The following is a 60,948-nucleotide window of genomic DNA, read 5'->3' as shown; positions in this document are numbered from 1 at the left end:
GTACGATAAGAAATTGCCAACAATGAGCAACAATTGCAAACAATGAGCTAATTGCTGACACAATATTATCGCATTATCCCGCCACCAATTACGTGACTTTCGAACCACAGCATTTTTGTTATCAGCAAGTTGTCGAGTGGTATTTTCTTCTTGTTTTGCATTGTGCTGAAAAGGCCAACATAGAATGCTCAGAGAGATAATCACCACCTCCTTCGTTAAACAAACTCCATCTCTATATACGGTATAGCTCTTCTCCCTCGGTGGATTCTCGCACCCCCTAGCAACAGCTACTCGCACCCCCAATCGGGAAGCCCTGCTCTACAAGTATGCGAAACTGCCAGGAAAAACTTATTAAGGCTTTGTCAGTCCGAGGATAAAAATTCAAAACCAACCCATGGAACCAAAAACATATTCATTTCTCCGATAAAGCAAACTTAAAGATTTTGAAAACCGATCATGCGTTTAAACACAAATATTTATCTTTTAAAGGTTAACTTGTGTAAACTGTGTTGAGACCTCAAATCCCTTGGAAGCTGTAATAATCACGCAATCACGGGTGCAATGGCTGTACAACTGGCTGCATTTGCTTGCTGCGTACTGCAGTTAAGTGTCACACTAGATTTGCAAACTGATGTAATTAAATAAAATAAACAAAAACGTAGAAAAACTGTTCACAACTTTTTTCAATGCAATTGAGAAAAGTACCTGGAAGCTTTTGTTATAAAAGAAATAGTCTACACAGCAGGAGCAGATTACCAGTCATAGTGACCTTCATTGCATTGGATTGATAAGCGTTGTAGGCTACGTTGTAAGCACTTTCAGCCTGCTGGATTCATACGCCGTCAATATTAATATTGTACGCATAAGCCGATGTAGACCAGGCAGTGCAGGTAGCGTTGAAATATAATCTAAAGCAGAGCTACGGTCTATATGCAGCAAATAAGGCATATCAAAAAGCACCGGATGCCAACCTATCTGCTGAGAATAAGTTAAACAAAAAGCAATGCCGGCGCTCGTCTTATACTTGTTGTAAACGTAGGTCATTAAAACAGCTCTAAATCTTCTGAAATGTTGTGTGCTCAGGCAGCTCAGTACTCACTCCAATGCATATCATCTCTTGTGGAAGAAAGTACGGTAGTGACGAAAAGAAAGAAAATAACGCGATACTTGAATTGTCTTTTATTATGTAGGTTAGGTTTTAGAATGGCGATTTCGTCAAATATTTTTGTTGTATTTGCTGTGCTGATTCTTGCCATATTGTTTGGAATCTTCACATTGAACAAAGAATCTTCTCAAATCAATAGTCAAAGAAAAAATCCAAAATTACTTCTCGTTTCTTTTGACGGCACAAGGTATAAGAAAGCAATTATTTTTGCTTACACAGATAAACAAGTAAAGTCAGAAGTTTATCAAATTTAGAAACTTTGCTAAACAAACATTTTGTTTCTTTTGTGAGCGACGTGCACAGTGGCGGACCCAAAGGGTGGTGAAAGTGGTGAACACAGAAACGTAATTTTATTCACAATGTGTTTGCAAGTTCGGACAATGTACTGTAGGCATACACAGCATCGTATTTTGTTCAAATCGCCCTCCTCTACCCTCCTAAGGATCCGTCCCTGGACGTGCAAGTGTGTGGTGACGTTTTATACAAAATGACGGATTTGTTGTCTTATAATTTCAAAAAAATACTAAGTCAATCAATCTGTGATTTCTTACGTTTGTATTCGTTGCATGTTATTATTATTGTTACATAGTTTTGTTACTTTGGTGTAACTTGTGCAACCACCGTAGGCTATTTCACTCCACAACTTATTAAGGCGTATTCTCGATGTCACTTTCTAATACTTTTCACTGTCATTTCACGTGGTATGCCTGATTCTACGGTCGTCGGACCACTCGGCGACCGGCGTGCGACAACTCAGCAATTATATTTCAGCTACTACGAAGTCAGCAAATGAGATTTGTGTGCTCACGTCGGACTTGCTTGGCCATTGCTTGTCAAACTTATTTTGCTGACTTTTTACATTACAAGTTTCGGCTTGCTCAGTTTCATCATTTACCAACTTCAACCACTTGCTCAAATGTTGCTAGCTCATTTGTCGCTTGCTCAGTTCACTACTGCTGACTTGTAGGAAACTCTGATTCTGCACGATATCGCTTTTCAACGATGAATTACTGTCGATGACTTGCTTTGAAAATTTTTCCTTGCAGATACAACTATCCCGAGTGGGGTAAAGACTTTCCAGCTTTTGTGTATTTAAAAGAAAACGGTGTTAAAGCAAAATATCTCAGAGGAGCTTATCCTACCTTGACTCTGCCTTCGCATTGTACAATTGCAACAGGTAAGATACAAAAGTGAATTGATTTTTTTATTTAATAGGCTACATTTAACAAAGATTATAATAGTTTGGAAGTGGTTCTGAGAAGTAAAACTGCTGTAAATGGTTAGGAATTTTATTTCGGTTATGTCAAACTAAAACACAAAAAATATGCTGGCTGTTAGCCAGCCAACAGTATAAAGATGATATTAGAATATTAAAATACAGGCCGATATATTTTTTCAACAGCTTACTTTGTAGTCATACCGGTAAATTAATTATATATTGGATTTGTGAACTAAAATATCTCATACCGGCTTCATCTGTTTGAACTTTAAAGTTAAACAAGATACAATATATGACACTAAAAATTATAATACATTTGCTGGTGTTGTCAACCAAAAAATAGCGTAATTAACTAATTATTATTATTTAAAAAATTATCAGACAACATACACTTACTCTGGCTCACGTGCCTACGTCATTAAATCTAGACCTATGTGCGTCCACCTTTAGACCAGTTCAAAAATCAAAAATTTTCAAACTTTTTGGCTTCTCGCATTGTTTCTCATGATTTTGACCATTAGAAATCCGAAAATGAGAACTATTTTGCTCTCAGAAGATGGGATACCCTGCCTCAAGAGGCCTACAAATTTCCACTTTTGCTGAAAGTCCGATAGCTCAGTTGTTTAGTCTGCCCCGTCTCAGTCCGCCCAATTCAGTTGCTCATTCCGCCCCAATAGCTCAGTTGGTTAGTGCGTGACTTCTGGAACGAAGAAACTTTAAGATCAAGCGCCGCTGGTTCGATTCTCGGGGTGTGCGCTTGAGCAACGCACGTTAAGGACTGCTTTGCATTCAGCGGCATCTATTGGATGGAATAATTTTCCAGCAATAAGACTTCAACAATCGGAAACTTCACTCTGTCAATCTCGGTGACCGGCCTGCGTCAGTGTTTCAAAGCCTTTGCAAGTATGCGAAACTGCCAGCATTAAGCTATGCAAGAAGCTTTCCAGATCCGAGGATAAAGATTCAATCAATCAATCAAAATCACCATTGTTTGACTTAATTGTTAAACTATGATTCGGAGTGTAGAAGTATTTATTTCATCTGAAAACACTTTCATCCAATGCCTTACTGATAGCTCATACCTGAAAATAAACTTTTGAATACTTGACATCATTTTGAGAAGTGTATGGAAAATAAAATGATGAAGAAGCAGCACTTAGCGCCACTAGTGGTGGAAATACGTTTTGCTTATTTCAGGCAAGGTAAATGCACATCTTTTGAAATTTCTCAATGGGTCTAGTCTGACAGAAAGAAACTTCACATTTATTTTTGACGATGACGTCAAGGAAACGTCATAAAAGTCATGATTTTTGTAGGCCTCTTGAGACAGAATATCCCATCATCTGAGAGCAGAATAGTTTTCATTTTCGGATTTCTCATGGTCTAAATCAGGGGTGGGGAACCTTTTTAGTATTGCGGGCCACATAAAATGAGAAATAACACAAGCGGGCCACTAAAAATTTCGAAATTTTATTTACAGATAAAAAATGCAGCGAAGTAGATAATGATTTATTTCACTTTCACAGCTAGTGGGATGGCTGAAAGTATTTATTTTTGGTGAGTCGTGTGATGTCTGCTGACACGGAAGATGTTGCAACTCTTAACTGCATCTTCACGCTTTAATCAGTCAGTCTGGAGGGAAGCCGACTTTTTGTTAGATTCAATTTGAAAAAAAGCTGTTCGCAACGGTAGGTGCTTCCAAACAGAGACACATATTTCAAAGCATGTTTCCGCATGACTGGAAAATCATCAGCATTTATGTAGCGTTGATAAAAGTTGAGCAGTGGGATGTTTTGGTACATCGCTTTCAACGTACCGTCATTCTGGAGATCTACTATTTCATCTTGGAAGTTATTAGGAACATCATTATTAGGAACATCTTATTGTTTTCAAGTTGTACTTTCCACAGATGTAGTTTAGCTTCAAATGATTTCACTTTTGCAAACAAGGAGTTCAAAAGCTGATTCGGTCGCTGCAACTTGACGTTGAGCTCGGAGAGGTGCTTGCTAATGTCAACCATAAACGCTAGGTCACACAACCATTGGCTATCAGTGAGTTCAACGACATGGTTTCCCTGATTATTCATAAACTGATCGACTTCGTTTCGTTTCATTTTTCATCGACGGCCATTCGCAATATACCGAGAATGCAGAGCCTACTCTTTTTTGAGCTGTTGTTTCAATATATTTTCGGTAAAGAAATTTTGACGCGGGCCACATGGAACAGTCACGCGGGCCACATTCGGCCCGCGGGCCGCAGGTTCCCCACCCCTGGTCTAAATAATAAGAAACAATGCGAGAAGCCAAAAAAATTGAAACGTTTTAATTTTTGAACAGGTCTAGTCTACCTTGTCCTGCAGCCTAGAGTAAGTTCCGAACGTGCGTTCGGAAAATCTATATCCTTTCCGAAATCTTTCCGAACAGAAGTAACGTTTAGAAATGTAACGCATTTTTACGTTTAGTTGACTTGGCTTTCAGGTTTATATCCCGAATCTCATGGCGTAGTTCACAATGCATATTATAATATCACTAAGGGAGAAGTGCTCTCATTGAATTATCAAGACACTCTGAAGGCTAACGATTGGTGGGACAATGGAGCAGAACCTATTTGGATTACGGCAACGAAGCAGGTTCGACTTGCAGATGAAGCATTAATTTTGTTTTTGCTGATTTTGTTTCTAGTGATGTGATCTTAAATTTTCCTTAAGAGGTTTTATGCGCCATGAAATATGTAGGCTACTCTGCAACAACAACCAGTTCTTGTCGCTTTAATAACTTTGAGACCTGATTTTTCCAAACCGGTGAGAACCAGCTAAATCTCGCCACTGCTTTGTTACTTCTCCTCTTGAATCGTTTTTTCTTAATTTCATGCTTGTGAAATTTCATGCTAGGTTCGACCTATAAATGAAGCATAAATTATTATCTGTTTTTGCTGATTTTTTTAGTGATATAATCTTAGTGAGAAACAGGTGATCTCAAACCAGTGGAAACTAGCTAAATCTCACGACTGCTTTTTTATTTCTCCATTTTCACCATTTATCTTAATTTCATGCTGTGCTAAGGGCAAGAGAAGCGGAGGATTTATGTTTCCAGGCAGTGATATGAAAACAAACGGCAACACTGCTACCGTGTGGAAAAGTTTCGAAAACGAAGAAACCAACGAAACAATCGTTCGGCAAGATGTAGATGAAATGCTGAGTTGGTTTACTCAAAAAGATCTTGACTTCATTGCTTTTTACATCATTCGGGTAAATTAGTTGTTGACATAAAAAACTATGCTCCTATTTTTTCTTTGATTGTGAGAATATTGACTTTTTCTTAAAAAAAATTCTTCTAACATTTAATCCAGGTAATATATTAGGCCTAGGTTACTGGTAGACGGTAATTTAACGGATCTGTGCTCATACAGATAAAAAGTTTAAATGATGGTTCCTTTAATAGAAGAATCGTTTTCTTATTTCATCTATTGTGTTGTTACCTGAATAGTAGTGACGTAACTAAAAGTAGGTAGCAAGGCAATTGTTCAACAATCACTGACATGGCTCTAATTGATCACATTGTTTGATGGAAATCCTATTTTTGCCATCAAGATGGCAACATGGAGGCAATCTTTATAGTGTAGTCAGCAAGATGAAGGACTCCCTTTTTACTAGTTATTTAAACAAATTCGAGTTTGTAACCTCTTTTGCATCATCTTAAAATAGTTCTTTTGACAGCTCCGCATCGATTGACTAAAAGAGATTGGTTGCTCAGGCATGCCCAAAGTGCGGCCCGCGGAGATAATATCTGCAGACCCCGTCTGAGCTCCACAATATACAATCCTAAAACTTTGGCCGAATTTCAAAGACAAAAATGTATGAAGCATTTAATTCGGCTCGCCAAGGCTCGCAAAAGGCGAAGTGCGGCTCGTGGCTGCAAAACTTTGGACACCCCTGATGGTACCATAATCTTCCTGACAAAATTTCAATTTTATTTTAGCCAGATGTTGCCAGCCATGCTAATGGGTCCGATGAATCCACTGTTTTTGAACACACTCTACCCTTTCTTAATCGAACTATTCTGTACTTGATTGAGAAAGTCAAGGAAATGGGTTTAACAGACGATTTAAATATAATACTAACAAGGTAAACCAAAATTAGAAACCAGTAACCAGTGTCATCTTTTCAATTATAATTTTTTATAGATATGTTCAGACTATATGGTCCAATTTATAAGTACCCCACGAAACTGTCATTTATAAATAAATATTTAATCACTCAAAATAAGTAGTGAAAAAATATATAAATATTTTAAGGAATTAAGTTGTTTAAAAACCGAACTGTTAAACAATTTGAAAAAACATTTCCACCGACAGGTGATATTTTTCATTGTGTTGTTGGCGTCTATTAAGATAATTAGCCTAGCATTATTTGTTAATTATTATTTTATTTATATATGAATATTACGCGTAGAAGGTTGCACAGAGCTCAAAGCAGCAGGCTTTCGTCTGACTTTCTTCAGGAGCTAACGTCAGAATAAAATACACCTAAATGTGGTGAAGTATTTATTTTAGAAGAAAAACAAAATGTAAATTTGGCTAATCAGAAGAATTTAAATTATTAATATTATTATGCTAGCTACATTCCACTGCAGGGGCTCTATCCACTTTTAGAATTCGGGGGGGTGATTTTTGGACAGTGGGCTAAAATCGTCATAGTCATTTCAACTTCTGGGGGGCTGCGCCCCCCAGACCCCCCATTGCAGCATTACCTTCTTTTTGATTGAACCACAGACGTTCCAAGTCGTTTCACAAAGTATGTTTCGGAAAGGGCATTTTTGGGTAAGCAAAATGGTTTGGCGACCCTGAACTAGGAGCCAGGCGTTTACCAAGCAAACTAAGTTAAAGGCCTACTAAATAAAATTTTCAAACAGGAATTAAGCATTAAAACGCGTAAACTGAACACTCAAGAATACATTTCATAAAAAATTACTGAAAAAAAAATTGTTTTCAATGTTGCTGGCAAGGCGCAAAGTCCAGTGTTTCATTTATTTTTTATTTTTTTGCAAAATGACCAAGAAGTGGAAAAACTGCTCGAGAATTACGTCACCAGCGACTCCAGCAGCATTAGCAAAAGTGTTTTCCCGCGTTGGGTTGGAAAGTTCAGACGTGTTGCACAGGGATATCTAGAAGAGGGAATATGAAGGCTCGCAGCGATTGCCTTATTCTCGTGACACTACCAGGGCGGTAGTTTGTAGTGCTTTAAACATGTGGTTGTTTTTAAAATCGTATAAAGTTTTGTAGTGCAGCTGGCACAATGAGCTACAGTAAACAGTTAGCAAATGTTACATAGAGCATATTTAAAGAATACTTGTTTACAAAGACAGTTGAAAAGTTACCAGTAAGCTGTTTTTTTAACAAAGCCTTTGCAGTAGGCTAGATGTAAAGCAAGTATATGGGTAGTTGAATTAACAAGCAACCATGAACATGCTGTGAATATCCAGGCCTGATGGTAATAGCGCAATGCAAGTTATCATAACAAGATTTATTAAACTACTATCGGTGCCAATTGTCATTTTACGATAAACACAGATTATTTACGATAAACAAAAGCCCTTCTATTGTCAGACGTAATAAAAGCCTTCGTATCCCCTTCTTTAGATATCCCTGGTGTTGCGTTCCAAGAATTTTCACATTGATTCAAGGCCTGGACACGTTGAATCCATGTAAAAAATGCTGATTACTCCACGCCTTCTGAATTGCCTAGCTGAAATCGATTCACATGCCTTTGTGAAGTTTGCCTTGAAAAACTTGTTTTTTTACATTTTCATTTTACATTGATTGAAGGCCTGAATACGTTGAATCTATGTAAAAGAGGCTGATTTACTGTTTGAAGAACAAGATCTGCCATTTGAAACTCACGCAGTAAAAACTCTTGCCCGATCATCGCTCAAGAGCATGCGGCTGTGTCTCTGGCAAGACACTTAAAGGCATGCCTGAAGGTGGACACGAAGATTGGCTTCCTTGCCTTCCCGTCCACTTAATCTAAATCTTCAACCACCGGGTGTAAGCCTGGATACGAAAAAAAAGCTGATTGCTAGTCGCTGGTGACGTAGACTGTATAATCGCACGCTTCGCTGCTCAAGCCCATTCTGGTTTTGAACCCTCTGACAAAAGCATGCACGCAATGGTGGTCAGACCGCAATGGGGCCAAATTTTTTTCAAAGTCGTTTTATGGTACCATGTTAAACACAAAGAACGTGGAAAATCGCCAAGTCAGGTTTTTCCTTTAGTATGACTTTAAAACACAGTGTACCGGTAGTCACTTAACAAGAAATAATTCTGCCACAGCAAATGAAAACTCGAACCAATCATAAACTACGTTTTCCTTGACGTGAAAAAGGGCGAAAAGAACATGATACAAAGCAAATCAAGTGCTGGTTTTTCTATCAGATGGTTGGCTTAGGGGGTAGGGCTAGAAAGTAGTCATTTTATTGACGTGGGTTCGATTCTCAAAACTGCTATTGCTCTTTTTTCTTCTGTAATTACCAAATAAAGTTCAAAACAAGGATTAACTCTCTGGCTGAGTGCGAGAAAGGTCACAATTGGACGGTAGCCTCTTATAACATGTTCTGATTGGTTGGCGGTGTCATTTGCAGCGGCAGAATATTTTCTTCTTAAAGTGGCTACCAAGCAAACTAAGTTAAAACACAGTGTAAACGCCTGGCTCGTAGTTCAGGGTCGCCAAACCAAAAAATCATATTAAAATGAAATATATATTCATAAAATGTGCAAACAGCAAAAATATTTTTTTCAAAACTTGATCAATAAAATATCACAAAACCTTTTCAAAGCCAAATGAGTGGGGGGGTGATTTTGCATTGATCACCCCCCCACTCCAATTAGTGGGGGGGTGATCACCCCCCTCACCCCCCCTTGGATAGAGCCCATGCATTCCAGAGTGCTGGCTAAGGCGTCTATCCAACCGTCTGAAGGTTTTTAGTTTAATGCCAATCAAGCCTTGGTCGTACTGTATCAATGGCAAGCCAAAATGGACAAACTGACTCGATGATTTTGCAACCTTTTGCTGCTACCTTCTATCTGTTGTGTTGCTAATGTGCGTTTCTTTCGCATCCAGGCGTATAACTTACGCTAAATGTTTGCAGGCTGAAGGTTTCAATTGAGTTGACAGAAAGGCAAGGAAACCAATCCTTGTATCCACCCTCAAACATGTCGTTTGGTGTCTTCCAAAAGCGTCAATATACGTAGTGGACAGACGACTTTCGAAGGGTCGTATCGCTGTGTATGTGGTTGTAGATATATGGTCATGATGGATATAAATTAAAATTATCTTAATTACATTTTACAGTGACCATGGTCATCAAAACATTGACCTGTCAGTAGGCAAAGAAGAAGCTATTTCCTTGAACAAATATGTGAACAAAAGTTACATTAGATTTGCTTTCAACTACGGACCAATAGGATTTGTGGAACCTAAACCGGACTATGTGAATTACGTTTACAACCAATTGAAAGGTAGCCTACGTATATGCTTGTTTAAGATATAGCTTTGGAAGGTTGATTTGACGTGGTAGTACCGGTATCAGAAATTAACTTCCGGCTCATGTAGCAAGATAAAAAAAATTTATCGACAACGGATTTAGACTATAATAGTTTGCAGTCAATGGAAGTAAGATATTGGTTAATGTGGAAGAAAAAATTAATTATTATTATTATGAGTAGGCCTATCGTTATTTTATCAAACTTAATCTTGGCTGTTTCTTATTCATGGATTAACCTAGGCCTACTTGTAGAAGCTTTAATCCTCTGATGTAGGCCTTTTAATTGCTATTTTGATACGTAGCCTATTGTTTTCGCTGTCGTGGTCAAAAATATGAACAACTGCATTGAAACAAGTTTCTACCATGCTGTCTTGAGAAAACGAACAGTTGAGCAACTGATAAAAACACACAATTTTGTTTACGTTTTGTAAAACATTAGGCTACCTCTCTATATTAAATACTGTGTTTTGCAGGTGCACATCCAAAGATGACCGTTTACTTGAAAGAAGAACTACCTGAAAGATGGCATTTAAAACATAATTCTCGTATCGCATCCATTGTAATCGTAGCAGATCCAGGATACCAAGTATATGACGTAAGATGATTTATTTTTTTACATGTAGGCTACGTCCATAGCGATCTATATCGCCATGGTAAAGGTATTGGTTTTATTTGTAAGTTTACTCTCCGAAATAGCCTAAGTATGACGTTAGTTTTCTTTGTAGGCTAAAATTTGCAACTAATGCCCTTTCGGTTAAAATCTTTGCTCCTTTTCATCAATTATCGTTCAATGAACTGTTGTTCCGTAAACTCACGTGGTCTCGTTACACCATGCAGTAGATAGAGCCAGCAACGCTTTTCTGCAAAAGAGCAGATATAATGTACAGTATGATCGGATGATCGTGTGTCTGCGAGCCTATTCAGACTTCTGCAAAACTTCATTAATACGCTATCTGCAGACTTACTTTTATATCTTATGTGCTGATTAAGCAAACAGTATTCCTTCGGGCTTCTAAGCAAGACATTTCTTAAAAAAACGCACTATATCCAAAAATATGCTGTTGTGTTTTAAGTTTTTCGACCCCTTGGAAAGGTTACAACCTAAAATCTTTCCGGGCCCAAGTCTAAAAGTAGCCGACCCTCTGTAAATGCTTCTCGATATAGCCTAATCTTGGTGACAAGCCTTGGATCAATTGGTTAGCTTCCAACTATGCGAAATTTTTAGGACTGCATTTCTAAAGAGACATTTTCAATCTGAAAACAAAACTTCCCTCAATCAATACAACAGACATGATATGTTTGCTTTTATTATTCAGGAATTTCCTGGCTTTCACTTCATGAAGAGCGATCACGGCTATGACAATAATGTCCAGAACATGTGGGCGTTTTATTACAGTATTGGGCCCTCATTTAAGGCAAGTTGAAAATAGTTTTTGATGTGCGTTTAACTGACAGCATAAGAAGTCTTTGTTGATAGTTCACAGTTATTTTACCAAGTCTAATATGTATGGAAAAACTATAGAAGGCGGGAGAAAATGCACATTTGATTTTTTGAAAAAAAAAAGAAACAAAACAACACCTTGTGTTCTCTATCTTCTAAAACTACTTTAATGAATATTTCACACAAAAAAAATAAAACTTTCGTGCGACACTCGCTGGCAAAGACGTCGAAACAGATTTCTCAGTAGGCCTACGGTACTTTGTTATAAAAACCTGTCTACTAAAATATGATGATATTTATAAGTGCTTTTTATTTAGTCGAGTACAAGAACAAGCTTTGCACTGCCTACGTTACTTTGAAGTTGGCGAGGTTAAATTGACTGTGATTTGTTTGATTTTTTGGCTTAGATGACATGTAGACTAAGTTATTTTTATTTATTTTTTTATGTATTATTGACATAACAAATTAAATAACAGACAAAAATAAAGCTGGATATTTTTTATTGATAATTAAGCAGTGAGCCCACAGATGTCAAGAGTTTATAGAAAGGGGCCACAATAAGCCATCGAAGGTTGAGAACCGCTGTGTTGGTGTAACAATAAAGTTTGATAAGCTGATGAAACTGTAAGCCATATCTCATTATTTTTGTATTTTTGCAGAAAAACTATGTCAAAGAAGAGTTTGACTCTATTCACATTTATCCGTTGATGTGCTCTTTGCTGGGTTTAAAACCGGCACCTAATAATGGATCTTTGGATGTGCTTCTGGATACATTAGTATAGTTTATAAACAAATCAACACATCGATACATCTGCGACAATTTTCTTAGAAGTTTTCTGAATCGTGACGTTTTGTATAGCCTATGCACTTTTGAGAGTTGAGAAACAGACATGCAAGGCTGCAAATAGGCTGTAGACTAGGTAAGAATGCGACTGACTGGAGATTATGTTTGTTTGTATTGCCCAACCAGCTAGCCTAATCCCTAAGCTAGCATGTCTAGACTACGACAGGACGTATTTTGTGCATCTTCTTCGTCGTGTGAGCTTCTGGGGCTGAGGGTCTATGCTTTTACCCCCCCTGATTTACGATGTGCATAGCTACATCCAATAAACTTTACAACCACATAATGTTAAAGATAATAGAACTAAGAACCTAGGCTATGCTTAATTTGCATTAACGGATTGACTACATTCGTACTATTTGATATTTGTATGTTTCCAAATTGACAAAGTGCAGTTGCGCAAATGAACAAAATTAAGCAATAGGCTACATTGATTTTAGCACGACTGCATCATGTTACTTTGTACAGTTTCTACACTACAAAAAGGCTAGTTTAGGCTACATATTTTGTGTAACTTGTATTTTATTTGTTTGGCAAGATTTTGAGTTTTTTTGCCAAAAATGTAGGCTAAGCTTTGTGTAGAAGCGATCAACCCTGCTTCAGTGCAGTGTTGAGTAGCCTAGCGCCCTAGCCTACTCAGTCCACCTGTTAGCTCAGTGGTTTAGCGTCAGACTAAGATCAAGCGACACTCAGGATGTGCGCTTTGATAACGTATTTTAGGATTGCTCTCCATTCAACGGCACCGAATAGATGGAATAATTCCCTAGCTACAATTAACTCTTCAACAATCGGAAACTTCACTCTGCCAATCTCGGTAACTGGCCCGGCGTCAAAAGACTTTACAAGTACCGTATGCGAAACTGCCAGGAATAACCTATCAGAAGCTGTGTCAGTCCGCGAGGATAAAGATTCAAAACCAACCAACCACTATAGAACAGCGAGCGAGTCGCGATTCTCATACAACGTTGTGTTTTTTATTAGCCTGCAATGCTGACAATGTTTTGATTAATGATAGTGGGCTGCATTCAAGAGGGGGGTGATCATCCCCCCACTTATTGAAGTGGTTTGGAATGACTAAGACGATTTTAGCCCACTGTCTAATAATTACCCCCCCCCCCCCCAATTCTAAAAGTGGATAAAGCCTCTGAATGATACGATCACCGAATAACTAGTTACGCCTGATGTAGTATTGAGTGTTTAAAGTGCAAAGTCTACAGTCTAACCGCCTATTGTTTTCAACAACAGAAAAGCTTTATATGCAAAACAAGACAAAAACAATGATGCTATTCATCGTCATTACATGTAGGCTAATTAAACGCGAAAATATTCACAAAAAATTAGCATGCATGCATCATAAGTAGGCCCTAGGTGATTTCGAAAGAAAGTTACACTCGAATAAAATTAACAATTGAAAATCCAGCAATTGCGTATTACTCGAGTCCTCACGTAGATTGCTATTTTGCACCCAACATCTCAGAACTAGGCAACGTTAATCTCCACATATTCTTTTTATTATTTCAATTATCTCTTAATAAAAGATTTCATAGGTGCATTGCGTAGGAGCTAGGGATGCAGGGGGTACAACTGCACCCTTAACTATTCAATCAGTCGAAAATTTGGGCAAGAACTTACAGCATGTTCCAAAAATTTTATAAGATTGAATTTATTTTTGATTTTCTGTTCAAATAATCAAAATTATGCACGTAAAATTTAAAAAATCTGCTAAAATTAAGCATGATTTAAGTTGAGAGATTTAAGAAATAAATGTGTAATTTGTTGATAATGATAGTTCGAAAAATTTGAGCAGAAAGTATCCAGATGTTTACAAATTTTATGAAAAGTAGGCTATATGTTATCCCAATCCAATGTGCTCCAAAATTGAAACTAATGCTTCAAACGTAGGCCTATATCTTACAATATCACGATGCTCAGATGAAGTTGTAGGCGGCAAGTTTAGTTCAGAAGATTTGAAATAGCTTTTCAACATCTGAAAATAGTCAGATGCTTGCAAATTTTATGAAAAGTCTATCCTCATTGAAATGTGTCAATATTGACTTTGAAAGTGATGCTTTAAACACGAAACTTACAATATCAAAAGCCTACTCAGCTAAAAATGTAGTCTACATTAAGTTTGGTTTATAAAATTCTAAAAATAACTTTTAACTTGATAAGATTTTAGATCATTATGACAATTTGTATTGTGAAGTAGGCCGTGTGGACCTAATAGCCTACTAATCTTATTGATGTGAAATACTTTTTTATGTATTGAGTTATTGGCATTGTTATGGTGCTTTCGCATTATTTGGGCGATACTGGTAGTTGACAAATTTTACCAAACTATTGGGAGCAGTGTAGAATTTTTAATCGGGTGGCCTATGCTTTTTCGCAAACAATATTTAGGCAAGAATTTTTTCGCACACTCAAAAACTAACTTTCCCTTACACCAGGGGTTCTTAACCTTTTTAGTCTCGTTTACCCCTTGCCGAAGGAAAAAAGTAAAATTTATCCCCACCGTTTTGGTGACCCCTTGTGATGTCATCGTGTCCAGTCAACCATGCTTCACACAGATAAGTAGTTGGAAAAGGTATAATAACTTCAAATGCATGCTTAGTCAAATAGTCAGCGTAGGAAACTCTTCGACTAATCCACACCAAAACTTGGAAAAGTCACCATTGCACGATAAGAATTTGAAACAAAGCGTTGTTGAACATTGAAGATCAATCAAGTCATTTTTGCAAAGATCATCGTCAGCAATACTTTCTAACTTGGCTTCGAAGGGATGAGTTATCCAAAGAGCAGTAGGCTACTGGCCTACTGTTAAAACTTTCACCTTCGAAGTAACCGTCAAAATTCTTTTTTAAGACGGCAAGGTGCTGGCATATTTCGACTTCGAAGTCAGAAATCTCGTTGTGACTTCTACTGACTTTCCAATTATCAAATGTCGGAAAATTTGCGTAAATTCCTTTTTGAACTTTTCTATTCCACAAATCTAATTTTGTCTGAAAGCCCTGAATTTTATCATGTACACTAGGATGTCCCACTTTTAGGCGACTTTTTAGGAAAATTAGGTTCGGGTCAAATTCTGACTGGATTTTCGTCACTGATTTCAAAAATGACGTTATTTTTTCATTATGACGTCATCCTGATGCGCCAGCTAGCGGATTTTTGCTATTTTGGCCTCATCACGAATATGGTAAGAGCTAGAGAGTTGGAACTTGCGCCAAAATGACCGAAAGGGACGATTTCCTATTTGTTGTCAATACAATATGAAACGTCAACTGCAACAGAAAAGGAGTTATTTTGAAAAAACATGTTTTTGGTCATTTTTGAACAAAAAAATGGGAAAAACGGCAATTTTGCTTGGGTTTTGCTACAGTGATGCTTTTATTTCGATTGTTAAGCTGCGCCACCTTGTTTCACAATTAAGTACAGTGGTAGTAGCTTAACAATAGAATATAGTGACGCTTTTCTTTCGATTGTTATGTCATAAACAGTACATCCTAAAATAAAAATGATGCAATGTTGCATCATTTTTGTTTGGGATATTTTGCAAACAAGATTCATAAATTTTGTCTGGCAGATGGTGGTTTGATGAACAGAATTAAGAAAATACCAAAACCTAAGCCCCAACATCTGAAAATCCGACAAGATTGTAAAGTTTCCATCACAGATATAGCCGCAAATCATTTAAAAGCCAAGATCTTATGATTTTCTGAGCACAAAAAAGAAGCTAATGATTCATCTTTTTGGAGCGACCATATGTGTCTTCATGCTCTGGCAGCTCATTTATTGATAGATGTTCCAGGAAATTTGAATCCCCCTTTTTATCGTCAAGAAGGCGTGTCCTATGTGCGTTGGATAACAACAGCGAGTGGTTACTTAAGAATGCTGATTTTTGGATATTGTGTTGAGCCTCAGGATATCCCTAAACTTCTAAGTATGGTTTCTTTCATTGTTTGTGTTTACTTGCCAGCATCTTTGGTCATCCATATTAAACCTTCCGCTGCTGAAGGTCCCTCAATTGTATTGTTTACAAAAGATTTATTGCAGATAAATATGTTGATGAAACAGTATTCAACGCTGTTCTGACACATCGTTAAGCATGCATCTCCATGGTTGAGCCCTAAAAACGTTGCTTTAAGCTCTCCACGCTGAAGCTCCGCCTTTTGCTACTTGTCGTGTAATTTGCGTTGTATGCTACAGTAGAAACTCCTGCCGCGTTCCACGCATAATGCCTTTGGCCAACGCAACTGTTCAGTTGGCGCTCCCACTCTGTTTACTTGCTTGTTATGTTGAAGTGCGGTTCAGGTTGATAATCTTATGGTCTGAAGTACTAAGCTTAATTCATTTGTTTATATTTATTTAGATGTTCTATTTAGTTTGTTAAAGCTAATATAAGCTTGCGTAATAAAGTATGTATTAGTTCACGATAATTTAACAAACTAATTGAAGATGGATAGCAAGTTTATAAAGCCCAGTTTGTTCAGCGCTGATCCCAACTCTAGTCAAGCTAGTAAAGAGTGGAAACATTGGCATCGAACATTCGCGAATTTTCTTGCAGCATTTCCAGCTGAACCAGAGATCAGTGATGACGATAAACTGCGATGTTTGATCGCCCACGTTGATAAGGATGTTTACGATTACATCAGTGAATGTAATACTTATGAGCTTGCAATATACTTTAGAAAGATTATACGTGAAACCAAATAATCTCATATTTGCCAGACATTTTCTAATGACGTGCAAACAACAGGCAGAACAGTCATTAGATGATTATGTATTAAACTTGAAGCGGCTATCTCGAGATTGCAATTATAAAGCCGTAACCGCGGAAGTTTGCCGCAATGAAGCGATTCGTGACGCTTTTATATCAGGGATATTGTCTGCATCAATACGTCAAAGACTCTTGGAAAATATTAGAGAAGAAACCTTAACTCTCGATGCCATTTTTAATCAAGCTCGCTCATTAGATATTGCTCAGAAAAATTCTGATGTCTTTCTAGTTTCAAATCAACAGCAAACCTACTGCCAAGAAAACACATCTACATTTGCCAACACGATACAGTGTTCTCAGAGAGAATCGGCTGAACAAGAGATTTCCTTGCGTGAAAGACTTCCGTTAAATGAAAGTTGTGCTGCAGCTGATTTGAAGAAAAAATGCTCCCACTGTGGCTGTCCTGACAATCATGGAAGAGAAAGATGCCCTGCGAAGAACAGTAAGTGCTATAAATGTGGTTATCTTGGTCATTATGCAAGAGAGTGTCGTTCTCGTAGAAAACGAATTTCACAAAATCCGTCTAGTGCTTCTTTATTCTCCTTACATTCTGCTCCAAATAAAGTTAACTACACTGTGTGTATTAACGGTGTTACTGCAAGAGCACTTGTGGACACGGGTTCTACCCTAAGTCATGTGAGCAAACATTTTGCTTTAAAGAATGCAATTCCTATCGAACCGGAGTTTAATGAAATTGGTTTGGCCGTGAATAAAAAAACTTCACAAAGCGATGGATTTTCTACTGTTAAAGTTTACTTTCAAAGACGTGAATACGATAAAGTGAAACTTATCGTGCTTGATAATTTGTTAACGGACGTTATTCTGGGGCAGGACTTCTTGGCTCAGCATAAGCACGTAAAAATTAACTTTGGAGGTAGCGAAGCTCCTTTGTATCTGGGGGCACTAAAATGCGTGAAAACGGATATTTGTCCAAGATTGTTTCAACATTTATTGCCCAACTGTAAGCCTATTGTGACTAAGTCCAGAAAGCAGTCTGCTGCTAACGAAAGGTTTATAACTGAAATTATACAAAAAGATCTTCAGCAAGGTGTAATTGAGCCAAGCACTGCACCATGGCGAGCTCAAGTCCTTGTGGTATCTGGAGAAAATCACAGGAAAAGAATGTGCATTGATTACAGTCAAACTATCAATAAGTTTACGTTGTTAGACGGATATCCATTGCCTAACATGCAAAATTTGGTCAACAAGATTGCTCACTATTCTTTTTTTAGCACATTGGATCTGAAAAGGGCATACCATCAAGTTGAAATTCCTGTGGAAGATCGGCCTTATACAGCTTTTGAAGCCAATGGTAGATTGTATCAAAGCAAAAGACTATCGTTTGGATTAACAAATGCTGTACCTTGGTTTCAAAGAATTGTTGACAATATCATCGAGAGCAATGATTGTAAAGGCACATTTGCTTATTTGGACAATATTACCGTGTGCGGTAAGACAAAGGAAGAACATGATGAAAACCTTCAGCATTTCTTAACAGTTGCAAACAAGTGCAATCTCACTTTCAATAATGACAAGTGCACCTACTCCACAGACAAGATCAACTTAATGGGGTATGAAATAAGTAATGGCAGTTTAAGCCCTGATCGCGAAAGAGTGAAGTCGTTATTAGAAATGCCGGTTCCAACCTCAGCCAAAGAGCTACGACGAATTATTGGTCTTATGGCATATTATGCTCGATGGATACCGCAATATTCGGACAAAATAAAACCGCTTGTTGATAGTAATAGGTTTCCCCTGAGTGATCAAGCTATCTCGTGTTTTAACGAACTTCGGCAAGTCTTGGCAGAAGCCACTTTGAAGGTAATAGATGAAAACTTGCCCTTTTCAGTCGAAACTGATGCCTCGGATATTGCGTTGTCCGCAATATTACATCAGGCGAGAAGGCCTGTGGCGTTTTTTTCTCGGACCCTGAATTCGAACGAAAAGCGATATTCCAGTATCGAAAAAGAAGCTACTGCCATAATAGAAGCGGTTCGAAAGTGGTCACATTTCCTTTTAGGCAGACATTTTACTTTGATAACTGATCAAAATTCAGTTGCTTTTATGTTCGACCACAGAAGAAGAGGAAAAGTAAAAAACGACAAGATAATGCGTTGGCGAGTCGAATTGGCTCAGTATTCGTATGATATCGTGTATCGCGAAGGCAAACTTAACGTGGCATCTGATGCTTTATCTCGTGCGTATTGTGCCAGTACAACTGGGAACACACTGAAAGAAATTCATGAAAATTTGTGTCATCCGGGAGTTGTGAGAATGCAACATTTTGGAAGAACAATGAATTTGCCATACTCGATAGATGATGTGAAAAGATTGGTCACAAATTGCAAAGTTTGTTGTGAAGTGAAGCCAAGGTTTTACAAACCTCCAAAAGCTACATTGATTAAAGCAACGCAACCATTTGAACGATTGAGTATTGACTTTAAAGGACCATTGCCGTCAAATACTAAAAATCATTTCTTTTTAACTGTTGTTGATGAATTGTCGCGTTTCCCCTTTGTTTTTCCTTGTAGTAACACTACTTCTCATACCGTAATTATTTGTTTGAAATCTTTGTTCAACATGTTTGGTATGCCAGCCGTAGTGCATAGTGATAATGCAAAATGCTTTATATCCAAAGATATAAAACAGTTCTTAAGTGAGAGAGGCATATCCACAACACATTCGTCAGTGTATAATCCGCGTGGCAATTCACAGTGTCAACGTTATAATGGTGTTGTTTGGAATGCAATTAAGTTAGCTCTTCGTACTAAAAATTTAGAAATTTCACAATGGGAATTAGTTGTTCCTGAAGTATTGCATTCACTTCGATCGTTATTGTGCACATCTACAAATGAAACGCCTCACGAAAGACTTTTTAATTTTCCACGACGCTCAACTTTTGGGTTATGTGTACCTTCGTGGTTGACTGAAGAAGACAAGATACTGGTAAAACGTTTTGTACGTAACAAGTACGATCCACTAGTGGACGAGGTTCAACTTGTGAATGCATATCCAAACTATGCTGTGGTAAAGTTCCCAAATGGAAGGGAAGCAACTGTATCTGCCAGAGACTTGGCAGCGCCAGGACGAGACTTTGCCGACCCCGTCAACCCTGCTGAAGTGGAGAAATCGAATGAAGTGAACTCCAGAATTAGAAATGTTTCTGATGACATCGAACGTGAAATTACCTGTGAGAGGAGCTCTGCAGACGATGGTGCGGTTATTAACACGCAACCTATTGAACCTAATGTTGAATTGCAAACACAGAAAAACTGGCGTTCTGTTCGTATAAAAAACCCGCCAAAAAGGCTGAACTACAATTGAGCGTTTGTGTATTTATTGTACTGTAATTTTTATGAAGGGGTGAATGTCGTGTAATTTGCGTTGTATGCTACATTGCTACAGTAGAAACTCCTGCCGCGTTCCACGCATAATGCCTTTGGCCAACGCAACTGTTCAGTTGGCGCTCCCACTCTGTTTACTTGCTTGTTATGTTGAGGTGCGGTTCAGGTTGATAATCTTATTGTCTGAAGTACTAAGCTTAATTCATTTGTTTATATTTATTTAGATGTTCCATTTAGTTTGTTAAAGCTAATATAAGCTTGCGTAATAAAGTATGTATTAGTTCACGACACTACTGATGCGATAAGACAGAAAAATTTTCCAAGAACGTTGATATCGAGCAGACGCTTTTGAAATGTGGCAACTTACGTGATTTTTTCTCCGAAGAAAGTAAGATGGCTCCATGCATTGCATGTTTTTCATTTCCATCAGTGTTTTGGCGTATGATCGACAACAACAACAAAGCACTTCATTGGAAGACTGAAAGGCGGTGTGAACGGCTTGATTCGAGATGACCAAGATGATTTGGCCAAAACAGACTTGCGCATTTGTGCTGCTTTGCACAGTATGGTGTGATAAATAATCCCATTGAACTGTGTTGTGTTGTTGAATGGTGGTTTTGTTTGATAGATCTTTGAACTAAATGATCAAGGGTTTAACGTTTGCTAGTAGGCTATTAGTAATTGCAACATGCATGCAAAAATCAATGCTGAGGTAATTAATTGTAAATACAATATGCTACTACCAAGTACCACTGTACTTAATTGTTAAACAATGTGGCGTAGCACAGCAATTAATCGAAATAAAAGCGTCACTGTAGCAAAATTGCCATGTTTCTCATTTTTTTGTCCAAAAATGACCAAAAACATGTTTTTTCAAAATAATTCCTTTTCTGTTGCAGTTAGCGTTTCATATTGTATTGACAACAAATAAGAAATTGTCCCTTCCGGTCATTCTGGCGCAAGTTTCAACTCTCTAGCTCTTACCATATTCGTGATAAGGCCAAAATAGCAAAAATCCGCTAGCTGGCGCATCAGGATGACGTCATAATGAAAAAATAACGTCATTTTTGAAATCAGTGACGAAAATCCAGTCAGAATTTGACCCGAACCTAATTTTCCTGAAAAGTCGCCTAAAAGTGGGACACCCTAATGTACACCTATAATGGTAACCCTTTTTCCTTGCGTTTGCATATTGAGCTGGTTCAAACTTGAAAAAATGTCTGTCAAGTGAGCCAATGCACCAATAAATTTGTTGTCGCCAAAGTGCTTAGCCTAGCCTACTCAACGGGGATTTGCGTTCTTGAAGAAAAATCTCGATTTCACCATGTCGTTCGAAAACTCGAGACAAAACAAGATCCGTAGAGAGCAACCGAACTTCGGTGTGATAAAGGAGAACAGAGTGTTCTTGTCCGATCTGAGCACAAACCACTTTGAAAAGACGATGATTAAGAGCACGTGCCCTGATAAAATTCACACATTCAACCACATGCTTTCAAATATTCTGGAAGGGTTTTACTTGTCAGTGCATGTCGATGAAGGGCACAGTGAGTAAAAATGATGTTAGGTGCGCGTTTTTTCACCAGAGTTGCAAAGCCAAACTTAGCACCGAGCATAGAAGGGGCACCGTCTGTGCAAAATGAATCCAAATGATTCCAGGATATATTATTTTGTTGAAAAAAATTATTCATCTTTTCCAGAGCATTAACCGCTTTGGTAGTCGTCTCTAAACTTTCGAGTGCAACACTACCAGTTTTTTAATATCTGAAAAAATCAAGTTTTCTTAAATTTATGATTTATTAAATTTACCCCCTCGGTAGATGAAATTTACCCCCAGGGGTAAATTTACCCCCGGTTAAGAACCCCTGCCCTACACCTACATCAGACATAGGCTACGTATCGAAAGGACAGTTAATATCAGGTAATTTAACAATCAAAGTTGGTCACGTCTATAGCTTTAAAGCAAACTACTCTTATGCCTCCTGTTGTGTGCGACGCGAACACAACAGGTGCGGTAGTTAATTGCGCCGGTGACGTCACGATTTTCCTAATCCACCCGGCAGGACTGAGCAACTGTTAAAGCACGCCAACTTGAAGAAATCACTCGGTTTCCAATGACTGCTTCGCAGCAATGAAGTCTATACGGTTTTTCTGTCAAGAAATAACACAACATAAGACACTAGTCACAATTCAGCAAGCACAACAGTCGAACTGATAAACGTACCAAATTTGTTGACAAACAGTTCTCAATCCACTGTACGGTACACAAGTTCCACAGGTTGGCCAATGACGCACTGAATAAATAAATTCGCGATGTTACCTTACACAATTATTACGTAGGCTACCGTACCGTACAACCATAACGCTAGGTCAATAATCATTAAAAAACAAAGAAACGTGGCAATTCACTTGGCCTAGTTAAGATCGGTTTACGAGAATTAATTTCCATTAGGCTGACAAATTATTAAGTCAATAATTCAGTAGTAAACATAAATCCACAATTCACGACACAAATCAATCAATCATACAATTCAGAATAATGAACGTACCGGTAGTATAACCGGGATCAGTAAACCAAATGATGCACTTGCACGCGAAGGATTCTATAGTGATTGACTCTGCAATATTTAAGTTTGAAGTATTAGCCTAACAACAATTTACGCACATCAGAGATACGTTACGTTTGTTTACGGTAGAGAGTCAACATTCAGCTACAAAAAACATTATTACATCACAAGTACGCTCACCAGTAAGTTGAACTTTGAGATAGCAAGCTGCAAATATGGAATTCAGCCTACACGCAAATAAGTATTACCATAGCAGTTGTCAAACTTAAGTCCTGTAGAAGTACATAACAGAGAAGCAGCTAACAAAGCATAAACATCAATCAATCAACTTTCAGTCACAAACTACAGTAACTAACAAGTTCGGCTAGCTGGCAAACTAGCAGCAAAAACGAAAACGTCTCGAAAGTTCCATAGACAATCTCGTGGTGAGTGTTGCCATTTGCAAAGAGCGATAACATAACAATGAAGGGGAAACGACGCTAGGTGGCGAATACACAAATTAACGGGAGTAATGCGGTAAAACGAAAGGCAGGCCTATCAAGGACCTGTTGAAAATCTAACACTCCCGGGCCAAAGAAGGGCCAAACTGGCTCGTTTTTTTCATGAATAAAAGTTTTTCAACAGTCTATTGTCATGTAACAGTTCAGTCTCTTCCTCATCGCTCTGATCTTCCAGCAAAATCTCAACGGTGTCTATTGGTGTCTCATCTTCATCTGGATCATCTTCTTCTCTTTGGACAATTACACAAAGTTTGGATATTGGTCTCTTCAGAGATCCGGTTGCAGTCTTCACTTCTACGGAACGAACAACGCCGTGACGATCAGGAAATGTTTCAATTACTCTGCCTAGTGGCCATCGTTGTCTGGGAGCAGAGTCATCAATCAAAAGGACGATATCTCCTCTTCGGATATTCTCCTTTCTGTGAAGCCACTTTGCTCTTGACATCACAGATCGTGGGTATTCCTTAACCCACTGCTTCCAAAAGGTGTCTGCCAGAAACTGCACATGGCGGTATCGACCACTTGGTCGGTAGCCATCTCTGTCGCAGCTTAACATTGGCGGTAAATTCGATGAAGAATTCAACTTCAACAAGTGGTTAGGTGTCAGAGGTAAGTCGCCATCAACTTCCAGCTTCACATCGGTGAGTGGTCTTGAATTGACGATGTCTTCCACTTCAAGAAGTAACGTGTGCAATGTGTCATCATCGAGTGGTTGTTTTGGTAAGATGTTCATAAGAATTTGACGTACTGTGCGAATCATTCTCTCCCAGGCTCCGCCCATATGGCTGGCTGTTGGGGGGTTGAATGACCATTCTATTCCTTGTTGTCGAAGGCTCTGGTGGATCTGGTTCTGATTCCACTCATCGAGGGCTTGCTTCAAGATTCTTTCACAACCCACAAAGTTGGTTCCATTGTCAGAGAAGATTTTCTTGATGGGGCCTCTGCGAGCTATGAAACGCCGTAGGGCATTTATGAATGCGCCAGTTGTCAGGTCTGGTGCCACTTCCAAGTGAATGGCTCTAGTTGTGAGACATGTGAAAAGGCAGCCGTATCTCTTAATGTCACTTCGTCTGTTTCGGACATTTAGCGGCCCAAAAAAGTCAACGCCAGTCTGTGAGAATGGTGGCTGTGACATTTGTAACCTTGCTTCTGGCAGTTCTGCCATGAGCTGTTGTCTAGGTTTTGCGGTCCTTCGTCGGCAAGGCAGGCATCTTGCAAGTACGTTTTTAACCGCAACTTTGGCATTAACTATCCAGTATTTTTGGTTAATATTGTTCAGTGTATGGCTTTCACCCATGTGCTTCGATTCGTTAGTATGACAATGTTCAATTATCAAGTCCGTCAAGTGGCGCTCTGGAGCTATGATAGCAGGATGTCGCGCTTCGAACGGTAAGTCGGCTCTTTCGATTCTTCCACCAACACGTAGAACATCTTTCATTAGGACAGGGCTGAGTTTTTCGAGTGGGATCCTCTTGGATTTGGGCATGTTTGGGTGTTCTCCTTTGGATAGAGATTTGATCCAAGCAGGAAAACTCTGACGCTGCTCGTATTTGATTAACTCAATTTCTGCCTCATCAAGTTCTGGCACACTGATTGGTTCTTTCAGTGTAATCTGGGTTTCGTTCTTCATGCGCATCAGTAAGTATGATTTGAATCTCAGGAACCAGGCTACTGATAGTTTCAGTCGGCGCAGAGATGAGAAGTAGGAGATTAGCCTGTTTGTTCCTTGGCTTTCAGTTGTAGAAATGGTAAAGGTTTCGATTTTCCTCTTTGGTTTGTAAGCAGCAAAGATATCTTCAGATTGTGGTTGCTGAGCGGTTTGATTGGGCCATTCTTCTGGGGGTTTCCTCAGAAAATCTGGGCCATTGAGCCACATCCCAGAATTCAACAAGGCTTTGGCCGTCATGCCCCTTGAAGCTTGGTCAGCAAGGTTCTGCTTCGTGTCACGGACAAAATTTGAAATGTCAGATTCAGCACCGAAATTGCCTACACCTGTCTCTTTTGGTCGAGTACCTCTAAGCAACCAGCCTAAGGGTGTCCTGACTGCATCAGGTCCTTGCTTCGGGATAGGTGCAAAGCGGCTTTCAATGCATCGGTGGGCGACAGCATGATCATTTCCGATCAACAGTGTAACTGTACCATGGCCCAATTGCTTCAAGTCAATGCCTTGGAGGTGCTTGTGCGTTTGCAGATACTCCGGAGAAGGCGCTGGAGTTGGCTTGGTAGGTATCTTGTCAACGACGATCACATCTGTCAGTTCTTGCACTTCGCCGCCAACTACTGGTAGAACTTTCAACGATACAGTTGAAGAATTAAAGGAATATGGTCCACTCGAAGACAGTGTTTGCACCTGGAAGTCACCAGATGGCTCAGGTTTCAGTTCAAGCATCTCTACAAGTTTTTGTTCACAAAAGGTGCGGTTTGAACCAGAATCTAGGAGAGCATAAGTATGTATTACCTTTCCTTCTCCTGTCACACGTACGGGAACGATGTCCAAGTAAGTTGCCGAGTTGCTGGTTCTGGAATGGAAGGTTTCTACAACTTCATTTGTGTTCCTTTCTAATGGTCTTCTTCCGGGATCATCTGGCTGGCTATCATTTCTTCTATTAGCAATGGGGTTGGGGTGTCGTCTCTGGATTTGTTCTCCAGTTGTGACCAAGTACCGATGTAACAGAGAATGATGTGATGAGCTTCCGCATTCAGTGCATTTACCTCGGCTTCTGCAGTCGGCACGTATGTGATCTGGTCCAAGACAGTTTAAGCACAATTTGTTCTTCCTTACAAATTGCTCCCGTTCAGTGACGGATTGGGCTTTGAACTCTTTGCAGTGTTGCAAATAATGTGTATTATCGCACAGGATACATTGTATGAGTCGCTTGTTGCCAATTCGGAGCTGTCCGGATCGTTCAGTAGGTTTTGTCACTACGTTAAACAGTGAAGCCTTTTGTTTCCCTTTGGTGTCAGGCTTGTTAAGTTTGTCGACATTTGATGAAAAGAGTTTCACGCCATAGATTGAATTGGCAATCCTAGATTCGTTCGTTATGAAGTCAGCAAAGTGTTGAAATCCAGCCACTTTTCCAGTGTCATCATTGATTTTCAGAGCTTCAATTACCCACTTTTCTTTCAAAGACACTGGCAGCTTATTCGCAAGGCAGGTGATAAACTGCACGGTATCCAAGTTCGAAGCTTCGGTGTTTGAGCTCAATGATGAACAACATCTTTTTAACAGGACGGACAACTTCTCCAATTGTTCGGGTTCGTGGTGAGAAATTCTGGTAACAGCTCTCAAGCGTTCCTCGCAAGCATGCGCAATAACGTGTGGTTGGCCATACCTCCGTTTTAATTCTTCCCACGCTTCATCATAGCAGTTGTGACCTTCGCTGCTATCGGCAAGGTGCCTTATTTGTTCACAGACTGCATCACAGCAGTGCTGCATGAGGTAAGACATCTTCCTGTCGGGTGTCAACCAATCAGAAATATGGGACTTAAAACGGTGCCAGAAAGCCCAGAAATCGAGCGGGTCACCAAAGAATTTCTTAACATCTGGTTTAGGTAGAAGTCGTTCTGAAAGATCAGGTTGTCGGCTAGTATAGTAACAAGGGTAATTTACCTTTTGGTCTGGCATTCTTGCAGACGTTGCAGTTGGTTCTTGTTTGTGCCGCTCATCACCGTGACGCAGAGGTTCCAGGTGTGTGTCTTTGTCAGTGAAGGTTTGCTGTGGCAATCGTACGGGTGTCATTGATCCAACATTGATAATCGAAGAAGAATCATCTTGCCAGAGTGCGGCTTCAGTTTCGGCAGCTTTAATTTGACGCAGGTCTTCAGCTTCGGCTCTCTCACGTTCAAAGCGAGCTTTATCCTGCTCCAACTGAGCGAACAAGCGAGCTTTATCCTGTTCCATACGAACTAGTTCTTCTTCCTCTCGTCGCCTGGCATCATTCTGCTCTTTTGTCAAACGAGCTAGTTCCAATTTGGCATGTGCTTCACGTTGACGCAAACTATACATTGTACTCGATGACCGAATGCTTCCGGATTTGGAGCGGTGAGAATGAGTACGCAAGGACGAGTGATGTGAGCGTAGTGGAGGAGTTTTAGTGTCTGTCCTCTCGCATTCCGAGAACCACTGTTTGACTCTATCAGCAAATTCTTCTTTACCTTGAATGTAATCCCGTTTGGTTGAAAGACCTCCTGGAATTTGTTCATTGTCAGGGACATCGACACAAAGCGACATTAAAGAAGCATAATTTTTATCAATTTCTAACAGGATAATCTGTACTTCTGTGAGGTTTTCACGTTTGCTCATCAGCTGTTCACCACGCTTGTAGCTGTCTCTCAAAGTATCAGCTGCTTGTAGAATAGCTTCGGCTTTGGAATCCATAACTGTGTATGCAAATCCGCTTCGTAACAGCATAAGCTAACTTCAGCAAATGAGAGATGTCACGTAACACTGATGGGAACTTGGTAAGTAAACGCAAATTTGATCGTCAGGTTGGTGAAGATCAGCAGTTTGGTTCAATTGACGAAATCAGCTTCAGTTCAAAGATGGTTAAGCTTTGATGTCAAATTTGAAAAACGATGTTGTGTGCGACGCGAACACAACAGGTGCGGTAGTTAATTGCGCCGGTGACGTCACGATTTTCCTAATCCACCCGGCAGGACTGAGCAACTGTTAAAGCACGCCAACTTGAAGAAATCACTCGGTTTCCAATGACTGCTTCGCAGCAATGAAGTCTATACGGTTTTTCTGTCAAGAAATAACACAACATAAGACACTAGTCACAATTCAGCAAGCACAACAGTCGAACTGATAAACGTACCAAATTTGTTGACAAACAGTTCTCAATCCACTGTACGGTACACAAGTTCCACAGGTTGGCCAATGACGCACTGAATAAATAAATTCGCGATGTTACCTTACACAATTATTACGTAGGCTACCGTACCGTACAACCATAACGCTAGGTCAATAATCATTAAAAAACAAAGAAACGTGGCAATTCACTTGGCCTAGTTAAGATCGGTTTACGAGAATTAATTTCCATTAGGCTGACAAATTATTAAGTCAATAATTCAGTAGTAAACATAAATCCACAATTCACGACACAAATCAATCAATCATACAATTCAGAATAATGAACGTACCGGTAGTATAACCGGGATCAGTAAACCAAATGATGCACTTGCACGCGAAGGATTCTATAGTGATTGACTCTGCAATATTTAAGTTTGAAGTATTAGCCTAACAACAATTTACGCACATCAGAGATACGTTACGTTTGTTTACGGTAGAGAGTCAACATTCAGCTACAAAAAACATTATTACATCACAAGTACGCTCACCAGTAAGTTGAACTTTGAGATAGCAAGCTGCAAATATGGAATTCAGCCTACACGCAAATAAGTATTACCATAGCAGTTGTCAAACTTAAGTCCTGTAGAAGTACATAACAGAGAAGCAGCTAACAAAGCATAAACATCAATCAATCAACTTTCAGTCACAAACTACAGTAACTAACAAGTTCGGCTAGCTGGCAAACTAGCAGCAAAAACGAAAACGTCTCGAAAGTTCCATAGACAATCTCGTGGTGAGTGTTGCCATTTGCAAAGAGCGATAACATAACAATGAAGGGGAAACGACGCTAGGTGGCGAATACACAAATTAACGGGAGTAATGCGGTAAAACGAAAGGCAGGCCTATCAAGGACCTGTTGAAAATCTAACACCTCCATTAGAGCATAGCCTCGGGGATAACAAAGTCAGTCCTTTTTACATTCACGTCTAGTTCAATATAAAAGGGAAGGATTTTGCTGCTGGACTGTCACAAAATATAAACTCCAACTGATATATTCCGGCTGTTGTTTCAAAGATAAGCACAAATAAGCTTCAGAATTTCATTGACAATGGATATGCATTTCTTATAGAGGTACTAAAGATTTACATATTTACTTCCTAAAATAGATGCACAATCAGGGTTGCCAGATTGATAAAACAAAAAAGGCCAAATGCATCCCCAAAAAAGGCCAAATTATAGAAAAAAAGGCCAAACCTGAGGTTTTATTCTCTTTGTTGAAATCAGTGGTGTTTTTGCACTTACTTTCAACAACAAATTATATAATATTTACCCAGTTTCTATTGTTTTACATGTTATCTGTTAAAGAAGAATCGCTTAGTAAAATTCCCGAAAAAATGCAATCCATAAAATACAAACAGATAGGTATGGAAACAATTACAATACAACTGAAATATGCATACAACATTAGGCTAAGCATCATCCTGTAGACTAAAAAGCCATTAACGTCCACCAGTGAGACCCTGGTGACTAGTGAGAAGGAGTTAATATTGGCATATCACTTAATGCAATATGAAATAGTATATATATATACAATATTTATACCCAATACAATTACTTGTAGGCTACATTAAACACTCAACAATGCAAAATCAGAGAAATCAATTGCATTTATGTCCAACATCCTTCCACAATGAACACTCCCAGGGGCGCCGGAACGATTTTTGACTGGGGGGGGCAAGATTACGAAAAAAGGGCACTTTTGTTTACTAAAAGGCCAATTTTTTTTTCAAGTTTCAAGATAAAATATAGCGATAATGATAATCCGGTATACAAAGAAGGGCACCATCCTATGTTATAATGATGTAACCTACTGTTAAGCCTTAAAGCAGCCGGTGGCCATGGTCGCTAAGTAGTGCTTGAATGACCGCCGGTGCTACCTCCTCCATCGGCCAAGTTTGGCCGCCGGTCTCTTCTAGCCAATTATTTAATTTCGCAATAGAATGATCGTGGATTAACTGTCGAAAATATGTAGTATCAAAGAGTGACGCAAAATTAGGTTAGCGCGTCATAATCGCCACTGTTGCATTGTGCGGGAATATTTGTTATTGATGGAATATATCCATCTGCGATCGCCAGCGCTGTAAGTCTTGTTTGTAACTCCCGACGTTTATTTTAACAAAGTCTTAATCCGAAGTGCTAATTTACATCGGCTGGCAATATTGTCGTTTTTATGTCGATTCGATGTTGTCGGACATTGAACCGTTGTTAAAAAGGAGAACTAAGCTATTTGACATCAATGGGGAAAACATTTTTTGATCATATTTTGCAAAAATTATATGCTTCTTTTAGTAATGTACATCATTGAAATAGCTAAAACCTCAATTGCTAAGGCAACAGGGATCAGATGTCAGTAGATGAAACAGAAAAAATATTTCGCACTTGCTAGTGCATCGTCAGTTCTGATAAAAGGCAGTTAAAGCTTACAAGTAATGTTTTAATCATTGAAATACTTATTTTATTACCTTGCCGTCATCGTCAACACATGTCGAACGTTGTTTTTCGTTGCTAAAAAGAATTCTAGGGGAGTGTCGAACTTCTATAAAATCAGCCACATTGCAGACCGTTTGAATAGTAGCCTACTGGATTACAATCCCGATAAAGCAGTATTGCGTGGTGCAACGATTCTCTTGTAGGACGTCGCCCAGGCCCAGACTTCAACAACGCTAAGTGATCATTTTAGCATTGTTGCAAGTTTAATTCTATTCACTTGTGCTATCGTTATTTTTATTTTGGCCTCCAAGCACGCAGATTTGGCCGCCGAGAAGGAGCTCCCGGTAGGCCACGATGGCTGCCGAAAAAAAAACGAGTTTTATGGCCTGTACTGTGTTGCAACATTTTGTGCTGTAAATATTATTTTGAGGCAAAAATGAAAGATTATAATTAGGCTAAAAGCGAATAGCAGAAATTGTTATATTGCAAAATGTGCAGTTGCTTACATGACTTTAAACGTCGGCTGCATAGCCGAGTGGTGAGAGCCCTGGAACGGCAATCGAAAGGGCGCCGGTTCAGCACCGCTCAAGAGCATGCGGCTGTGTCTTTGGCAGGACACTTAAAGGCATGCCTGAAGGTGGACACGAAGATTGGCTTCCTTGCCTTTCCGTCCACTTAATATAAATCTCAGGGAATCTTCAACCACCAGGTGTAAACCTGGATCGACAAACAAAAAATATATTTAAAAAAAAGACTTTAAAAGGGCACCATTGCCCCCCCTGCCCCTCCATCTGCAGAAAATTTGAGGGCAGGGAGGCATTCGCCCCCCCTGCCCCCCCCGCTTCCGGCGCCCCTGAACACTCCTTACTATTCTAGGAATGCTAGCGCCTCTGCCATTTCGTTACTGCTAGTTTTACCATAAACAATATCAGATGTGAAACGCCTTATCATTATGGCACTGGCATCAAAGTTTGTGCAACATTTTCCATTCAGCAGCATGTCCATTTGTATTCGCAAAATCGTTTCCAAAAGCTCAGTCTGCATTTTGTTTCGTGTTTTTTTTTCACTGCAGTAAGTAATGAAAAATCTTCTCTACTACTGCATTACTGACAGGGATGCAGAGACATGTTAAAGCATAGCTAGCAAGGTCTTTGAAATGAGCATGATGTAAAACGCTACACCAAAACTTTTCACTGTTGCTAGGGATAACCAAAAGAACTATGAAAACCAAAAGAAAAAAAGGCCAAACAAATGCCAATCGGGAAACTAAAAAAGGCCAAAAAAAGGCCAAGCGGCCAAACAAAAATTGTCCAGCCAAACACTTTTCAAAAAGGCCAAATTTCTGATATTTGGCCGTAAAAAGGCCAATCTGGCAACCCTGTGCACAATAGGCTACATCCAAAAGACAAAAAACAAACAAACGTTGATTTTTTTACACATTGTACAGGTAGAACAAAAAGTAAGCTTCATAGGGTCAACGCCACATTGTGGTGGTGCAACTATTTTGCAGCCAGATGGTTGTCCACTCGTTTCGTTGTCAAATTCTATTTGAATAAGTTTCAGGGAATGCTGGAGTAGCAGACATTGTATAGGTTCCTGTATTTTTACTGATAATATCATATTAAATAATTCAAAAAGAAGAAAATATAAAAATATTTGAACTGCAACATGACTACTGAGGACAAGGCAAAGATGGATGAGATACTGAAAGGAATGGCAGAGATTATGGAAAGTCAAAAAAGGTATGAGAAAAAGTATAATAATGTCCAAACCACTGCTGCACCCCCTGCTGCTGCTGTGTCTTCATCTTTTACAGATGGACTTCAGCAGGCCCAACGCTCGGAGTTGACGGAGCTAACTAAACAAGTTTATGCTCTGCAAGAACAAGTTTGGGAACTCCAGCACTCTGTATACAGGACAGAGCGCAAGCTGGATGACTTGGAGCAGTATGGGCGAAGCAATTGCCTCATACTTCATGGATGTACTGACAGCCCAAACAAGGGAAGTAATGTTGATTACTCTGAATATGTGGTAAACAAAATTAATCAAGTAGTTAAACCAACTAACTGCCTTACTTTGAGGGACATAGATGCATGCCACCCCCTGCCATCTAAAAAACTAAACAAACCAATAATTATTAAATTTGTTAGAAGGATGACAAGGGATGAAATTTTTTATTCAAAAAGCAAGTTAAAAACTGATGATGGTCCTAAACTATCGATTACAGAGTCCTTGACCAAACGACGTCTGTCATTACTTCGTCAAGCGAGAGATGCTTTTGGTTTCAAGGACGTCTGGACATCCAAAGGAATAGTGTGGTGCTTCTGGACTAACAAAAGGCAAGTGATAGATGATTTTTCAGATATTCCAAAAATTTTAAACCATAAGGCATAAAAATTTTAAACCTAACAGCTTAACTTATTTTGTTAGGCTGTAACATTATGCAGTTTTCATTTATCCTTTTAAAGCTAAACAAACCATATCACATGATATATTATTACCGACAACAAAAAAAACAAACTCAGGAACCTTTTTACTTTATCCATTCTCTTAAACCTTAGCTTAGCTTTTAACCAACCCTATTTCATACATACCTTTTTGTTTTTCAATTCTACGTTTATATAATACATGTTATTAAAACCAAAATGTAACTATTGCATGAAAACAATCAGAAAAAATCAAAAATTTATTAAATGTTTAACTTGTCCCATTGAAGTTCATGTTAAATGTTGTAAAAAAAAGTGCAAATTATCATGACACACAAAATTGGACATGTACCTTGTGCAGTGACTGGATTCCCCCTTTTGTCCATCTATCTAACACCGAATTAGCTACACTGGTTGGAAGCCACAGTGTATCAAATCTTACCTTCACGCCTGACTATCTGAATGATATGTTTGCTAGCACATCTTACACAAGCAACAATGACATAGATGACCTTTTTATGCCTAATATATCTGAAACATATGTAGACTCAACAACTGTCAATAAACTAAAAATGGACTGCTCACTGGGGCCAGTGTTCACTTCATTATGTATCAATGCTCGGTCTATTGTTAATGTAAAAAATTTCACCAAACTTGAGGCCCTGTTGATGTCTATAAATATCAGTCCTGATTTAATTTCTGTAGTTGAAACATGGGTTCAGCCTAATTCAAAAGGTCCTTACTTAAACCTACCGGGCTATACATTCATATCAAATGCTCGAATTAACAGTCGCGGTGGAGGAGTAGGAATATACTTAAAAAGTGATATTATGTATACCAAGCGTGATGACCTAACCATTATGAAAGAAAAAGTATTTGAGTCTATTTTTATTGATATTTTTGTTGGTGGTAAACAAGTGACCTGTGGTAGCATCTATCGAGCACCTGCATTGGATGCTAAGTCAAATTTGGAATTTCTTGATCTGCTTAGTGAGTGCATGAATAACATAGGTACATCAAAACAATGCTACATAATGGGAGATTTTAATTATAATTTATTGGATTATGAAAACATCAATGTAGGCAATTTTACAGACTTTGTAACATGTACCATGTTTTTAACTAACAAATTTATATTTTAACATTTAACCGAAAATTATCAGTATTGCAAAATGCATTTCAATGCTGCAAATTCAAAACCTAACGTTCTCATAGAACATAAGTCAAGCTTCCTGTTAACAAACGCCACTCACACAGAATCTAGCTCAACACATCTGTATTTCTAAAGCGACATAACTATGAAACCGATATAGCTTTTCCCTTGATTCTTACGATAGCTGTTATTGATGAAAAGGCAGCTACCGGTATATTATGAAGTAAGCGGAGAATTGAAAAATGCAAATACTCAGACTTGGCATTCGAAATTAGACTGGCAAAACGAACGGACTGAATTTTAGAACGAGAAGGTTAAATTCACGCCGGGAGAATGTCACTCATCCGACACCCGTCTCAATAAACTAGATTAGTTAGTCAATTTTCTCAACTCCCCGAATACTAAAACTTGTAATATTGATAAACAATAAAATGTATATATGATTCTATTTAATTCGTTTGCTTTGTAGGAAGTCATACCCCTAGACTAGACAGCCAGAAGCCTAAATTATCCTTTTTTAATTAGAGACTTAGAGTCTCTCAATATCCTTCTTAAATTATCCTTTTTATTTTTATTTTATTTAACAAATTACAAAAATTAGATAGCCAAACCCTAAGCTGGGGTCGTAAAATAGGTAAAACCCTACAACTTGATGTTCTCAAATTCTTTTTACCCACTAATTAATAAACCTACTAGAATAACTGACACCAGTGCAACAGTCTTAGATCAAATATGGTCCAATGTGCAAACAGGTAATGAAAGTCGGTGTGGAATTCTAATTAATGCCATCTCGGACCACTTTCCAGTTATGCATTGTACAAATATTGGAAAACCCTCAGTTACATGTCATCAATATACCAGATCATTTAATCTCTCAAACATACAAAATTTCTCAAATGCTCTGGAAAATATGGACATCACTTGTTGCTTAAATCAAACTGATGCTGATGAAGCTTATGAGTCATTCATAGGAGAATATACTAGTCAATTTAATAAGCATTTTCCTTTACAAAAAACACCTTTAAAAAAGAATAATTCTTGGTTTGATAGAGAACTACTACATCTATTACGAAGAAAAGAGCGTTTGTTTAAAAAGTACATAGCAAATAAAACTATTCACTCCAAAAAGAACTACACCTCTGCAAGAAACTTATACTTCCATACAGTTCAACAAAAAAAAAAGGAATTTTATAAATCTAAATTTGAAAAGCAAAAGTTTAATTTGAAAGCTACTTGGCAAACAATCAACAATCTATTAGGTAAATCCCAGTCTAAGACTAACCATGGCATCAAAATAAATGATAGTACAGTCATTGACAGATTAACTATTGCAAATCACTTCAATGATCACTTTTCCTGTGCTGCCCATTCCCTTACAAAAAAAATTCCCAAATCAAATACAATATTTTCAACATATCTCGATTCTCCATGCTCTGAGACAATTTATATTTATCAAACTACTTTGAATGAAATTAAAAATATTATTCATGCTATGCCAGCAAAAACTAGCAGTGGCATCGATGAAATACCATCCATAGTTGTAAAGTCAACCCCAAACAATATACTGCATGCTTTAACTCATATATTTAACTTATCCTTAACGAGTGGAAAATTCATAAATACATTTAAGTTGGGGAAGGTGATACCTATCTTTAAAAAGGGTAGCTGCAAAGATTCAAACAACTACAGACCAGTCAGCCTACTACCTGTGTTTTCAAAGATATTAGAAAGAATCATGTACAACAGATTATACTCGTTTTTAATTAGACATAAATTTTTCTATAACAATCAATTCGGTTTCAGAAAAAATCATTCCACAAGCCATGCTGCTTCAATGCTAATAGAAAGTATCACCAGTATACTAAACGACAACCATCTTGCATTAGGAATCTTTCTTGATTTATCTAAAGCATTTGACACCATCGACCATAAAATATTGCTAGCTAAATTATATCATTTCGGAATAAGAGGCGTGGCCTATGATTGGTTCATGAGTTACCTGAGTAATAGAAAACAAAGAGTTGTTTTCAATGGCACACTATCTTCTAACATTAACAACATATCTTTGGGTGTCCCACAAGGGTCTATCTTAGGCCCTCTTCTATTCCTGATTTATGTAAATGACTTTCCTAACTGCCTTCAACACGGAACTGCAATTATGTTTGCAGATGACACCACCATTATATATAAAAATAAAACCGTTTCTGCTGTATATGATATTGCAAATCAAGAGCTTGTATGCATAGATCAATGGCTATCAACAAATCGATTGTCTCTAAATGTCACCAAAACCAAACATGTATTATTTTCAAGTCAAGGAAGCAAGACACTATCAAGCCACCCACCCTTAAATATTCGAAAAAACAACATAGAACAAGTTGCCTCAATAAAGTTTCTGGGAATAATTGTAAACGAGCATTTGTCATGGAAATCTCATATGGAAATCTTGCTTCAAAAAATAAGATCAACACTTTGCGTGACAAAAAAAATTAAGCCTTTCCTAAACAAACAAGCACTTCTCTCCATTTACCATTCTCTAGTTGAGAGTCAGATATTATATTGTATCTCAACATGGTGTCATGAAAACAAAACTACATTGCAAAAGCTACAACGTACATGCAATAACTTTCTTCGTACTGTATTTAACATTGACCGCAGAGAAAGCGTAAAAGGTGTAATGGAACTCAACAATTTAAAATCAATTAACCACATGAAAACTACAGAGATTGCAACTTTCATGTTTAAATATTCAAAAAGGCTACTTCCCACAACATTCAATGATATAATTATGTGTAAACAATCAAGTAGCCTAACAACAAGAAGTAATTCTCCTTATATTCCGATATATTGTAGAATTAACACTTGCAAACAATCAATACGGTACATGGGGCCAACAGTTTGGAACAAGCTTCCCCCTACTATAAGAAATGAATGCAAAACTGTAAAAGGCTTTAAATTAAAAATGAACAAGCTAAATCTTTCTTAAAATGATCCTATCTAAGTATTACATGCACCAAACATACTAATATTATTTTTTTTGCCCAGAAATGATAGGCCAATGTGTGTAGATTCATTAGCAAAATAGTAAGGTTGTAAGTACTCCTACTGGCCTTCTGGTTCTTGTGTTTTTTGTCCACAGAAGTTCTACAGAGTCTTCAGAAGTTTCTCCATCCTCTTCGACCAATCGCCATCTTTCGGTGAAGCGGTGGCCATGTGCTCCAACCAGTTGTTTTTTATATCAATATCTTGGACTGGATCGTCATGCTATTGTCTGATTATTTATCTATTTTTCTAACATGCCAAATTGGATTTCTTTATCACTTTTGTTATGGTTTAACGTGTAAAACATATACACGGTAACCCAAATTTATCATAATACTGTGACATGCCACTACTACTTCCCAGCTAGCGATGCCTGTCGTTTTTGCATTAATTCAACGTTTGCTAACGTTGGATCAGTGTGGAAGTGACGAGTTTAGCTGACTGGGGTTTAAAATTATCGCTTTATCAACGCAACTTTTATCAAAGCACGCTTGATATCTTCAAGACATAACTTCCCTGGGTATAATTGAATTTCCGAAAGATGATGATGTTGTTTTTGCTAGTTTGTTTTATTTGTTTTCGTCATTGTTTTCAGTGTCGTCAAGTTATAGCCTATCTATTTTGTGAGTCGTGCAAGGCCTATGGTGCGTTGCGCTTGAAATGGCTTTGCCCGTGGTAGGATTTCTTTGTGGGGTTTTCTTTGCCTGCCTTGCTCTTCTTGCTATGAGCTAAACGCATCAAGACGTGTTCCCCTTAAGACCATCAGCACTCTTGATAACGCACCATGGCCGATCTTCATAGCAACTGTCCATACAAATCTTAAATATATCAGCTAAAGCTATGTGGGCTAATAAAGCTATAGCCTAAATTTATTTGTTTTTTTTTGTTTATTAACATTTTCTTTTTTTTATTTTCTTATATCTTAAATTTTTCTGAAGGTGTTGCGACCGTGCCAAATTTTTTTTTCAACTCAATAACTTACTTCGGTCACAAGCACGTTTTTAACGTTCGCGTTTTGTCGCTTCTACCTTTTTCTCGACCTTTGCTATGTTGACGTGTATTGTTTTGATATGATGGTCAGAAATAAAAAACAACTGAACTGAAATCGAAACATGGAAAAATCCCCGAATCCAGATGCGACTAAAATTGAAGACCTAAGTTGAGGAACTACTCAGTCCAAAATACGACTGTTGAGATAAAGCAAGTTAACATTCTTCAATCTTTTATTTCTATGCAAACACCAGCGTGTGCTATAGCGAGATTATACCGATTTTAAAATCAAATATTGCTAGGGGACAGGCATTGACCATCATATAACATATTTTTGATCAGTTCAGTTGTTTTTATTTCTGACCATCATATCAAAACAATACACGTCAGCATAGCAAAGGTCGAGAAAAGGGTAGAAGCGACAAAACGCGAACGTTAAAACGTGCTTGAGACCGAAGTAAGTTATTGAGTTGAAAGAAATTTGGCACGGTCGCAACACCTTCAGAAAAATTTAAGAAAAATCATAACTCAATTTCCAGAAAATGTGACCAGCAGTTCTACAACTCTGGTCTTCAATTTAAAGTGGGAATTACAGATCAATCAGGATTGCGAGTGCACAAAATAAGAAAATTTCAAAACAAAATATCGCTTTGATATGAATTCTTTTTATCTTCTTTTCAATTGAATTAGTTTGTTACGAATTACGCTTTATTTCAATCAAAGCAGTAAATCCAGCTTGACCGAACCGGTTGTCTCTCTCCTTCCTGGTGAAAAATTGCCTGTGTGTGCTCAACTTTAGATTTTTCAGGGCGGATACCAGTTACTACAATACATTGAAACCGAAACGAAAATCACTGAAGTAACTTGGAATGTTGATTGATGAGCATTTCCCCACCTATTACTACAATTTTTTTCATTTCTGCAATGTCGCATTGATGTGAAATTTGCAAATGTAGCTAGCTGTGTTCTTGGAACATGTTTGCGCAATCCTTAATTGCGCAATTTGCAGCCCTTTTAGACATTGACCCAGACAGCAAATCATCTATTTTTTTGCATTGATTCAACATATGCAGACGTTGAATCAATGTAAAAAGTGGTTGATTTGTTGTTTAGGGAGAAAACAGAACACTTTGTGCCCAGGGATCGGATTAGGCTACTACAGGAATGAGGTGATTTTAATATATTTTCCAATTACAAAAAAGGATTCTTTCGCTGCACTTTGCACACTTGCTTATTTGGTAAGAGCCTTCGCGGTAGTCTATACACTTTGGTTTGTTAAAGCTTCGGTAGAGAGTTTGCTTTGTTGAACCATAGAGAAATAAAACAAAGTAACTTCAGCGGGTTTAACATGATGTATTACATACCCAAATATAATATAATTAAAAATAAACTCTAGCGTTTTCGACACGTACGTCTGTCCTTATCAGGAATTACATATCTGCAATATACATAAAATGAAAATTGTAAGGTAAATTTGACTTTGCACTATAACTGTAACTGTTTACTAACGACACTCCAAACCGAAAAGCACAAACTGAACGAGTGACACAGGAATGATTACAAGTAAATTATACGAGGGAAAACAGATCACATGAGGTGTAAACTACAGGCATTTGACAAACAATTAGAACACACACAAGAGGAACGATGAGCCACAGGCGAATAACTGCCGGTTGAGAGACGGATTATTACGTTTGATTCTTAAGGCTTCCATGATCTTAGTCTGAAATTCAGATCTGCCTCGAGAAATGATTTTAAATTGGTCGATCGAGACATTGTCAGTGCACGTTTCACAAGAGGCGATGTGCTCTTTAATTGGACTTTTGGTTGTTAAGTTTGGGTTTAAGTGCTCCCCGACTCTCGCCAACAAATGTCTGGTTGACATACCAATGTAATTCCGGATGAGGACACACGTACGTGTCGAAAACGTTAGACTTTATTTTTAATTATGTTATATTTGTGTATGTAATACATCATGTTAAACCCGCTGAAGTTACTTTGTTTTATTTCTCTATGGTTCAACACTTTGGTTTATGCCCGACAAATTGCAAAACACAAGGCTAATGTGTTGCTCAAATCTGGAAGCAATAAATTTGTTCTGCAGATTTGTATCTGATGATAGATCTGTAGAGAGGACCAAACAAAACAACTGCATAAAGGAAATTGTAACCGTTGAGTCCAATATCTGGCAATACGCTGGTGATTAACGCATTTTATAAGCGTGCAAAACTGCTAGGGCTGAGCTTCCTCATAGATATTTTCAATCTAAAAGATAGTACATTTTTACAAGATTTAATACCGAGACATGGCACATAAGACATGATACACATGTATAAAAATTTGAAACCGGAAAATTGCTCCAATGGCAAGGCACAAATCAATTTGAGAAACCACAAGCCAACATTCGAACAAAGCACACCAAATCATACAATTTTATCATGCATGACACGCTTTACGGGCACGGCATGCCTACAAGATAGCCTCACATAGAGTATAAATATTTGCTTAGTAATATAAATAGTACATCAGTTTGTTGGTTCAAAATTTCAAAAATGGGTTTACACCAGAAATATATACAATTAGACACACAAATTTCCGGAACAATCAGCACCGAACTGAGTAAAGGCAACAAAATAATATCATAACTGCAAGAAACAAAGTAACACATTGCAACCGCATGCCATTTTTTAGCAAGATTCTCGATCTTCACTACATTCTCCAATAACTAACAATCCAATTGGATGCAAACATATGCAATGGACAAGTAACTAATTACAAATATGCACGTATATAATTCTTATTATATTATACTGTATATTCACGTACAAGTAGAACTCGGTTAATCCGTATTCGATTTGACCGGCGATTCCATCCGGATTAGGCGAAGATCCGGATTAACCGATGACGGTTTTTATCAAGCCTGACGTTACCTAGATAGAAGGGTATCGGTAAAAATCACCGAAATTGAACGCATTAGTGTGGTCATCTGTCAATTCCGAGACGCGCGATCACCATATTAGCGATAGAATTCTTTTGAAATGCAGTAGCCTATGCATGTAAAACGATTGTATTTGTAGACTCTGCGTCTAACGCAAGAACACACCGGCAAAAGTTATATCTTCAGACATGCGTGTCGTAATAATCTGTAGCCTAGTCACTCAAAACTTTTGAAAACAGTTACGGAAGACGAGTTTCTTTGGAAAACTTACAAAAAATCAAACAAAGTCTTCTATTGGAAAAACATCACCGACATACCGCCGAAAATTCCACCGACATCTTTTCAAGTTACAGTACGAGTTTGGGCATTTGCGCACGAATTTTGCGTTAGGAGGGATTACTGTTCATGAAAAGAAGAAATCCGCAATAATTTATTGCGTCACATTAACGGAACAATAGATAAGAAATTTCTCGCAATAAGCCACGTTACGTTTTAGCATAAAATGGCAAAACTGTCTGGAAAATCCGGATAAAGCGATAGAGAAAGCGCAACTTTTGTCCGGAATAGGCGAAGATCCGGATTAAATAATCCGGATAATCCGAAGCTGTTTCTTAAGAAAAAGATTACAAATCATTTGTACTTCCAATTTCATCCGGATTAGGCGAAGATCCGGATTAACCGAATCCGGATTAACCGAGTTCTACTGTATAAATATTATTCTTTTTTAAATTTGAACTTAAAAAATCGAACTAACTGCATAAATATCACATCAAAGCGAACTACCAGTACGATATTGTGAATAAAAATTGTTAGCTGTTTCACACAATCTTTACGTTCCACTTTGATAATTACTAATACCCCGTAAGGTTTCAGAAAATACTGTAACATCGTACAACGTTGGCTAACTAGCTTGACTGTACAACCCTGTGACATCATAAAAATTATCCTTGATAAAAATCCCTTGAACAAACTCTTTATGCCTGGATAGTGAAGAAAATATTTTTAAAAACATGCTTTTAATAGTTTTTAAACAATTTGTTGGATTTTCGCATTCACAATTTCTTTACTTTGTTAGTTAGACAATGATTGCATGAAGCCAAAAGTATGTGACGTATGGTTTTAAAGCGGATGTAAGAGAATGCTGTTTCAGAAATTTCACCAACGATAATTAACATAGACCAAAATAACATACTTGTTTATTCTTATGAGCGCACAAAGGTTTTGAGCAATAGGTCCCATTCTGTGACTTATCATTCAACAGAGGTGCCTGTACCACGGTCATTATGTTACTTTCCGTGTACCTTCTACAGTCGACTGCGTCCTCACAACTTGTAGTCATGACCTTGTTATTGTTATATTAGTGAACATTGTATTCAGATAATACGTGAAACAAAAAAAGTTAGCGACCCACGTCAAAGCAAAGTTTCAAAATTTATTCTAAAAGCAAACTATGTTCCGTAATACTGTATCTCGCCGACAACAGCAGAATTGAAATAACATTCAGATCCCAGAAAACTAAAACTTTAACCATATTTTTTATTCCTAATCTTGCGATTATTTGTCGTAAAATCACAGAAAACTTAGACAAACCGTGCGGACGTTTGGAACCCAGCGAGACTCCATTTGCTGAGCGAAAGCCGCAAACGTGATCCAACAACTGTTGGGTATTTATCAAAAAAATTATACTTCATCGTGATGGTGGTGCCTGTCTTTGCACCATTGCTAGCAATAAATATGCTTTGTTTCCATCTAGAATACAACGTTTTCTTCATTTGTTGAGTGAACAAAATTACGAGTTCTAAGTCAATGTAAAATCATTTCAATATTTGGGTTTATAGCAACCCAGTCCTGAAATCTCAAACCTTCATATACAATAATTTTCAAAAGTGAGTAGAAAACCAATATCAAGTTTACGATACCGACAAACGAAATACGTCATAGTCTTTTCAAAAAACACAATTTATTTTAAATAAAAAACAACAAACGAACTTCAAAAAATTATTTATTTTTTCAGACAGATTTTTTTTTCAGTAAATTTAACATTCAGGGAAGGTTGTAAAAACATAAATAAATTGATGACATCTTTTTTTCCAACCAAGGCTACAGTTTTCTTTCTGAAACACATTGAACGGCTACAGCCAGGTTGATTACGGTATATAATTATATAGGCTAGGTAGTACAGTATATGTGCTCAAGTAAAAATTATAACATATAAATTTTAACTTACTAAAATTAGTAATAAAACTGCTTTTCAATTTAAATTGAGGTTTTTAGAACTTCTTGGGAGAGATGGTTTTGAAATTTTAAAAATATTTTTTAAAACATTCAAAGCAGAATTCAGTTAACCGAAAAAAGCTGCACATACATGAAACTCATGGGTACACTAAGATGTCAATTTCGAATTAAAATTTTTCCATAATATTAATATTATATACATGATATACAAAGCTATTTCAGAACAAAGTTATGCAGTAGAACCCTTAAAATCTAACTTGCTGCGTTGGAGTCTTATTTCAAATATACAGTACCGTATAGAATTAAAAAGAATACATACTAATGACAATGTGAATCTTTGCAAATTTATCTAAATTTGTAAAAATAAGGAACCCCGGAAAACTAGACTGAGACACTGCTTAGTGCTTATGGAAACTAATATAACAAGACTGGGCAAGTTTCCAGTACTTAGTATAACTTAGGAATTAGCTCAGAGGATGTGAAACTACTTCCTCACCAGATCTAAAAACTTAATTTCTTTTTCTGATTGACAAAATATTGTAGCTTTTACAGGTTCAATAGAAATAGTGAAGTTGGTTTTAAAAGAATTTAAGGTTGATTGTTAAAAGCAAGTTTGTAACAAAGAGTATAATATCTGTCGAATTTACTCTTCTACTGTGGCCAAAAAACAGGGTTTTGTGTTCTGTAATGTAAAGTCCCTTGGTCTAACATACAAAAACGATCATGAACATACTTTAAGGCAATAGCGTGTTATTTGTCAATCAGTAAGATACAAATAAAATGTTTCAATTTCGAGGCATAATATCCAGATCAGTAACTACCCTAAATATAGCACTGCAATACAACTTTATACAGTTCAAGAGACATTGAACTACCATCACTGCAAAACGCATATCTAAAATTTGATAAATGTAATTTCAATTTAGTGTACTCTTTAATAAGGTGGATTCATTGAGCAACTTGTTTTTTTTTTCAGTAGGTAATGAGAGAGCATCTCAATCTTTACTCCATTTTGCTCATTTCATATTTTGTCACCATCACCTCTTCATCTGAATCCATCAAAGCTGGAAGAGCTGCGTCAGCCACAGTCTGTGGTATATTCTCTTCAATCCATTTAAGGTCTGCTTCTGTTCTATCAACATCAGATCTTGGAGCACTTTTCTTGAAAGTGCTTCTCATTTTCACAGTTTCTGTAGCTCCACTTCCAAGCATGGGTTCTCCATCCTCTCCTTCACTGTCTTCTCCATCAATCATAGGGGAGTAGGCATAACGCTGGTTGTTTGCGTTGGGTCTCCATAGAATCATTATAACAAGTAATATGACCGAAAATAATATTGGCCAGCAAGCAGTTTCAAACCACTCATTGGAAAAATCGACATTGCAACCTTGTTCACGATAGTGAATTGACCAGACCATCATTCCTACAGAGGCCAACACACAAAACAAAATGGTGTTGGCAAAATGACGATACAAAGATAGTTTTGCAGTATTACGTCGTAATCTTAAGGTCTTCATAGTTTGTAGAAGGCTCATAAATACCCACCAACAAATAACAGAATCAAGAACAGCTAAAGGGATGTACATAAAAATCCATGCTTTTCTTGTATGTTCAAAATACACATCAATTCGCATCATGGCTTCAATAACAGCAACAATGAAATAAAGAATTCCAATCCCAACAACACGATGGAGCATTGGCCCAAGTCTAGGTTTCACAATCCCAAAACCTAAACTAACAATTATAACAAGCATTCTTGCCACAGCTCGTTTGAAAGCTGAAACAACTTCTGCAAACTTTTCCGTTCCCGTATCAGAAATCCCAGTCCTGTCTACAGTGGAGTATTCAGAATAATGCACAGCCTTTTCAATCAAACCAAGCAAAATTACTCCACCAATCCAAAATTGAACACGAAGTAGATCATGATAGTTATATGCAGACATCACCAACCATGCTGCTGCATAAAACACGTAAACAACACACATAACTTCATAAAAGGTTAAAAGAGGGAACTCATGTGCTGATAAATAACCTTTGGGTCCCTCCATTTTAATTGTAATCCCAAGATTCAATTTAGTAGTAGAGAAATCACCATAAACACCAACAATGACCATATATTCTGCAATAGATGGAGTTATGGCTACACAATGTAGTTTTGTTGCTTTGCCTTGTTTTGTTGTTAGATTGTTTGTCGAATTATTACTTACTGGACCAGTTTCTTTTGGATCTGGAAGAGGATTTACAGAACTTGGCTTATCTGGCAATGATTTTTTGTGGCGTTTTTGGCTTTTTTCCTTCGAAGGTTTTGTCGTTGTCGATGTATTTGTTGTGGACACTGGAGCAAAGTAAACCCAGTGAGCTGTTTTTAAACTTATGGGTGTGTCACAGTTAACTTCAGTAATGCTTGTTGCATACATGCCAGAGTAAGTTTTAAAACAGTGTTCAGGATTATAAAAGCAAGCATTGATGATATCATCTGTCATATTGGTATTACTAAATATACCTTTGCAATGTGTACCAATAGCAACCCAACGCACTTTGAAATCACTTCTGCATTGTTTGATCATTGAATCTTCTTTTTTCACTGTTATTGAAATAGAAGATTGATTGTAAAGAGTTTTAGATGCAAATACCATTGGATTTGCTGTGGTCAAGGTAAATGAAAAGATGCCTTGTTCAGGCTTGTGCTTTACAGCATCCTGTGATGATGAGCAACAGATTGAAGATATGCAGACTAAAAACAAGGATAGCTGTAACAACTTCATTTTTCTTACAGTACTACCATCTTCACAACACACTGAAATTTAAAAACCATTATATATGTTTCAGATACATTTTTGACACAAAAATATTTTATATTGGCTGTCATGATTAAACAGAATGAAGGAATTAGTAATAAAATGACATTTTATGGACAAACACATGGAAGTTTCAGAAATCATTGACATGGACAAACACACACACATGTCCATAATGTAGTTGTCTTGATGTCAACTCTGACATGTGGCTGTGTCCTGGCAATACATATGAACATTGGCTTTTATTCTATCCGATTTACCCTATAAAATCTCTGCCATCAAATAGCTGTCAGCCAATATCTTATCACTACAAAAGTCTTTCATGCGGTCAACATCAAACCAATTATATAAATTGTACGCTCTTTGTGATACAGGCTACTCCAGCCTGTCAGAACACGTTAAACTAGATTTTTGACCATCAAAACTAGCCTGAGCAACTAAAACACTTTATGTGTTGATGTGCCTTTGATGATATACGGTACCATATTTACTCGATTGTAAACCGTGTGCATAAACTTTTATTTCTTATCATGTTAGAGGTTTACATTCAGAGGCGCTTTATTTTTGATCAATATGAAGTATTTTTCATCAATAGTACAATATTAAAAACTTCAGCAATTAACCAGTATTGGAGTTTTAAGCGCCTGCCGCCTATGTCGCTGATTGAAGTTTCCGCAAACAGTTTTAAATTTGGCAGTGGCTATTTGACCGGCGCCGGTCTTTGAATCTGAAACACTATTTGACCGGTCATGACGTCACTCTATAGGCACTTCTTTCTTTTTCTCTTTCAAAGCAAAAGACGAGAAGAGTGCGTATATAACTTGTAAATTCGACGATTATCTTCAACTGATTGGATGGCGCGTAGGTTACGTCTCTGGTTGGTGTTCCAGAGGGAATGAGTTCGATACTTCGCGGAAGCGTTTTTTTTTTTAATTTTTAACTAAATTTTGACCCGAAGTGACTCAATCGTTAGGCTGCTGCATTTTTGTAGTCAATTTTTATTTTCGGAAGCCTACAGCCCAATTTTTTATGTCTTTTCAACTATGAGTAATAAAGTCAGAGTTTTTAATTTTCTTGAATTTGAGAATTTCTCTGGATAATTTTCCGTTCGTCATAAGAGGATGTGACCGTGTTTGCCGAACGACGCAAAAATGTAATGCGTCGTTCGGCAAACACGGTCACATCGCAAAAATGTAATGCCTTTAAATTTTCCTAGCTTGAATTAATCATTGACTTTTTATGGGCCACCACAAAAATAAGTGTGACTAACCCAAACTCTAACCCTAATCTTAATTTGATAACCCTAACCCAAACGTGAGGTTCGGTTTATCAACTATTATTTGAAGATACTTAGCATGGTCAACTGTTTCAGCAACTGCGATCAGTGACATGTTCTTTTTTGTATTTTTTCTCTCAATCTTTTTAAAGGAAAAATTTTGAAATGTTTGCGGCAACTCCAATCAGCAACTTTGGTTCTGTTGTATTTTTTTCTCGGTCCTTTCAGGGGACAAAATAGGTTGCACTCCTTATGGGTAACACGACTACATAGCTGAGTGGTGAGAGCCCTGGAACGGCAATCGAAAGGGCGCCGGTTCGACACCGCTCAAGAGCATGTGGCTGTGTCTTTGGCAGGACACTTAAAGGCATGCCTGAAGGTGGACATGAAGATTGGCTTCCTTGCCTTCCCGTCCACTTAACCTAAATCTTCAACCACCAGGTGTAAGCCTGGATACGACAAACAAACAAAACAGTTAACTCGACGAGACATATGGATAATTTGACATAACTTATGGGTAATTTAGCCGGATTTATGGATAATTTGGCTTAACTTAAAGGTAATTTGATACTTATATATGGTTTATGGATAATTTAACGTGGCTAATTGGTAAATCGTGGGACCCTTATTGGAAGCATCAAATAAACAAACAGTTGTCTAAGCGAGAAATCTCTGATGAGTCATATCAATTGAAAAGACATGGAAAACAGCCACTCCAAGCATTTTATCTCCCTGAGCTTCCTGTATGCAGTGACACACATCCTATGGGTCTTCTATTTCTAACACCAGACAGATGGTATTGAATCCTTAGAAAAATAATGCTATTAAATTAGATAGCCTACAAAATTTGCAGATTTAATTGAAGAAAATCTCAGGATAGAAGATGGAAAAAACGTTTTCCAATCCAGAACCTGCCTACAAGTAGCAAACGGCGACGTGTCAATATTCTCTATGGAGTCGACTATGCTTCAATTGTTCCAAATCCAAAATTGAACGAAATGGAAGTGGTTAAACAGAATAGTGTTGCCAATCATTAATTTCCACAACATTGCTCTAAAATCAATTAAATTTTGTTCAAATTTTTTAATTATTCTGTGCAAATTTCTAATTCAGGTCAAGGTTGCCAGACTGCAATTTGTAAAAATGCCAAACTAACCAAGAAAAAAGGCTAACTTAAGGCCAAATAGGTAGAAAAAAGACCAAAAATAAGCCAAACTCAAACAAGATAAAATAAGCATTGTAATCACGGTTGCCAGACTATGAAAAGGTCTTAATGCAAAATAATACAAAAAAAGGCCAAAACAAGGAAAATATTAGATAAACAAGGCAGTGGCGGATTCAGAACGTAATTTATGGGTGGGCCTAAGAAGTATCTTGGTGAGCCTTCACCAACAATGCCACGGCGGGCCAGCATACAAAAACTTAGTTTTACCGCTACCGGAGCTTCTACACAAGGCCACCGCCACCGGAGCTTCTAGGTTTCGAGCTATAAAAGTTGATTATGTCATCATAATCAGAACTGTCAATGAGTTGTCTTTCAAAAGACAAAAGTGTCAAGTTGTTAAGGCGTCCCGCAGGGCCGTAGCAACAAAGAACGTGGCCCCCTCCGAACATAAGTCTGGGGCTCCTTTCAACGCAGAAACTGTAATGTGGTATTTATTTTACACAACATGCAGGGTTCATGTTATGTATACACAGTAGAGGGCACAGTTCCGCTAATTAGCGAAGCTAACGCTTTGGTTAGCGGATTAGCATTTTTGCTAATATTGAGAAATTGTAGCGGACTCGTTAGCGAAAGTAAATTTATTGGAAATCCGCTGATTTCTTTGTTGAAAACTAACTTTTACATTAGCTGCGCCCACAACTGTGTATAGCCTAGGTCTCCAGTGACAGTGTGGACATATGTTCCATAATTACGCAAAGCGCTTCTTTTGAGCCTTGTTCTGCGCAAATGGTAATGGGTCATAGTCCAGGGATCTGGCAATCTTGTTTTCGATGGTAATTGCAAGAGCAGAAAGCCTGTCATCTGCCATGTTTAAGCGCAGGATATTCTTGATCAGTTTCATTCTGCTGAAGGTCCTTTCAACTCTGGCGACAGTAACTGGTGTGGTCGATCAGAAGAATTCTGGTGCAAATGAAAAGATTCGGATATATCTCCTGAAAGCTGTTCTTGTACGTTCAAAAAAATACTTGCCATGACAAGTCCTCTTTCTTTCTCGATGACATAAATAAACCGATTTAATTCCATTATTAGTTCGTTGGCATCAATGTCTCCCATTTTTCTTTTAAATTTTTTGCAGTGATTGTCCAGTTCCATTGTCCGCCCTGTTAGGTCAGTGGTTACGTGCCCGCTCAAGACCACGCGGCGCAAATTCGACTCTCGGGGTGTGCGCTTGAGCAACTCATTTCAGGACTGCTCTCCATTCAGCGGCACCTAGTGAATGGAATAATTTCCTGGCAACAACACTTCAATAATCGGAAACTTTACTCTGCCAATCTTGGTAACCGGCCCTGCGTCAAGAGCTTCTACAAGCAAAGGTGGGCAGTAACTAGTTAAAAAAGTAACTAGTTACATAACTAGTTACTTTTTGATTAACTGTAACTGTAACTTCGTTACTTTTTTCAAAAAGTAACGATAAGCGGTAACTAGCTACTATTTTATCGTTTTTCAACAGTTACTAGTTACAGTTACTTGATTTCCCAAACAAAAATGGGTCGTTTGTTTTTCAGTTTATGGCAGTTTTTTTGTAGTGGTCAAATTATTTGTTTGGGAGAGATTATAGGCATTCGGCGACAAGAAGCAAGGTTGTGTACAGAAAGGAGCTGTGTAAACTGCGAGATAGGATTTTGCGGTGTACCAGCGACAGAAAGGAGGACGCGTAAACTGCGAGGTAGGATTTCGCAGTGTTCTATACGGATTGGTGTCTGTGACGCCACAATCCGTTGTTTGTTCCCCCACTAAGCTGTCTGTTTTTAGAAATTTCAGCTTCTCCTTTTTTGTAAAGCGATTCTTTTTTTGTAGATTGTGATTATATAGCTTTCAACACAGGTAGACGCGGTAGTCAGTAGTGGAAAGTCAAAATGGATTAGTTTTTGTCTAAAGTATCAGAGACTGAAGCAAACCCCTCTGGTAATGCCACCAATATGCCAATATCTGGACATTCTGCAATCAGAAGAGAAGGCATATATGGGTATGACGAGGAAAAGACTACAAGAACTTCGAAACAGCGACAAGGTGGCTGTATGCCTGCCATTACTACCCGATTGTTGAAATCTTTGGAAAACAGATTTGGCCATGTTTTTGATGATAGTGACTGCCAGTTAGCTGCTGCTTTTCACCCACAATTCCGACTTTCTTGGCTTTACAAGGATGAAGAAATTAAGACGCCTCTACATCCCAAAATTGTTAACATATTACAGAACCACAGCAATTTCAACATCGACGATGCAGCAAGCAACAGCGACACTGATGTTGACAGGCATGAAACAGATGACTTTTTTGCTCTGTTATTTGAAAAAAGGAAGTTAGTGCCGCAAAAATTTTAAATGAATTTTTAGAACGTAACCCAACAAAGGCAGTTACGTCTGATGCATTCCCCAATGAAGCCATGAGGCGTTTGTTCTTGCGTCCGCCCCGTTAGCTCAGTGGTTACGCGTCGGGCTCAAGATCACGCGGCGTTGGTTCGACTCTCGGGGTGTGCGCTTGAGCAACGCATTTCAGGACTGCTCTCCATTCAGCGGCACCTAGTGAATGGAATAATTTCTCGGCAACAACACTTCAACAATCGGAAAACTTCACTCTGCCAATCTCGGTAACCGGCCCTGCGTCAAGAGCCTCTACAAGTATGCGAACAAGTACCAGGAATAACCTATCAAGGCTTTGTCAGTCCGAAGATAAAGATTCAAAAACCATTCAAAAACCAAACCATACAATACCCCTATCCCCTCCAGTGCTGCTGTTGCAAGACTGCTCTCTCTTGAAAAGGATATTTTGGAGCCAAAGCAAGCTGGACTTAGCGATCAACATTAATTTTGAAATATTGATGTTTCTGAAAGGAAATTGATGTTGTGACTCTTCGTTCGTTTTAGATACCCGTATAAAAATATTGACACGCTCTATTGCTTATCACGGAGTGTCCTGTGCATGTCGTTTTTTCAATTTTTTATTGTTTGATATTCGGTTGGCGGACGTTTTGGTTTTGGGGTCGTTTTTTTCAATTTTTTATTGTTTTTTATTCGGTTGGCGGACGTTTTGGTTTTGGGGTTAGATTATGGATTCTTAGAAGCATTATAGTATGTGGACAGCTAGCAGAGTGGTCGCTGTTTTGCAGTTAGGCAACAGCTACGAACAAAGTATCATCTTGCCCTTTATCATGTATTTTTCAACTTGTACTTCATAGAAAGAAGAATAGTTGTAGATCAGTACTCATATACATCCATTTTCTTTGAAAAGTAACTGTAACTAGTAACTGTAACTGTAACTAGTTACTTTTTAAAAAACGGTAACTGTAACTGAAACTAGTTACTTTTTGAGCGAAGTAACTGTAACTGTAACTCAGTTACTTTCAAAGTAACTAGTGCCCACCACTGTCTACAAGTATGCGAAACTACCAGGAATAACCAATCAAGGCTTTGTCAGTCCGAAGATAAAAATTCAAAACCAACCAACCCAACCATTTTCTCTGAGACACTTCTTCAGGCTACCAGCGTTGTACAGAAATTCAAACAACTTGTACCACTCCACGAGTTGGTCAAAGCACGAAGAAACGAAGACATGGCCTGATCAGTAAGAACAAGAAAAAATTGCGATTTGAATTTTTCTTTAGCAGAAAGACGACTCGCGAATCATCAGCAGATTCGTAACCAAACATTCTCTTTCTACGTCGTACCGTGTTTTTTGAAAACACCTGCTCACTACCAATAAGCTCTGCTATTTCACGTGCATTTGTGACCACGTGGATATATCCTGTATTTCGATAGTCTTCCAAAAACTTCGGCGGAGGGCCCTTCTTCCTTGCGGGGCCCCCTCCGATCGGAGGGTTCGGAGGGCGGTTGCTACGCCTCTGGCGTCCAGTCAGCATGGATGATCTCAAGCGCGTTTGGATCCTGTTTGTTGCGGAGAAAAGTCTCTCAACGCTGCAGGACGTGGAAGGCAGTGTTATGATGGTCCTTAAAACACTGTTCATGTCCGGGAAAATGTCAGCAGGGCAGCTGTCCAGTACTTCCATTAATGTAGGAAAGTTTTCCCGATCCATTTTCCGTCTAATGTGTTGAATGAATACAGCATGTTCAGCATCTGCGATCTCAATGCAATACAGTGCACACGGACCATTTAGAATGTTATTTTTGCCAAAAGTGGCAGATCCAGGTGCGAAAGAGGCCGCTGCTCTCATTGATCCATACGTGCCGTCCATAAAGCGGCAGTTTAACTCCGTTATCTGCCTGTCAAAAATACAGTTCCACAGCGCCCTTAAATCCTCATTGCTCTTGACAGTCGACGTTTTTCCCAGCGTTGTGGTGACAACAGACTTGTAAAACTTCGAAGGCAGCTTGCGTTCACGAGAAGCAACCACGTCCCAATTAGTTAGGCTATCTCATGTTTTATCATCATTTTTTTGTCAGTTTGAGCACGTCACCAAAGTCAATCTTCGAATCCTCGCGAAAAGTTGCATATGTAGCTTTCAGTGTTTCAATTAGTGATATACAGTCTGTCACACAAACATATACAGTCTGTCACACACACGGTGTGAACCATCAAAGACGACAGTAGCGAAAGGCTAACTTTTTTTCTGGGAAACATCGCTTTGTGTAAATTGTTTATGGGCTGTAAAAGTGGTATCATGGTGTGAAATAGTGATGCAACAGACAATTCAGTGTCACTTGGTTGTTCTAGTGTTAAGCATTTAATATGTCCTGTACCAATCAGGCCCACCCGGTAGATCCGCCCCTGAAACAAGGCCAAAATAGATAGGCTATTTATCTGTTTATATTAAAAATAATAAAATATACATAATTACATATATTTAACAAATTTACTTCTATTTTATTGGATTATTGAAGAATTTCTTCTAAATAGTTGGTTTATTCCATTTCTGATAAAATATACAAATTCTCATTGTTGCAGGCCCGTAGCCAGCCGGGGGCCAGGGGGCCTCAAACCCCCTGAAAAAAATTTCGCCCCCCTGGCAAAATCTCAACGTTCTCAAATGGCTAGCGTGGAAGCTACACCGTTATGGTTAGCGAATCGCAACTGCTCGCTGTACTAGTGAGTGCTCAGCCTTGTGCTGATAGCCGGGAAGAACGCCTCTTTCTTCACAATCTCGAGCAGCACCTACAATTATAATGAATTTGCCCATATTTCCCGTTTTTTATTTTTTCGGCCCCCATAAAAAAAAATTTTGCCCCCCTTGCTCTGCGGTCTAGCTACGGCCCTGCACTGTTGTGCAATTCAATCATATTTGGGGTGCACTTGAAGTCTTTGCAACACATTTTGTGGTCCAACAGGTGAGAACGAATTCTTATGACAACTTCCAATAGTTGAATTTGTGTTCTGTTTCTAGGCTTTGTTTTTACAGCAGTAACTAGTGAAAACATTACCATGATAATGATACTTCACCGCATCACCAATGTGATTAATTGAGCGAATAGATGCATGGATCGCAATGGTTAAAATTAGATCAATTTCTGCTATTTTTTCTGAATCAGTGACTGTAAGATCGTATAGCGGTGCGGGTTGTCTGATGTTAAAACACCTGATCTACACTGAGGTGATTCCACTTGAACTTGTCTGCTCGCATACCACCAACAAGCTGGGATGATTGTTCTATGTTGGAAAAACGCGCAATTGTCTTCGAAGCACTCAATTTGTCCTCGTCAGGTCGCGGTTTTTCTCTGGGGAAAATAACCGTGACTTTACGAATACGAAAACGTATAATAATAATAAACAGTTACCACAATATACAAGTAGACATCATACGTTTGGTATGTTAAACTTCATAAGAGATGTACGGCTGGTTAACAAATGAGACAAACTATGAATAAAATGAAAATCATATTTACCGGTTGTTGACAACCCCTTTTCCAGAATGCATTTACAAGGTGATACGCCTAAGCATTATATCACGACTAAATAGAATAGAATTATAGTTAACAAATACTCCAGAAAGTCTAATATAACCTTTCTTAAATTACGATCAAGAGTTCATTTCAATAGCTCAGTTAACAAATACAGTAATCTATTTCTAAACTGCTAAACAATTCTATCCATTAATACGTGTGAAATTGACACAAAGGAATGTTCGCGTAGCTGAGCTATTATTGCTGAATTAGAGAAATAACGCAAAGTTCTTCTATTTAAAGCCATGAATTAGGAAAAAGGCTATTCCTGATGCTGAATGTAAAAACGTTACTGTTAGATTTTCAACAGGTCCTTGAAAGGCCTGCTTTTCGTTTTACTGCATTACTCCCGTTAATTTGTGTATTCGCCACCTAGCGTCGTTTCCCCTTCATTGTTATGTTATCGCTCTTTGTAAATGGCAACACTCACCACGAGATTGTCTATGGAACTTTCGAGACGTTTTCGTTTTTGCTGCTAGTTTGCCAGCTAGCCGAACTTGTTAGTTACTGTAGTTTGTGACTGAAAGTTGATTGATTGATGTTTATGCTTTGTTAGCTGCTTCTCTGTTATGTACTTCTACAGGACTTAAGTTTGACAACTGCTATGGTAATACTTATTTGCGTGTAGGCTGAATTCCATATTTGCAGCTTGCCATCTCAAAGTTCAACTTACTGGTGAGCGTACTTGTGATGTAATAATGTTTTTTGTAGCTGAATGTTGACTGTCTACCGTAAACAAACGTAACGTATCTCTGATGTGCGTAAATTGTTGTTAGGCTAATACTTCAAACTTAAATATTGCAGAGTCAATCACTATAGAATCCTTCGCGTACAAGTGCATCATTTGGCATTACTGATCCGGTCATACTACCGGTACGTTCATTATTCTGAATTGTATGATTGATTGATTTGTGTCGTGAATTGTGGATTTATGTTTACTACTGAATTATTGACCAATAATTTGTCAGCCTAATGGAAATTAATTCTCGTAAACCGATCTTAACTAGGCCAAGTGAATTGCCACGTTTCTCTGTTTTTTAATGATTATTGACCTAGCGTTATGGTTGTACGGTACGGTAGCCTACGTAATAATTGTGTAAGGTAACATCGCGAATTTATTTATTCAGTGCGTCATTGGCCAACCTGTGGAACTTGTGTACCGTACAGTGGATTGAGAACTGTTTGTCAACAAATTTGGTACGTTTATCAGTTCGACTGTTGTGCTTGCTGAATTGTGACTAGTGTCTTATGTTGTGTTATTTCTTGACAGAAAAACCGTATAAACTTCATTGCTGCGAAGCAGTCATTGGAAACCGAGTGATTTCTTCAAGTTGGCGTGCTTTAACAGTTGCTCAGTCCTGCCGGGTGGATTAGGAAAATCGTGACGTCACCGGCGCAATTAACTACCGCACCTGTTGTGTTCGCGTCGCACACAACATCGTTTTTCAAATTTGACATCAAAGCTTAACCATCTTTGAACTGAAGCTGATTTCGTCAATTGAACCAAACTGCTGATCTTCACCAACCTGACGATCAAATTTGCGTTTACTTACCAAGTTCCCATCAGTGTTACGTGACATCTCTCATTTGCTGAAGTTAGCTTATGCTGTTGCGAAGCGGATTTGCATACACAGTTATGGATTCCAAAGCCGAAGCTATTCAACAAGCAGCTGTTACTTTGAGAGACAGCTACAAGCGTGGTGAACAGCTGATGAGCAAACGTGAAAACCTCACAGAAGTACAGATTATCCTGTTAGAAATTGATAAAAATTATGCTTCTTTAATGGCGCTTTGTGTCGATGTCCCTGACAATGAACAAATTCTAGGGGGTCTTTCAACCAAACGGGATTACATTCAAGGTAAAGAAGAATTTGCTGATAGAGCCAAACAGTGGTTCACGGAATGCGAGAGGACAGACACTAAAACTCCTCCACTACGTTCACATCACTCGTCCTTGCGTACCCATTCTCACCGCTCCAAATCCGGAAGCATTCGGTCATCGAGTACAACGTACAGTTTGCGTCAACGTGAAGCACATGCCAAATTGGAACTAGCTCGTTTGACAAAAGAACAGAATGATGCCAGGCGACGAGAGGAAGAAGAACTAGTTCGCATGGAACAGGATAAAGCTCGCTTGTTTGCTCAGATGGAACAGGATAAAGCTCGCTTGTTCGCTCAGTTGGAGCAGGATAAAGCTCGCTTTGAACGTGAGAGAGCCGAAGCTGAAGACCTGCGTCAAATTAAAGCTGCCGAAACTGAAGCCGCACTCTGGCAAGATGATTCTTCTTCGATTATCAATGTTGGATCAATGACACCCGTACGATTGCCACAGCAAACCTTCACTGACAAAGACACACACCTGGAACCTCTGCGTCACGGTGATGAGCGGCACAAACAAGAACCAACTGCAACATCTGCAAGAATGCCAGACCAAAAGGTAAATTACCCTTGTTATTATACTAGCCGACAACCTGATCTTTCAGAACGACTTCTACCTAAACCAGATGTTAAGAAATTCTTTGGTGACCCGCTCGATTTCTGGGCTTTCTGGCACCGTTTTAAGTCCCATATTTCTGATTGGTTGATACCCGACAGGAAGATGTCTTACCTCATGCAGCACTGCTGTGATGCAGTCTGTGAACAAATAAGGCACCTTGCCGACAGCAGCGAAGGTCACAACTGCTATGATGAAGCGTGGGAAGAATTGAAACGGAGGTATGGCCAACCACACGTTATTGCGCATGCTTGTGAGGAACGCTTGAGAGCTGTTACCAGAATTTCTCACCACGAACCCGAGCAATTGGAGAAGTTGTCCGTCCTGTTAAAAAGATGTTGTTCATCATTGAGCTCAAACACCGAAGCTTCGAACTTGGATACCGTGCAGTTTATCACCTGCCTTGCGAATAAGCTGCCAGTGTCTTTGAAAGAAAAGTGGGTAATTGAAGCTCTGAAAATCAATGATGACACTGGAAAAGTGGCTGGATTCCAACACTTTGCTGACTTCATAACGAACGAATCTAGGATTGCCAATTCAATCTATGGCGTGAAACTCTTTTCATCAAATGTCGACAAACTTAACAAGCCTGACACCAAAGGGAAACAAAAGGCTGCACTGTTTAACGTAGTGACAAAACCTACTGAAAGATCTGGACAGCTCCGAATTGGCAACAAGCGACTCATACAATGTATCCTGTGCGATAATACACATTATTTGCAACACTGCAAAGAGTTCAAAGCCCAATCCGTCACTGAACGGGAGCAATTTGTAAGGAAGAACAAATTGTGCTTAAACTGTCTTGGACCAGATCACATACGTGCCGACTGCAGAAGCCGAGGTAAATGCACTGAATGCGGAAGCTCATCACATCATTCTCTGTTACATCGGTACTTGGTCACAACTGGAGAACAAATCCAGAGACGACACCCCAACCCCATTGCTAATAGAAGAAATGATAGCCAGCCAGATGATCCCGGAAGAAGACCATTAGAAAGGAACACAAATGAAGTTGTAAAAACCTTCCATTCCAGAACCAGCAACTCGGCAACTTACTTGGACATCGTTCCCGTACGTGTGACAGGAGAAGGAAAGGTAATACATACTTATGCTCTCCTAGATTCTGGTTCAAACCGCACCTTTTGTGAACAAAAACTTGTAGAGATGCTTGAACTGAAACCTGAGCCATCTGGTGACTTCCAGGTGCAAACACTGTTTTCGAGTGGACCATATTCCTTCAGTTCTTCAACTGTAGCGTTGAAAGTTCTACCAGTAGTTGGCGGCGAAGTGCAAGAACTGACAGATGTGATCGTCGTTGACAAGATACCTACCAAGCCAACTCCAGCGCCTTCTCCGGAGTATCTGCAAACGCACAAGCACCTCCAAGGCATTGACTTGAAGCAACTGGACCATGGTACAGTTACACTGTTGATCGGAAATGATCATGCTGTCTCCCACCGATGCATTGAAAGCCGCTTTGCACCTAACCCGAAGCAAGGACCTGATGCAGTCAGGACGCCCTTAGGCTGGTTGCTTAGAGGTACTCGACCAAAGGAGACAGGCTTAGATAATTTCGATGCTGAATCCGACATTTCAATTTTTTTTGTCCGTGACACGAAGCAGAACCCTGCTGACCAAGCATCAAGGGGCATGACGGCCAAAGCCTTGATGCATTCTGGGATGTGGCTCAATGGCCCAGATTTTCTGAGGAAACCCCCAGAAGAATGGCCCAACCAAACCGCTCAGCAACCACAATCTGAAGATATCTTTGCTGCTTACAAACCAAAGAGAAAAATCGAAACCTTTACTGTTTCTACAACTGAAAACCAAGGAACCAACAAGTTAATCTCCTACTTCTCATCTCTGCGCCGATTGAAACTATCAGTAGCCTGGTTCCTGAGATTCAAATCATACTTACTGATGCGCATGAAGAACGAAACCCAGATTACACTGAAAGGACCAATCAGTGTGCCAGAACTTGATGAGGCAGAAATCGAGTTAATCAAATACGAGCAGCGTCAGAGTTTTCCTGCCTGGATCAAATCTCTATCCAAAGGAGAACATCCAAACATGCCCAAAGCTAAGAGGATCCCACTCGAAAAACTCAGCCCTGTCCTAATGAAAGATGTCCTACGTGTTGGCGGAAGAATCGACAGAGCCGACTTACCGTTCGAAACGCGACATCCTGCTATCATAGCTCCAGAGCGCCACTTAACGGACTTGATAATTGAACATTGTCATACTAACGAATCGAAGCACATGGGTGAAAGCCATACACTGAACAATATTAACCAAAAATACTGGATAGTTAATGCCAAAGTTGCGGTTAAAAACGTACTTGCAAGATGCCTGCCTTGCCGACGAAGGACCGCAAAACCTAGACAACAGCTCATGGCAGAACTGCCAGAAGCAAGGTTACAAATGTCACAGCCACCATTCTCACAGACTGGCGTTGACTTTTTTGGGCCGCTAAATGTCCGAAACAGACGAAGTGACATTAAGAGATACGGCTGCCTTTTTACATGTTTCACAACTAGAGCCATTCACTTGGAGGTGGCACCAGACCTGACAACTGGCGCATTCATAAATGCCTTGCGGCGCTTCATAGCTCGCAGAGGCCCCATCAAGAAAATCTTCTCTGACAATGGAACCAACTTTGTGGGTTGTGAAAGAATCTTGAAGCAAGCCATCGATGAGTGGAATCAGAACCAGATCCACCAGAGCCTTCGACAACAAGGAATAGAATGGTCATTCAACCCCCCAACAGCCAGCCATATGGGCGGAGCCTGGGAGAGAATGATTCGCACAGTACGTCAAATTCTTATGAACATCTTACCAAAACAACCACTCGATGATGACACATTGCACACATTACTTCTTGAAGTGGAAGACATCATCAATTCAAGACCACTCACCGATGTGAAACTGGAAGTTGATGGCGACTTACCCCTGACACCTAACCACTTGTTGAAGTTGAATTCTTCATCGAATTTACCGCCAATGTTAACACTTTAGCTGCCAGCGTTTTGAAAAAGTGAGAGGAGTTCTCCTTTTTCTCTGGTTGCCATGGTAATGAAAAAATGGGTTGCCAAACTATTGAAACGCACTTTGAAATTTTGGAGCAAATCAGTGTTGCAATTGATCGTCGAAATGACCATTGCATTTACAAGCGCGCCAGTCAGCAAAACAGTTTTTTTTTTTCATCGAATCAACCTGTTCAGACGTGAAATCAATGTAAAAAAAAAAACGATAGACCGAGTGATTCAACGTATTCAAACATTGAATCAATGTAAATACGAACTGTTAGGCTAATTCGGTTCTTTGACCAAATCGAATGGCTTTTGTAAATATTTCTCAGTTGCAACTTATACCTGATCAGCAAAAGTTCCTTTTTTACACGATTTCAACGTCTGGCGACGATGAAACGATGTAAAAATGACAATTTATGCTGGCCGGTAGCTAGGCTACTGTACGGTAGGCTACCGAAGTTTAACTTAACCAACTAGGCGATTGCAAGCATATTTCCTTTCGATGAAACCTATAGGCTACCACGTTTGGTTTGCCTTTACATTACATTCAAAAGTTTTGTTGACATCATAGCATAGTCATAGCCTATATTCATAAGAAAATGCTTGCTTGGATTTTTTTAGCGACTAGGGTTAGATAGCCTACAGGACTTCTAGCTAGTACCAGTAAGCAGTCTAGTCTAGTGACTTTAAATGAATAGGTAAATTAGTCTAAACCTTAAAAAATAATAGAATATTTCAATTACCTTGCTGCATAAAAAGTAAGCTCTTTTACATGACCTATGTGC

At 38.6% G+C, this 60,948-nt stretch overlaps 3 protein-coding genes and 1 pseudogene across 3 annotated transcripts; 2 read left to right on the top strand and 2 right to left on the bottom strand.

Annotated features, from left to right (window-relative positions):
* Positions 1 to 1,198: 1,198 nt before the first annotated feature.
* LOC145765306 (ectonucleotide pyrophosphatase/phosphodiesterase family member 7-like) lies at positions 1,199 to 12,638 on the top strand. The gene is made up of 9 exons (XM_082577108.1): positions 1,199 to 1,352; positions 2,212 to 2,342; positions 4,862 to 5,013; positions 5,446 to 5,631; positions 6,362 to 6,507; positions 9,730 to 9,896; positions 10,396 to 10,517; positions 11,239 to 11,337; positions 12,023 to 12,638. The coding sequence occupies exons 1-9, from the start codon at positions 1,204 to 1,206 to the stop codon at positions 12,143 to 12,145; spliced, it is 1,275 nt and encodes a 424-aa protein (XP_082433234.1). The 5' UTR covers positions 1,199 to 1,203; the 3' UTR covers positions 12,146 to 12,638.
* Positions 12,639 to 23,486: 10,848 nt separating this feature from the next.
* On the bottom strand, positions 23,487 to 27,764 carry LOC145764347 (uncharacterized). The gene has a single exon (XM_082575964.1). The coding sequence runs from the start codon at positions 27,762 to 27,764 to the stop codon at positions 23,487 to 23,489; it is 4,278 nt and encodes a 1,425-aa protein (XP_082432090.1).
* Positions 27,765 to 41,611: 13,847 nt separating this feature from the next.
* LOC145764696 (transmembrane protein 87A pseudogene) lies at positions 41,612 to 46,234 on the bottom strand (annotated as a pseudogene).
* Positions 46,235 to 56,276: 10,042 nt separating this feature from the next.
* Positions 56,277 to 60,149, top strand: LOC145764346 (uncharacterized). Its single transcript, XM_082575963.1, has one exon. It carries the CDS (start codon positions 56,277 to 56,279, stop codon positions 60,147 to 60,149), a length of 3,873 nt encoding a protein of 1,290 aa, XP_082432089.1.
* The last annotated feature ends 799 nt before the right edge of the window (positions 60,150 to 60,948 follow it).

Source organism: Aplidium turbinatum, chromosome 2 (assembly GCF_918807975.1).
Source record: "Aplidium turbinatum chromosome 2, kaAplTurb1.1, whole genome shotgun sequence".
NCBI classification, from domain to species: Eukaryota; Metazoa; Chordata; class Ascidiacea; order Aplousobranchia; family Polyclinidae; genus Aplidium; species Aplidium turbinatum.
This window is presented reverse-complemented; position numbering and strand designations above follow the sequence as displayed.

Bases quoted from the DNA above. Each gene is read 5' to 3' on its own strand.
- LOC145765306 (XM_082577108.1), top strand. From the start codon at position 1,204: ATGGCGATTTCGTCAAATATTTTTGTTGTATTTGCTGTGCTGATTCTT. The intron at 1,353-2,211 runs GTATAAGAAAGC...TTTTCCTTGCAG, and splicing joins GTTTCTTTTGACGGCACAAG to ATACAACTATCCCGAGTGGG. The intron at 9,897-10,395 runs GTAGCCTACGTA...TGTGTTTTGCAG, and splicing joins CGTTTACAACCAATTGAAAG to GTGCACATCCAAAGATGACC.
- LOC145764346 (XM_082575963.1), top strand. From the start codon at position 56,277: ATGGATTCCAAAGCCGAAGCTATTCAACAAGCAGCTGTTACTTTGAGA.
- LOC145764347 (XM_082575964.1), bottom strand. From the start codon at position 27,764: ATGGATTCCAAAGCCGAAGCTATTCTACAAGCAGCTGATACTTTGAGA.